Below are 66,422 nucleotides of genomic sequence, written 5' to 3' on the forward strand. Positions count from 1 at the left end.
CGGTGGTCTGACTCCCCATCTCCCAAGAGCCTACCGTCTCCTGGGCCCTGGGCCGGCGTTGGGCTCAGCAACTGGCCTTTAGGACACACGTGTCCAGGTGGTGTGCAGCCTGCAGTGTGTGGCTCAGTGGGGGGGAGGTGCAGTCTGGGGGGGGGGGGGGCCACCCTGACCTGGAGAACCCGCCAGCCAGGGCGGGCTCTGTCCGTGGGCCCCAGTATTGCCGGCAAGGTGATGGCTGAGGGTCACTCCAGGAAGGGACCCCTGGCCATCAGATCGAACGTGTGGTCTGAATCCTGACGTTACAACTGCAGTAATGATGTGCACAGTCAGCCCAGGAGAGGGTTTGTTCTGTATGGAAATTTAATGATTTCGGCTGAACAATAGGAAGTTTCCATTTTTGTCAAAACTGGTTGCATACTGGCACCTTCATGTGATTCAAGCGAATGCTCAGTCTCGTAGGTCCCCCTCGCCTCAAGAGACACGTCTGGGTTTTTAGATTTTTTACAAGGAAGCCTTGGACATGGCTGCATGCTTCCTGTTCATGCTTCCTTCCCACGGGGTGTGCTCTGGAGGAACCGGAAACTACAGCAGGACTGCAACGCAGGGCAGGGATCAGAGGTCCACCCCTGGGCTCGGAGCCTGGCTCTGCCCCCGGCACGTGGGTGCCGGCAAGCTGTCTGCAGGAGGATGGACACGGGCACACGCCAACTCCTTCGACGATCCCGACGTTCACACAACACGTTCAGGTGAAAAGGTCGGCAGGGTCCCATTCTGCTCACCCCGGTGTCCCCAAACCTGGCTCCTCTTGTGAACCCTTGTCCTGTGAACCAGGTGTTCACAGGGGGAAGGTCAGTCCTGGCTCGAACTGGCCAATCAGAAAGCCGACGTTCACCTTGTGATCAGAATTTGTCAGATCTTGGGACCTCTCTGGCCCGGCTTCCACCTTCTAAAGGTAGGAGAATCGCAACCACGAGACCGTCCCCCGCTTCCTTCTGGCCCAAGACTCCAAACCCCGGATATCCCTCTACCTTTCAACAAAAATAACCCAGACCTGCCGCTGCGGACTACATCCCCCAAACGCAGACTGAAGCCTCAACTTCCAATGTGATAGTATCTGGAGGTGGTGGTAGCTGAGGTCATGCGGGTGGGCCCTCTGGTGGGACCAGCGTCCTTGTAAAAAGAGACACCAGGCACTCGCTTTGGCTCTCTCCCGTCACAAGGCCGCGGTGAGAAGGCAGCCGCCTGCAGGCCGGGAAGAGGGCCCTCACCACCCAGCCCAGGTGGGGCGGATCACATGTGATTTTAGAGCCTGCAGACTGTGAGGGACACACATCTGTGGCGTTTTGTTACCGCGGCCCAAGCTAAAACGCCCGCTCTTACGATCCACGGCCCAAGAACACCAGAGAGTGGCAGGTCAGAGGTCGGTGCCTTCTGTTTGCGTTGCCCGAGGTGCACTGCGGACACTGGCCGCGTGGCCAGGCTCCCCAGACAGCAAACCCAGGTCAGACCCCAGAAGAGCTCTGTAGGACCACACACCACTGCACCGGGAGGGGCTCGCGGCTGTCCCGGAGCCTCTCTATTTGACATTTGTGACGGTCACAGCGCTCACTTTCACACTTAATGGGGAAAAAAGGGAGCCCGAGTGTCCGAGGATGTGTCCAGGTTTGAGAGGGGTGATCGGTCAGGGGGGGCGGTGCACGTAAATGCGTTCTGTCTCCAAAAGGACGCGGCAGCCGGCGAAGCCTTTCTAAAGACAGAACAACGGACACCTCACCGATACTTGCAAGGGTTCAGATTCCTGGAACTTGGGCCCAGAGTCTAAAATAACAGATGTGCATGTGAGGAACACTTTGGCCCGCACGGCCGCGAGGAAGCCTTAAAAGGAGTCTTTTCAGAAAGAGACAATGGGACCGATTTTCCAGTGTCAACTAGAAAGAGAAATGGGCAATTTTAGAATTCTTCCACATTTAAACACACATGCAGCAACAAGCCTACAACTCAAGCTGTAAAAACAGATTAATCCACAAATTCCAAGTTCTGATAGAAAAGTCTTCCCTTAAATAATTTAAAAAATATACTGAGACCCACACGCTCCCAACTTAAAACTCTTATCTACACGAATTTACAATATTTATAAGTCACAGACTCGCGCCGAAGCACACTGATCACAGATTCACTTTGGAGCAACACAGACCAAAACACCACTGAGGCTGTGAAACAGTGACACCAAGTGTAAACCCTAGACTTGCACATGACAAATGGTACCAACACAAAACACAGAAGCAGGTAACCTAACTCGATATGGCTACAGCAATTCGGATGAAAAGCCACTGGAGTGCGTCGCAGCGAGGGTGCAACATGCAAGGGCCCGAGGGTCAGATCCCTGCAGCCGCGGCTCTCTGGGCAGTGATTTCCTACGTGGACGGTCACCACAGGATGCAGGACAAGGCACAGTCCCCACCCCTGGACGAGTCCAGATTCCTTCTCTGTGGTCAGGTCCGCAAGTGCCCGTCAGCTCCAGCCTCTCGCTGCTGCTGGCCCCTACGTCGGGAGAAGGACAAGCCGGGGTGCGGCGGCAAAGCCCTGCCAGCTCGCCCAAAGCTGGGCGTCTTCACAGCCAGGCCGATGCCGGCTGAGATCCAGGGACCGGACGTTTCTACCTGGACGGAAGGTGCTGCCCTGGCAAGCCCCAGGGGCCTCCCAGGCCCAGAACAAGATGCTCCCGAGCGAGGCCCGGTGGCGGCCGCTGGGGTGCGCGGCCCTGGGCGCGCCCACCGGAGCTGGGACCTGCGAGCTGTCCGCCGCCGCTTGGCGTCTGCCTGAAAACCCTACCGGTCGCCGCAGAAGCCAGGTCCCCTTGAGGGCTGGGCTCCTTCCGGACACCCGGCCAGAGCCCGTCAGCCGTGCCCGTGCAAGGCCGGCGGGAGGCCGCCTCAGCGGCTGCCTCACAGGGCCCTGAACGACCGTCGCGGCGGCGGCCGCCTTGGGGCCCCTGTCCCGGCCTCCGTGCGACTCGCGGCGGGTCGGCTGCGGCCGCAGCTCAGGGGATGCCCTCCTTCCTCTGACAGCACTGCGAGGGGGGCGCGGACCAGTCGTAGACGTAGGACAGGCGCAGCTGCACCTCCTGCCTGCACAGGCGGCCCTCCCGCATCAGCGTCTGGTGCTTCTCCAGCATGTCCTCCAGGCTCTGCTTGTGAGTCACCAGGTACTGGTTGCTGCAGCCGCGGGACTTGTACTCGGTGTCGAAGCGCGGGTCGTGCTCGCGCTGGACGTCCACCGGCGCCAGCCAGGCGCCCAGCGACACGTCCTCGCTGTGCCAGGCGCGCAGGTACTCGCGGCTGAGGCGCAGGTAGTGCACCAGGTCGGCCGAGAGCACGTAGCCGCCGCCCAGCGCGTAGGGCAGGTAGTAGTCACAGAGCTGCCAGGCGGCCTCGCGCCAGCGGCCCCCGGGCTTGACGCGGCCGCGGCCCGAAAAGAAGCCCCAGTAGAGGCGGCGGCGACGCGCGGGTTCGCGCGCGCGCAGCTCGGCCAGCAGCGCGTCCAGCCGCGCGAACGAGTCGTCGTCGGCCTTGAGCACGAACTCGAAGGCCACGTGCTCGTCCAGCCAGGACAGCATGGCCAGCACCTTGGCGGTGAGGTTCTCATACGCGTCGCGCAGCGCGGGCAGCAGCAGCAGGTCGCCGTGCCGCGCCTGCTCGCGCTCCAGGGCGCGCCGCTCCTCGGCGCCCAGGCCGCCCGTGCCCACGGCGAAGCGCGCCCACACGTCGCCCGGGCCGCCGCGCCGCGCCGCCGCCAGCCACGTGCCGCGGACCACGCTGCGCCGCTCGGCCGCCCGGGGCGCGCTGGCCACCAGCACGGCCAGGAAGGCGGCGGCGCGTGCGGGCCCGGCGGGCGGGGGGCTGCGGCCGGGCGGCGGGCGGGGGCCGTCCGCGGCGCAGCGGGCCAGGTAGAGCAGCCCGGCGCCGCAGAGCGCCAGGCCGCCCAGGGCCAGCGCCGTCCGGTGCCGCCACGCGCGCCGCAACAGCTTCATGGCGCGCGCGCGCGCACGGGAGGCGCCCGAGGCTCCGCGGCTGGCGCGCAGGCCGCGTCCCCCCGCGGCGGACGCGGAGGGCTACGGGGCGCCCGTCACGTGGGCTCCCGTCACGTGGGCACGCGCGCCCTTCTCGTTGGTTGCCTCGGGAGGGCCGCGCGGCCACTTCCGCCCAGGGGAAAGATGGCGGCGCCGGCGTCGTCACGGCGGGGTCGCGCCAGCGCGCGCCGTTCCTGGTCCGCCTCTTCCCGGAAGAAAGATGGCCGCGGCCTAGGCGCGTCCCGTCGGAGGCGTCACGGGCGCTCGGGCCCCGCTTGGCGGATCCTGGGCGAGGGGAGGGAGGCCGGTGAGTGAGGGCTCCGGGGCGGGGGGCGTCGGGAGACCCGCAGACGCGCCCTCGGGCCGCTGGACCCTGGGCTCCTGTCCTCTCCGCCCACACCGACGGATGCCGCCGGGGAACTGAGGCTGGGGGAGACAGGTCGGCAGGGGAGTGGGGTGGACCCCGGTATTTACCAGCGAGGTGACCTCCCTCTCCTAGTCTGTAAAAGGTGCCCTAATTGGTAGGGCTTGGTGAAGATTTGGAATGATGCGTGTAAAGCCCTTGATTTCCGGCTCAGCCAGTGGCAGGTGTTAGGAACACTCTTAGCGGGACTCCTAAAACCGGAACAGAGCTGTGAGAATAAGGTTCGCGTTTTTATCGGCAAGAGATCTAGTTTCGCCTGAACGGACACTCCAGGATGACCAAGAAGTGTCGCCTCCACTTAAGCTGGTCACCCTGGGGCGGCGTTAACACCCTCCCCTGACGTCGTTTCTAGAGGAGGGCGACTCCCTAGTCAAGGGGGCAAAGCCCCTGCCCTTTGAAATCCCATTCTGGTGGGGCAGGCAGGGGACGAGGAACTGAGCAGTTGACTGAGATATTCAGCCGCGCTGCTCCTTTTGTGCTTACCAAGATAGGTAACTGTCGTAAGCGGAGGAGAGGAGGAAGTTTCACTGGACTTCCTGATGTCCGTTCAGTTATCTTGGCATTACTTTTCGTACAGAACGTAGTGTGCTACCCATGAAGATAAGCGGACAGTTGATTTTGCTCTTTCAAGGAGCAAAGTACAGCCTGTTGGACACAGTGTGTTTTTATGGCCACAGTCAGGGAGAGTTACAGTAACGTCAGGGGAAAGTTCTCTGGGTTTGCACGACACTTTCCTAGCCAGGAGAGCTGGGACGCAGCACTGGAGTCACACTCCAGCGGGAAAGGAAACCGTCCTCAGCCATGGGAAGAAAACCCAGCATGAGCACCTGCGTCGGGGGCTCCCTACCTTGGTGGCTGCGGGCTCACACAGGTCTTGGCTTATGGTGGGCTGCATTTCCTCCCGGGCCCGCCGTAAGGCCAGTGCCACTGGCATCTCCTTGGCACCTGCGCAGAGCATCTCCTCTTGGTTTAATACCCCCGTGACCTGCTTGCCAGAGCTGTGGGTTCCTTGCCAGGCGCCACTTCCTCGTGGTCTGTTTACATACAGTCCTGTTGGTTTTGAGTCACGTGCCCTGTTCTGTTCCCACGGGCCCTGTGTTTTTATTGTGCGCTCTTTTGCGCTGACGTGTCCAGGAACATGCATATTGCGATGTGGCAGAAATAGCTGTGTGCGTTCGCTCACTTCTGTGGAGTGCCTGCTGGGTGTAGACGGTGTGACGGCTGTTGGATGGTGACGTGGGGGAGGGTGTGGTGTTCCAGTAGATGTGATTGAAGGGCAGTCACAGCACAGAGAGCACCATGGGGCAGCTGGTGGGCGCTCGTGCCCGTGGGGAGGTCGCAGGCCCCAGAGGCCTGGGAAGAGGGACGTTTGCCACCCTGAGAGGCCCTCCCTCAGAGGGGTGAGACAGGTGAGGTGAGAGAGCAAGGGCTTGTCGAAGGGCCCAGACGGTGCGCAGCTTCAGAAGGTTAATGCATCAAGGCATCACGTGTCGGGAGAGTAATGCTGGTGAGGAGCAGGTAGCCTCAAAGGGAAGCATCGAGGAAGCAAGTGGTGGCATCTGCTAGTGCCCCCTGACCAGCCGGGGCTCGAGCTGTGTGCCCTCAGGCTGGGGTGTGGTGGCTGTGCTGCTGGCCAGCATAGGCAGGCGCTGTACCTCCTGAGCCCCATATGCCCCAGCTTGACGGCGGGAGGGCACCCTGGCCTGTGGCCAGTGTGTCCAGGGCCACCGCCGCTGGGCCCTGGGTACTGGCGGCTTCCCTCTGCCGCTCCTCCCTGGAAAGACTGCCGGAGGAGGTGAGGGTCTCAGCTGCACCTGCGAGGACCGGGTTATGTCAGGGGCAAGAAGGAGCTGGAGCCTTCTTTGGGAAGTGTGGAACGCAAGTGTCCGTGGGAAGCGGAGTGGGCAGCACTGTCCCAGCGCCAGCCAGAAGGGAACCTGGAGGCACCCGGAGGGTGAGGGAAAGCAGGAGGGCCCAGGCAAAGGAGCAGATATGGGAGGAGGCTGGGATGGCCGAGTGCTAGGCGTGAGTGCTTGTGGCCCCGGGATCTTTAACGTGGTGACACGGACGGGAAGGTGGCCTTGTTTCATCGTTGCCAGGCCCAGGCATACCTAGGACGACAGACTTCCTGGTGCGCCAGTCTTGATCCCGTGTGAACACGAGCAAGGATGTGTGCACACACGTGCACGTATATGTGGGTGCACACGTATAGGTGTGTGTGCACAAACACCTGTACATGCGTGGGCGTGGACATGCGCACACTCACGCGTATCTGTCTTGTGCACGCATGTGCGTGTATGCGTGTGTTTGTGTACGTGTGTGCACATCTGCAGAGGTCATGGGGGTGGGAAGGTGGGAAGGGGCTGGTGCCCTGCTGGGCGGGTTTGGGCATTTGCACTGGCACCAGGCTCAGCTCTCACAAAGCCTCGGGGTGGGGGAGGGGCTGCTGGGTGTTCCTGTTACATCGGGGAAACTGAGGCAGGGGAGGTCAGGTAGCTTAGCCAAGTTCACAGAGCTCAAAAATACCGAATTGGGATTCGGAGAGTGAATTACCATGTCCTTAGGGTCAGTGTCGATGGCGGGAGGGGTGGAGAGAGACTGTTCTGGGAACGCCCGCTGTAGGTGTTGAAAAGGGGCAGGCTTAGTGGTGCTGGGCAGCCCTTGAGATGGGGCAGCTTTACGTGAGTAGGAGGGAGAAGGGCCGGAAACCCAGCATCTTTGGAAAAGGAAAAAGTGGCACGTCTAGTACGGAACCCATCAACCCAGAGCTTCTATTTCACGTCGCAAGTAAACGCTTCTTCAGTGAAGTATTTGCTGAGGCTCCCCTGGACGATGGCTGTGTTCTCTTCGTAGACCATTAACGTTGGGGTCTGGCAGCCATGGGCGGTTGGCCTTCTGCAGCGTCTGGGGTGGCGGGAAGGCTGTGACCCCAGGCCTCGCTTCCTCACCTGTCCCGCCCCTCTCTCCCCAGCTCCTGGCCACACTTGCGGGACATCCCGGAGTCCGGACCCAGGTGGCCATGGCGTCCAGGCGGGCTTCTCTCCGTGGCCTGGCGTCTCACTGCCTCTGGCTCTTGGGGGTCATCCTGCTGATGGATGTGTCTGCCCGGCCTGCCAACCACTCCTCCGCTCGGGAGAGGGCAGGCAACAGGGAGGAGCGGGAGATCCTGCCCCCGGACCACCTGAATGGGGTGAAGCTGGAGATGGACGGGCACCTCAACAAAGACTTCCACCAGGAGGTCTTCCTGGGGAAGGACACGGACGGGTTCGAGGAGGACGCGGAGCCCCGGAGGAGCAGGAGGAAGCTGATGGTCATCTTTTCCAAGTAGGTGCCCAGGCCTGGGGGGCGGGGGGCTGTTAGAGTCCGACTGATTTGCTCACCCGGCACGTACTGTGGCCCAAGCCCAGGCGGGTCGCGTGCCGGGGCTGAGTGGGGTCCCCAGGTGTCAGGGGCCCAGTGCCTCAGCACGCGCCTGGTGAGTTCCAGGCTCCCACGGTATTGGTGACGTGGTGGCACAGTCTTGTGCCAGGACCCAGGATTCGTGGCTCTCGGTTCCAGGAGAGAGACTGAGAGGAGCTGGGACGTGGGGCTGACTCTCTTGTGGGAGCCGCTCTGAGCGCACACAGGTGTCACACGGGCCGTGGACACACACACAGGCCACACGGCGCTGGCTGCGAGCACACACAGAGGTCACGTGGCCTGGGGCTTTGGAACCTCTGAGGGAGGTGAGGGGCCTCGCGGCTGGGGCCTGAGCTCAGGAGGAGGCCCTGGGCAGTTGGACTGGGCTTTGTTTCCTGAGCCCACTAGCCTCAGCTTCCTTGTCTGTGAAGGGGGGTGTTGAGAGCCCCGCTTTCCCGGGCATGGTGAGAACGAAGTCCCGGGACCTGCTGTGTGCTTGCCGTCTACTCGCAGGACGGGACGGGGTGGGATGAGGGCGGAGCACAGGTGGAGGGCAGCGGGGCTGAGGGGCGTGGTGGGTTTTGCCCGTGGGTGGGTGGGAGGAGACCAGGCAGCTGCAGGTGGAGGCAAGGAAGGACGGGCGCGTGGGATGCTCCTGCAGGCCGAGCCCCGGTCACTGAGCAGGGCTGAGGGGGAGCAGCCAGCAGGCGTGCATCTGTCCTCGGCGTCGAAGGCCAAGTCTGGGCGCTGGGTGACAGATCCAGAGAGAGGACCGTGGCCAGACCAGGGCATGGGGGGTTCAGAGGTGAGGAGAAAGGAGAAGCCGCCAGAAGGCTGTGGCGAGAGAGGGCGTCGCTTTCCCGCACGGCCCCCTCAGACGCCGCCCTGGAGGATGGTGACGGTCAGCTGTGCATCAAAGCCTCGTCCAGCGTACAGATTTTATCACTGTCGTCCGGAGTGAGCTTTGCTGCTTCCAGTGAGCAGAGGAAAGCTGGGGACTGAGCCACCGGTGGCAGGTGGCTCCTTCTTGGCGGTCAGATGGAGGCCGACCCACAGAAGGCAGCAAGGTTGGCATGCCTGTTCTTTCCTCTCCATGGTGCCCTGATGGGGTTTCCCTGGATGGGTGTTGGTGAGAGATGTGGATCCCGGAGGCCCGCTGGTGTGAGGTGCTCTGTGCACAGGGTGCAGGGGTGGGGGTGGGGGCAGGGGGAGCAGCAGGTGGGCTGCCTGCTGGGGGCAGTCCGTCGGTGGGCTGGCCGAGACCGAGGACAGAGGTGGGCGCTGCTCGTGATTCGGCCAGCTCATGCAGAGGGCGCTGGGCTCTTTCCAGGAGTCTGTTGGGAGTACCCATCCCTACACTGAGAACCGCCTTCCCGGCAGCCTGGGGAGGGTGGGCTGCACCACTTGGTGGGCCAGGGGCGAAGTGTATGCCCACAGCCAGTCTTTGGGCTAAAAACCCGGTCCAGGGGATCTACCCAGGCCTGCCCTGGGCATTCTCGGGAGAGAGGGTGGCCCCACCCTGGGTTCTGAGGGCCCTGATGGGGTCCCTGGGAACTTTGAACCTGTGAATGTCTTGCCTGTTGTGAGATCTTCCATCCGAACAGGTTCAAACTCAGCTGTTGAAGCAGCAGTGGGTTCTTCCTGGCCTGGCTTCTGTGCCTTAGAGCCCTTGGCACTTTTGCGTGTTCGGGGGCCTGGAGGGTCTGTTGGATGGGCCTAGGGCTCTGGGAGGGAGGGGCCCCAGAGGGGCCAGGCAGGGCCTACTGGACAGGTGATGGCAATGGGGCAGAATCCAGAGAGGGTGGGATGTCGCCCAGAGACTCAGTGCCAGGAGCAGGTGCGTGACACCGGAGCAAGGTTCCGAAGGAGCGAGGCGCGCAGTGGGGAGGTGGGACTCTTTCCTGCTGTGCGCACACCTTAAGTGTTGAGGGTTGGTTCTTTAGCTGGTTGGCACATAGGTGGGTATGGGTACAGAGCGATACCGAGGAGTCTGGTGCCACAGCCAGGCCGGGGCCATGGGGGCTGGCGTGTGCTCAGAGCCCCTTTGGCGTTGGGCCCCACCCGCATCTCACACCTGGCAGGGCTCTGAGGGCCGGGTGTGCGGATGTCCGTGTGGAGGTGGGGGGCTTCCGGGCCACACCTGGGCGCCCGCTGGCCTGTGTGCCTGGAGCCACGAGGGGCCTGCAGTGTGGAGAGGCGGGCGTTTGCTCAGGGGTCATGATGCTAAGGTCACATCACCTGAAGTGCAGAAAACCAGACCGGCAGCCGCGTTGCCGCCTGGGGAGGACAGTGTCCGTGGGCTCACACGCTGGCTGCCCGTCAGTCTCTCTGAGGGGTGGCTGTCTGCTCTCGCTTGTCATGACCTTGACAGTTTTGAGGAGGACCGCACAGGTGTTGTGTCGAATGTCCCTCGTTTCGGGTTTGTCTCTTGTGTTTTCTCATGGTCAGAGGGGGTTGTGGCTTGGGGAAAGGACACCCCAGAGGTGAGGTGGCCCTCTTGTCACATCCTATCAGGGGGTCCTGTTGGCCGGTCACCTGGTTCGGGTGGTGCCTGCCGGGTGTCCCTCCTGTCTTCCTGGGCAGCAGCCACTCAGTGAGGCGGTCTCCCTGCGGGGCTGGGGACGAAGCTGTGCCTCCCTCCCGGGACCGGGGGGCGGGGGGCGGGGGGGAAGAACCGCTGTAGTATTTGGAGTTCTGGAGGGAGGAGTTCTGTCTCCCCCACGTGCTCACGTTTCTCAGCGGTCCCCTCCACCAGCAGGGACTCCTGGATGTGTGTCGTGTACTTGGGGTCCAGTCCCGCACTGTGTTGTTTTGCCCTGGCCGTTGGGGGCTCTTTCATTTGCTTGTTTCGGGGGCACCGCCTTACTTTGTGGCCCTGCCGGGGGCTCCAGGTTCATCTCGTCGTGTGCCCGCCTCAGCCGTAGCGGCAGCCACGTCTCCAAGGAGCCCTGGTGTCTTTTACCGAAGGACGGTGTTTAGAAGCCAGGACCTGGGCACTGGTGTGCGTCTTGCTGCAGCTGTCGCGGCCTGAGGTCTTGTTGGCAGACGCAGTTAGATAACGTGTGCGTGCGTACCGACGTGTGTATACGTAGGTGTGTTAACTCACGCACACGCGTGCTAATATGTGTGCACTTGTGTGCACTAGGCGGTGCATACGCGTGAGCATCGCTGACTCGTGTTTGCACGGGGGCGGGCTGGCCCACGCACACACGTGGACACGTGCTCGCGCCTCAGCTAGCCGTCTGCTTCATCAGCTAGCCGTCTGCACCCGCGTATGAAGCGCGACCCCGCTCTGGCTTCGCGGCTCTGGTTCGGGCCTCGGCGTCTGCCACGAGCGGGGTCCCAGTCCATCCACCCCAGCGTGTCCCTGTTCACGGTGGCGGAGTCCGTCGGTCCACCTGTGCTGCCGGTTCCAGAGGCCTCGTGTGACATTGTCCCTCTGCCCGCAGGGTCGACGTGAACACCGACCGGAGGATCAGCGCCAAGGAGATGCAGCACTGGATCATGGAGAAGACGGCAGAGCACTTCCAGGAGGCCATCGAAGAGAGCAGGGTGCACTTCCGTGCCGTGGACCCCGACGGCGACGGTATGGCCGGCAGGGCTCGGGCCGCCAGGAGGGGGCGGTGCGCAGAGGGCAGGGGTGGGGGGGGGGCGCCCGCTGATGCTGCCCGCGAGACCGCCCTCCCGGCTCCTGTGTCCTCCGCCGGTGAGGGCAGGGCGGCGTGCAGGGGGTGGGCCGGGGCTTCGGGCTCCCCTGCTTCTGCTCCTTCGGTTGCCTGACGTCTGAAAACGGTTACATACCTCTTCTCGCGTATTTATCCTTTACCATTTCTTTGAAGTTCGCTTATTTATTTTGAGAGAGACTGCGCAAGTGAGGAGGGGCAGAGAGAGAGAGAGACAGAACCCCCAGCAGGCTCTGTGCTGACGGCTCGGCGGGGCTTGAACTCACGAACCACGGGATGGCGACCGGAGCTGGAACCGAGAGTCGGACACTTAACTGATGGCGCCGGCCAGGCTCCACTGCTCACGTCTTTGTAAAACTGTCCGTCGTCAAACACCCTAACGGTTGGTCTTTGCTTCTAGGCCGTGTGTCGTGGGACGAGTATAAGGTGAAGTTTTTGGTGAGCAAAGGGCACAACGAGAAAGAAGTCGAGGAGAAGATGAAGAATGGCGAGGAGCTGAAGGTCGACGAGGAGAGTGAGCGCCCAGGCCCTGCCGCAAGCCCGCGAGGGGGACCCCAGCCCGGGAGGGGGCGGGTCTGGGCCAGGAGGAGGGCCCGCAGGGTGAGGCGGGTGGGGCACAGAACTCTGCCCGCCCCTCAGCCTTTCACAGACATGCCTTTAAAACCTCAGGGACAGAAGCTCGGTGCACTAGGGTGTTGGCCAAGTTCTAGAGCGCGGCCGGAGAACACTGGCGCCTTTCCCTAGTGACTGCCTTCTGCTCCGTCACCCCGTCCCACCTGGGGGCCCCTGCGGGGCCCAGCATATCCTGTTCCTCCTCCACTCAGTGGGTCACCGTCCCCACCCTTGTCCCATGGTGTCTTCTCTTGGTGGATGCGCAAGCGTGGGAGTTTCTCTGCGGCATCTTTCTGCCTGTGACACGGTCTCTCACGTGTCCGCCGGCTGTGCTGGTGAGTGTGCTGGTGGCCTCTGCTTTGTGAAGGGTGCCGCTGTGTCCCCTGGGCCACAGGTGTTCACTGCTGTTGTGTCTCCAGATGAACGGTGGGCCCTCTTGTCTGTGCCAGTGTTTGTGTATCTAGGCCTGGACCCCTGTGTCCTGTGTCGGGACTGCAGCCATACCTTCTCTCTGTTTGATTTTCCCTTTAGTCTTTAATCCCGATTCCCCGTGTTCCTTGCGGGTGTGCAGGGAAGTGATGGCCTTTCTGCGTTAACCTTCATCCTGTGGTCTTTTTTAAATTTTTTTTTTTTTTCAACGTTTATTTATTTTTGGGACAGAGAGAGACAGAGCATGAACGGGGGAGGGGCAGAGAGAGAGGGAGACACAGAATCGGAAACAGGCTCCAGGCTCTGAGCCATCAGCCCAGAGCCCGACGCGGGGCTCGAACTCACGGACCGCGAGATCATGACCTGGCTGAAGTCGGACGCTTAACCGACTGCGCCACCCAGGCGCCCCTGTCCTGTGGTCTTGATACGATTGCCTAGTGGCTCCAGGAGTCTTTGTCAGCTCTTCCGGATTTTCTCTGCAGGCAATTGTGACATCTGTGAGCCAACACCGTTTATTTCCTCCTTCCCAGTCTGGGTATCTTTAACTTCCCTTTTTTCTTTTTTGTTTTTAACTAATTTTTAAAGTTTGTTTCTTTATTTTGTAATGTGTGTTTACTTTAGAGAGAGAACGCACACACAAATGTGGGGAGGGCGGTGGGGGTGGGGCAGAGGATCTGAAGTGGGCTCTGTGCTGCCAGCACAGGGCCTGATGCAGGGCTCAGACTCATAAACCTCGAGATCATGACCTGAGCCAAAGTCAAGAGTCAGCCGCTTAACCGACTGAGCCACCCAGGCGCCCCTTTAATTTCCTTTTCTTATCTTACTGCGTTGGCTGGAACTTCCAGTACAGTGTTGAAAAGCATCTTTTTCTTGTTCTGATCTTCGAGGCAAAGTGTCAAGTTTCTCACCATTAAGCATGACGTGAGCTGTAGGTTTTTTGTAGATGTTCTTTGTCAAGTTGAGGAAATTCTAATCTGTTCCTGGTTTGCTGGAAGTTTGGATCATAAATGGGTGTTGGATTCTGTGTAATGCTTTTTCTGTGTTGATAGGGTCATGTGGCTTTTCTTCCTCATCCTGTTGATGTGATGGTTACATTAATTGATTTTTGGATGTTCAACCAGTCATGCATACTTGGGGTAACTCCCACTTGGTCGTAGGATATAATTCTTGTGTTTTTGGATTCAATTTGCTGATATCTTGTGGGGCATTTAAAAAAATTTTTTTTCTAATGTTTATTTATTTTTGAGAGAGACAGAGACAGAATGTGAGTGGGTTAGGGGCAGAGAGAGCGGGAGACACAGAATCCGAAGCAGGCTCCAGGCCCCGAGCTGTCAGCACAGAGCCCGACATGGGGCTCGAACTCACAAGCTGTGAGATCGTGACCTGAGCTGAAGTCAGACGCTCAACTGACTGAGCCACCCAGGCGATGTGGGGCATTTTTGCATGAGAGACACCAGTCTGTAGTTTCCTTTTCTTGCAGGGTCTGGTAGTGTCTGGGTTCCCAGCCTTCCAGCTGTCTCCTTGGGGGTCACCTGTCACGGGCACCTCGTTAATGTCTCATGCCTTTATTTTTCCTGCTCAGTCTGTTCCTGGAGCACGTGTAACTCAGCAGAGTCTCAAGTTAAACAGTGAGGAGGCTCCTGAATGCGCTCCGACGCCAGTCGGCCTTTCCCACTTCCCAGGACGTCATCCAGAATTTTAGTTCTGTCCTTTTTAAACCCTGTTCCTTGGATGTTACTATTTTTTTCTGAATTGGTTGTTTGCCTTTTTCATATCTGTTTGTGTTTTGTGTTCCCACGGTTTGTCCTGCGGTTCCGGCTGTTCCCTGAAGGTGTAATTTGGAGGTGTCTGGGCATCCTGGGGGGGCCTCTGCCCTCTTGCCAGCATTGGTGATTTGGCATCAGCTTCTGGGGTGGCCGCTGGGGTGTGGGCCGCAGGCCTCCTGTCCCTGCCTGCTCTCGGGAGCTAGTCTGTCTTCAGCGCCTTTCCTTTGGCCATGTCTGGGGTCAGGGCTGTCCTCCAGGGGTGTGAGTTCTGTCACCTCAGCACGTGTCTTCAAGGCCCCTGTTCCCTTCTTTAGTGTCGGTGGGGCACTGCAGGTGAGGAGCGGCGCCGAGGGTCTCGGAGGCCGGGGGAGGGTGGGCAGAGGCTCAGAGGTAGGCTTGGGGGTCCCCACGTGGTGGTCTGCCTCCTCGGGGGACCCTCACTCGGCAGGTGCCTGTGGGCTCACGGGCCTCCCTCCCTCCCGGCCTCCCTCCTTGTCCCTGCTTGTGGTCACGTTGCCGCAGTCTCTGTGTGTCGTCTTCTGCCGGGAGTCCTGCTGTTGGCTTCAGGGCCCACCTTTAGTGCCTGGTGACCTCATCTCAAGACCCTTAAGTGGTTATGGCTGCACAGACCTTTCTCCAGGTCAGGTGCTGTTGACAGCCTGCAGGCGAGTGTGTACTAGCTAGCCCCTGTTTCTCTCGGCCCTGCACACGGGCAGGAGGGAGCCAGTCACCCCACCTCCCTTTAAGTGGATTCGCCATTCAGGGTAGGCCACCGTGGGATGTGGTGTTCAGCAGAAGGCGCTAAGACTTGAGGCGACGGGTACCGTGTGGGATGCAGCTGTCTCCCCTGTTGTGATGTGCCAAGGCCCGGGAGTCCCTGTTCCTGGTGACGGTGGTGCGGTGCAGACACACCTCCTGCCTGAACCCTTCCTGCTCGCCTGGCCTCCAGCTGGACGGTCCTTGAGCCTGCGAGGCCGCGGGCCTTCCCACGGAGGGAGAGCGGGGGTGTGGCAAGAGTGTGCGGGGGATGCTTGAGTCATATCTGGAAGCTGGGTTTTCCTCCGGAGCCCTGCCCTCCGTGTAAGGCGCACGTGAAACAGATGGAAAGGAACAAGGTTATGCTTTGTTCCTGTAGGTGCGCGGGGAGGGTGAGTCAGCCTCCACCGTGCTTTTCCATTTCTCCCGAGGAGCAAACAGCAGTAGTGAGCTGGGGTGGGGGCTGTGTCTGGAGGAGGGTCAGCCCCTGTATTTGGTGGGGAGGATCTGTGTCCAGGGGCATATGTGTGTGTGTCTTGTGGGACCTGTGTCTGTGTCTTGGGAGGGTCTGTGTCTGTCTGGGGGCTTTGCCCCCTCTGCCTCCCTGAGGGCCGAGCTCTCCTTCGGGAGAGCGGCGCTAGGCCTCGCTTGCCGCAGCGTCCTGAGCCGGCCCTCCTCTGCGGGCAGCACACCTCAGAGCTTTCCTGGTGCGTGCAGGTGCCGTGGGGGCCTGGGTCCTCACAGATGTGCCTCTCTCAGCACAGGAAGTCCTGGAGAACCTCAAGGACCGTTGGTACCAGGCGGACAACCCCCCCTCGGATCTGCTGCTGACTGAGGACGAGTTCCTGTCGTTCCTTCACCCTGAGCACAGCCGTGGCATGCTCAAGTTCATGGTCAAGGAGATTGTCCGGGACCTGGGTGAGGCCTGGCCGGAGGCCCTGGCGCCCCCGGGGTGGGGGTGGGGGTAGGGGCAGCTGGGCTGGAGGGTGGGGCCCACTGGCACCTGCAGCGACTCTCCCGTCAGGGGTCAGCCTGGGGGTCTCGGAGGCTGTGTGGCCACCTGGTGAGGGAAGGCCAGGACTTGCCCTGGGCCGTCTGACTTCCACCAGGCTCCTGGGCACCTGTTTTGAGATGCACCTGTTCTGCTTTAGGCTGAAAATTTGGCAGCAGACCTGTCTGATGGACTTTCTTCTGGGTGGGCCTGGGTGGTCCCGTGCTCACTTGGGGTCTGAGTGTCCACACCTCTGTCCTGCAGACCAGGACGGTGACAAGCAGCTTTCGCTGCCTGAGTTCATCTCTCTGCCCGCGGGCACGGTGGAGAACCAGCAGGGCCAGGACATCGATGACAGTTGGGTCAGAGACCGGAAAAAGGAGTTTGAGGAGCTAATCGACGCCAACCATGATGGGATCGTGACCATGGCGGAGCTGGAGGTGAGCGCAGGTGGTGGGGGGCGTGGGGGCGCCTATGGGGTTGGGCTCAGGGCCCCGAGGCTTCCCGTGGGGCTGCAGTGGGAGGGAAGGCGGCACCGGTCCGGCTGTGGCCGGTCACTTAGTGGCACCTAGAAGCGGGCTCCCTCAGGGGTGGGGGTCCACCCCACCAGCCTGGTCGCCTTTGGCACTCAGAGGGGATTCGAGCGGGGTGCCTGTGCCTGCCCCTGGTCAGGGTGCCCCCTGGTTGGGGTGTCCGGGTGTCTTGGCCTCTCGAGGCTCCAAGAAGCCGCTCCCCAGTGGGCATGTGGCTGGACGCTGGGGCCGTGGGCCACGTTGGAACCCACCATCTTCCCCCGAAGTGTTTTCACTGGTGCCGTGTAGGCTTGTTTCCCCATTGCTGTATGACTCGTTCGTCGCACATCAGAATTCTCTGCTCCCTTGCTGATAGCTGGAGGACGGACACCTGTGGTTCAGGGGTCGAACGGTGGCTGATTTGGTCCATGTTTCCGCCTGTGTCCGTGCCCCACACGCCCCACTGCCAGGCCGCGGGTGGCCACTCAAAGCTTCTTGCGCTCCAAGAGAGCTCCCCTCCCTCCCTCCCTCCCGTGGTGGGGGCTCCCTGGCGAGGACGGGGAGGCAGTGAATCTCCTGCACCCACACAGGCGAGGCTCCCTGGCCCTGAGCCACTTCCAGCCTGGTGTGTGCCTTCCAGAACATTCAGGAACACGCCGCCATCCCCTTCCTGCTGCTTCTGTGCTATCAGCCATTGGGGGGTGTGAGGGGGGGCGGGGTTTAAACAAGGACTCGCTCTCTGTAGCTGGTTAGAGGGTTCCGGCCTTGCCGCTGCTGCCTGAGGCACAAGGTGCTGACCTCGCTGACCGGGTGTCCGTGTGGGGCGGGGGCGTCCACCTCGGTGGGGGCTCTCAGCCGTGTCACCACGCGCGGACTTTGGGCGCCATTGTGACAGTGGCACCTGAGGCCCAGGGCTCCCAGTGCCGCCGGGGAGCGGGCGGGCCAGGGGGTCCTGGCGGCCAGGGCCGCGCTGACGCGGTGCCCGCGACCACTGTAGGACTACATGGACCCCATGAATGAGTACAACGCCCTTAACGAGGCCAAACAGATGATCGCCATCGCCGACGAGAACCAGAACCACCACCTGGAGCCCGAGGAGGTCCTCAAGTACAGCGAGTTCTTCACGGGCAGCAAGCTGATGGACTATGCCCGCAACGTGCACGAGGAGTTCTGAGCCCGAGCCCCCCCGCCGCCCGCCCCTCCCGGAAGCCTCCCTCCCTCCTGCCGCCCTCGGGCCCTGGGTCCAGGCTCCTCGAAGTTGTGCCTGAGCAGGCCGGAGCCCCCGAGGCGTGCCACGGGCCGGCCGCCCCTGTGCGCGGGGCCCCACGTGCTGCCACGTGTCACTTCTGGGAAGCGGGTGCCGTCGTGCGAGGGCACGGACCTGTGGGAAGTAACGCGGCTCCTGCCGCCTCCCTAAAGACCGAGTGGTGGAGCTCGTGCTCGAATGTGCTGCCGGTGGCCGGTGGCTGGGGGTGCCTGCCCTTCCGAGCGGAGGACGCTCGGTCTCCGAAAACACAAACACTTGTGACAAGAATCTTACGAATTTACTTTAAAATATAGTTGCCTTTTTCTCCCAGCTTCTTTTTTTTTTTTTTAAGCCCATACAATGATTTTGGAACGTTTGTGGCTAGGTGGCTTCCACTTAGCGCTTTTGAGGTGGGCGATTTGGTGAGAACAGAGAGTTTGGTCAGGCAGGTGCGGGAAGGACCAGGGTCCCGGGTGGGGCTGCATGTGACAGATGTGTTTACCGACAACGGGGACCTCTGGGAGCTCGTGGGAGATGGCTTTCGCAGGAAGCCAAGGGTGTGGGCTACAGATTTAAAGTCAGGAGCCTGAAGCCTGGGCCTGGGTGAGACCCCCTGGGAGGGGCTGGGGGGGGGGGGGGGCAAGGGAACCGGAGTTCCTGGTAGAAAGGGAAGATCTGAGAACAAGCCCTTAGGGGAGGGACCGGGGTGGGGGGTGGGGAGAACTCAGGAGTCCACCGAGACTGGCCTCAGAGCCCCCAGCCCGGCCGGTTGTGGGGGCCTGGAGTCTCCCTGAGCCGGTGGTCAGGGCCTGGGGACAGGACAGCGATGTTGGCTGAGGTTCCACCAGACCTGCATTTCTCACACATGCTGTCCCAGTCCTTCCTGGGGGTCAGCTCTGCCCCGTGCTTGACTGGCGTTGGGGACAGAGGGCATTGAACTGTGAGGGTTTCGCGGCCCCTGACCCCACACGCCTCTCAGCTGCCACCTCCGGTCTCTGCTCCCCCCACCCCCTCCCTGCTGGCCATCCTCTCAGGAGCCCTGCGCCGTGGTCTGTGGCTCCTCAGTGGACAGCTCGCCCAGCCAGCGGGTCCACCCTTGCCACAGGGACCCGCTTCCGAAAAGCGTGGGAGCGGGGCCGCTGCAGAGGAACAAGGGCGCGGTGACACCTGGGCTGGTTTCTAGGCAAACAAGAGGAAAGACTTCAGAAGGGACGAGAGTGCGTGGTGGGAGGGGTCCCCATGGTGGCCAGGCCCACGTGGGTGCATCAGCAGCAAGCAGGTGTGTGACACTTGGGGGTGTGGGCTGAGCTGGGGGGGGGTCGGCTGGGCCCACAGGATGGCGGTGGGTCGAGCGGGTGACATACAGTTAGTTCTCTGTGCTCCACGGGCCGCTGTGGACCGATGCGGATACAGGGGCCGGGTGTGCAGGGCCTCAGGCGGTGGAGGCCGGCGCCGCCGGAGAGGGGAGCGCTGCCCACCAGACCCCCCGGGTTGTTCCCTCAACCTCAGAGGCTCCGGTTTTTGTCAATTTAAGAAAAGGTTTTTCTCACCACCTGTGGGAGACGGCGTGCACACACACACACACGCACGCGCACGCACACGCACGCACACCCGGCCGTCTGGACGCCCTGATCCCCTTCCCTGTGTGGACCCCGTCTCACTTGGCAGGCGTGGCGAAGGCTGACCCTGAGTGGCCCCCTGCCCGCTGGGAGAGCCGCCTCTGCCTCCGCCCCAGCCGCTGTGGGCCGTGGCCGCCTCCCTGGCAGCCTTGCCCCGCAGAGCCCAGGAGGAATTTCCCACAGACGGGCCGGGGGAGCTCAGCTTCCTTACCTGTTTTTCTCGGGGAGGGGGATTTCCAGCTCCTACCCCGCTCTCGTCCCATCCCCAAGGGAGGCCCCCTGCCTGAAACTTTTTAAAGTAACTGTTGAATGGTTAATTTCATCTCACGGTTGTGATTTGAAAGGTACAAAGATGACACAGTAGAGCGTCCCCTTCCTCGAGGGGTGTGAGAGAAAATGCACACGTATGCACACGTTCGTCTGGTGTGCGCACATGCGTGTGCCTGTGTCCTTCCCCCTTGACCCACCGCAGAGTTCCTGCACACGGGCCTTCCCTGCCTGCCCTGGATCCACCCAGATCTGTGTCTGAGGGCGCCACGCGCTCCGTAGGATCACACTGGGTCGTTCCAGTCTTTACTGCTGCCTTGGTGCTGTGGGGACACCCTAAGCCCAGGGTGGGTGTGGGGCAGGGTGGGGAGAGCCTGATGTGGCCTCTAAAGTTCTTGGGGAGGCAGAGTGGGCCCCGCCAGCAGAAGGCTCACAGCTGTCCTGCTGGCCTCTGCCCGGCCGGGGAGTCGGAGTGGGTGCTGATGGTTTGTTTTCACAGGACTCCCCACCCCCACCCCAAAGAAGTACCTGGGTGTTCACACAGGTCCCGGCACGTGAGGCCGGTGACACACACATGTGCCCGCGCACGGACACAGGTTCACACGTGCTCTTGGGCACACTGCCCCCAGGATGCATCTGCAGGCGTTTGGTCCGTGGGGCCGTCCGAACACAGCACCATGGGTGGGGCAGCTTAAACAGCAGTCCTGGGGCCCCGGTCAAGTGTGGGCAGGGCTGCTCTCTCCTGAGGCCTCTCTCCTTGGTGGCAGATGCCGCCTTCTCCTTCGTCCTCGCGAGGCAAAGAGACCCTCCCTCCCTCAAGGTGGGAAGAGACTCTCCTGGGGTCTTTCCCAAAAGGACCACGGTCCTGTGGGGTCAGGGCCCAGCCCTCTGAGCCCGTCTAGCCCTAACCAACCCCCTAGAGGCCCCATCTCCAAACACTGCCACGTTGGGGGTTGGCTTCAGCACGTGGGGACACAGTTCAGTCCCTGACACTTGCGGTGTTCAGACACACTCAGCCTCACGCACACTCTCCCACACCAGCACCCCCCTGCGTCCGCACCTGCCTGCTTGCCACACTGCTCCACACCTGCACGCGCTCTCCCACGTGCTCCCACGTGTGCACGCTTGCTCTGAGCTAGTTCTGGGCACTTGTGCCAGGGACCGTGCTCTGGAGGCGGGAGGACTCCTTTTCTTCCCCTTGAGCTGGTGCCCAGTCATGGGTCCGGATGGTGAAGGGCCTGTCTCCCGACCCAGTGTGCTGCCTCCGTTCACCCGTGTCCTCTGTGCACCCTTTTGCTGAGGGGGTGAAGACTGGCGTGAATGTGGCCTTTTGTGTGTGTGTGGGGGGGGGGTAGGAATAGCCAGCCGCCTGTTCCCCCGGAGGGGCCGACCCTGCCCTGTACAGGGAGAGTGGGTGCCCAGAAGGAGCGGGCTTTAGAGGGGTTCTGAGACCAACCCTCCTCCAAGTGGCTTGAGTGGGCAGAGCAGGGCAGGAGGCATCCAGGGTGCCCCGCTTCCCTGGTGAGATGGGAGCTAGAGGGGTCCCGTGTCGGGGGGGTGGGTGTAGACCGGATGGGCCTGGCAGGGGCCAGGGGGCTGTGGGGCCGCACTTTGGCCCCGGGGTCTGTCTGCATGCTGCAGGAGGGGTCTGGGCTGGTGCCCAGCTGCCAGCTGGCTGAGCCTGAGGTTAGTAGGTGTCGTTGAGGGGATGGGGGCCGGGCCCCGGGGCAGAAGAGAAGCCCACATCCCAGACAGGCTGCCTTCCTGCCACCAGCCCGGGTCAGGGGTCGCCAGCCCAGGGGTCGCCAGCCCTTCCTGGGCCTCCTTCCTCCTGGTCCCCTCCTCCTCCCTCCCTCCCCACCCCTCCCCCGCAGCCCTTATAGCCACATCCTGCAAGGAAAAACCCCAGACTCCTGCACCGGGCAGAGATGAGGGTGGTTGTGGGGGCTCAGCGGCCCAGGGTGCCTCACTCAGCTGTCCAGCTCCTGGGGCTTGTGCTGGGCACCGCGGCCGCGCTCCACTGTGTCGGGAACACCTACCCCAAAGACGGCAGGTGCTGTAGCGAGTGCCCACCAGGTGAGTGGTCTGGCCACAGAACTGGGGAGGGATGCCTGTGGGGGCATGGGGATGAGGGGACATGGAGACCTGGGACATGGGGACATGGGGACAAGGGCCATGGGGATGGAGACACGGGGATCGGGGAGGGGGAAAGGGGGACAGGGGCATGGGGACAAGGGGACAAGGACCATAGGGATGGAGACACGGGGATCGGGGAGGGGGAAAGGGGGACAGGGACATGGGGACAAGGGGACAAGGACCATAGGGATGGAGGCATGGGGAAAGGGGGACAGGGGCATGGGGACGAGGGACATGGGGATGGGAGACATGGGGTGAGGAATGGGGAGAGGGAGATAGAAATCGGGGGCCTGGGACACAGGGATGTGCAGATGGGGTCCTGGGACACAGGTGTCATGGACTAGGGGACTCAGGACAGTGGCCGGGCCAGAGGCTGGGCAGGCTGAGTCCACCCTCCTCGTCCTGCAGGTTATGGGATGGAGAGTCGCTGCAGCGGTGACCAGGACACCAAGTGCCTCCAGTGCGCGTCCGGCTTCTACAATGAGGCCGTGAACTACGAGCCTTGCAAGCCCTGCACACAGTGCAACCAGAGTGAGCGCCACCCCGACCCTGGCCCCTGGCCCCCCACCTGCGTCCCGTCGCCCCGCCCAGCGCTCTCGTGAGGCCCCCAGCACCACAGAAACAAACCCCAAACCACAGTGGGGCTGCCACACCACGGAGGTCCCCAAGGAGAACCGTCCTCCTCCCGGGGGGGCTGAGGCCACGCGGAGTCAGGGAGGAGCATGTGCCTGCCAGGTGGCCTTTGGGGTGACGAGACCTGGATCCAAGGGCCATGTAGGGTCCTGGTGCAGGCCTGAGGGAAGGTGGGAAGGGAGGCTGCCGCGGCCACCGGATGCCCTAGGGGCCAGAGGAATATGGCCTCCAGGGGCTGTGTGTGGGGCTGCTGGTCCGGGGACCCTCGGCTTCTGTCCTCCGGCCTCTCTGCATCCCTGCCAGCTGTGCCTGCCTCACCTGACCCCCCCCCCCCCCCCACAGGAAGTGGGAGCGAGCCCAAGCAGAGATGCACACCCACGCAGGACACCGTCTGCCGCTGCAGGCCAGGCACTGAGCCCCAGGACGGTTACGATCGCGGAGTCGGTGAGCCCGGAGTGGGGGGGCAGTGTGTGCGGTGAGCCCCGGGCGGGGTGGGGGGCAGTGTGTGTGTGAGAGGCCAGGGTCACGTGCCTGGGGGGGCCTCAGGAGCTGTAAAAGAAGCACGTCTTCCATATCGCACGCTCTCACTTCCCCTGTACCCCCATCCCAGTCCTGCCACCACGTTCCTTTCCCCCAACAAACTGGTGCCCAGAAGGGGGTGGGGCGGGGCACCGGGTCCTGGCCAGTGGGTGGATGTGGGCAGGGAGGGGCTTCGGGGGGCACGGTAGGTGAGCGCCTAGCCCTCCAGGACCAGCCCCCAGTGGCTGCAGCGTCCAGGTCCCTGAGGTGGCAGGAGATGGACTGAGATTGTCCTTGTCTTTGTTGCAGACTGTGCCCCGTGCCCACCGGGACATTTCTCCCCAGGTGATGACCAGGCTTGCAAGCCCTGGACCAAGTGAGTGTCCTGGGGGCCTGGGGATCAAGGGGCCAGGCCTGGGAGCAGGAAGCTGCCGGCTGGGGGTGGGGTGCTCCTGGCTCCTGCTGCCCTGACAAATGGCCCGGTCCCCTCATGACTCCTGCTCCTCATGGCCCATGACCCTGGCCCCACCATGGCCCCTGCCTGCCTGCTCAGCCCCGGGTCCAGCCTCCTCCACCAGCCTGGCTGCTGGGCCGGAGTGAGGAGTGTGTGAGACTCTTTCCCAGGCCCTGGGGGTTTATGAGACCAGTCCGTTGTAGCTGGGGGCTCCGTGGTGGGGGCAGGAAGAGACGAACAAGCCGGTGGTGTGAGAGGGCAACATTGGGCTGGAGCCGGCTGGGAGGAGACTGTGGGGAGCAGAGGGAGGGGAAATGGGGAGTGAGGGTGTGAGCAGGTGGCCTTGGAGACCCTGCAGGGTGTGAGGCCCCCGGGGGGGGGGGGCGGTGAGGGGCCTGGGCAGGTCTTTGGCGGCCCACACGGTGATCCAGTGTGGGTCCCCAGCTGCTCCCCACATCCCCCGGTCCTGTCTCAGTGCTGGGCCCATCCCGTCAGTCTGGCAGGAGTCAGGGGAGGTGGTGGTACAGACCTGTGGCCTGATCCACACCCCCTGCCCTTCTCAGCTGCACCTTGGCGGGAAAGCGCACGCTGCGGCCGGCCAGCCAAGGCTCAGATGCCGTGTGTGAGGACAGGAGCCCCCCAGCCACCACGCCTTGGGAGACCCAGGGCCCCCCAGTCCGGCCCCCTACCACCCAGCCCACCACAGCCTGGCCTAGGACCTCACAGGAGCCCTTCACACCCCCTGCAGAGCCCCCCAGGGGTAAGGGGGCCTGGCCTTGCCCCAGCAGAGCCCTCCCCCCAGTCCAAAAAAGAAGGGGGCTGGGGGAGGATGGGGTAGAGACGCCCTCTGCCCTCATTGGGGTCCTCCTGGGGCGGGTGGACTGCTTCCTCTGGTGGCCCCAACCCCAGCAGGCCCCGCCTCCCCACAGGTCCCCAGCTGGCCGCGGTCCTGGGCCTGGGCCTGGGCCTGCTTGCCCCGGTGGCGGCCGCACTGGCCCTGCTCCTGCACCACAGAGCCTGGCGGCTACCCCCCGGTGAGTGCGCAGTGTGTCCCCAGCCCAGACGGCTTCCTGAGGGGGTGGAGCCGTTGCCCACCTCCCCCCCTCTCCTCCTCCCCAGGTGGAAATAGCTTCCGGACCCCCATCCAAGAGGAGCATGCCGATGCCAACTCCACCCTGGCCAAGATCTGAGCGGCCAGGCCAGGGGCCCAGAGGGTCTGCTAGACATTGAGGGGCCGTGGGGCACCCCCAAGCACGGGCCGCCACATCCCACCTTCCCACCACCCACCCTGCCACCCCGCGCCGTTTTAGGTGCTCCTGGGCTGACACCCAGGGCTCTGCTATGTATGCTGTGCATACTCCCCGCCCAGGGTGGTGCCCCCCCCCCCCAATAAATGACACTGGCACATGTGGTCTCTGAGCAGGCACTGGTGGTCTGGGGGCTGCACACGTGCGGTGGGGGGGTGGGGCGGGGGCTGGGGCTGTGCCCACCTCTGGCTGGAGAGGGGGCTCAAGCCGACTGCCCAGAGACCCCAGGACCCCTGCCCTCATCCTTCTCTGGGCACGTCCCAGCACCCGTGGTGGGACGTGGAGGCCTAAATGAGCGTCCTGGGGGTGGGGCTTGGACAACCCAGCAGCTTGTGGGGGGAATTCAGGAGCTGCTCCCCCAGACCCTAAACCTGGGTGAGTGGGCCCGAGGCCCCCCCAGTGCTAATGGGAGCAAGTAGGAGGCCTGAGGCCCTGGTCCCCAAGGGGACTTTTGAGAGCGACCCTTCGGGTTTATGTGTTCCCCTGAAGGAGAGAGCTCTTTCTCGAGGCCTCTAAAACCCCCTGCCCTGCCAGACCTGCGAGTGGGTCCCCGCAGCAGCACTGTGGGGAACGAGAGGCTTCTGGAGGGGCAGACTGCACGGTGGCCGGCTGTCCAAATGCCCATCGACGGCACAGTCCCACTGACCTCAGCGTGCCTTCCGGTACCATGGGGCCCTCCCGCTGGGGCGCCAGGCCACAGAGCGAATGTCCTTCATGGCTGCGGGGCGTCCCGCAGCCAGCAGGTGACTCCGAGCCCTGGTTTTGGCAGAGCCTCAGCTCTGGCCACCAACCCTCCTTGTTTCCTGGGCCATCTTTCTCCCCAAGGTCACCCCAAAGGCCCGTTCAGCCTGTCTTCAAATCTCCCAGTGCTCCCGCCCTGGCCCGAACACCGCCAAGGGGAGACAGGGCCGTCCCTTGTTCATCAGCACCGAGTCCCCATAGGCGTGGGACTCAGCAGGGAACAAACCAATGTAAACCGTGCCCTCCAACAGACAGCAAATCCACACCATTGATTTGGGGATCAGGCGTCCCCAGGACAGCATGGAGGCTATGGAAAAGTGCTGTGGGGCTGGTGGAGGGGCCAGATCCTTGGGGCCCAGGGCTTCCTCTCCACACCTCCCCGCTCTTCCCCCCCTCGCACACCCGGGACGCCCTTCGCTTGCCTGGCTGCCCCAGCTCTGCCATCGGATGGGAAGGTGGACAGACTCAGCTTCTCTTTGCTGCCACACTGACCCTGAGCACAACTCTCCGACCCCTCACCCCCTGCCCGTCTGCTGAAAAACCCCAGCCTCCATCTACCCCAGGCCCTGCCTGACCCCTGAGCCTGGGTGTTGAGCTGGTACCTCCCACAAGCCCCAAAGGCACACGCTCAGCACGGCGACTGGTGCGTCCCCAGCTTCCTTCTCCCACACGGCCCCTCCTCCACGCCCCCGCCTGGCTCCCCATCCGGGCCGCTGTGGGTACAGGTGCCAGTGGCTTTGAGATTCCCATCTCCACACCACCACCACCCACCCCCTTCTGGTTACTGCCTGCCTCCTTAAAGGGCCCTCTGCTGACAGGAACAGGGGTCACCGTGTCGGTTGGAACAGGTGATTGTGCAGAAAGGTGGCGAGCTGCTCATAAAGGATTGGAAAACGCAGACGAGCAGATAAAGATCATCTCTCGCCGCACTGCCCAGTTACAGAAACTCTACTCATCCACGCAGCCTGTGGCTAGGGGTGGGGGGTGGGGGCTTCCGGAGGGGCTGGAACGAGAAAGCAGACGCAGGCACTGACATTTTGCTGATGTCACTCGTGCCTTTTGAGGGGGCTTGCTCATAAGCCACCATCCCGTGGGCATGATGTAATCTAGGCCCTTTGATTTTTGTGCTGCTGTGGCTGGTAGCCACGGAAGATCCTTCTTCTCCCACTCGGGCCCCTCCAGTGGACATTTTCTGCACAGAGCTCCTCCTGGCCAGCCCACCTTCACCCCTCCCCCCCAATAAACTGCTTCCAGAAGTTTCTCTGCCCTTGCTTCCGGAAGGACCAGCTGATGCATGGCACAGGCCAACTGAGTTTGTGGGTGTTCACTGTATTTGCCTGGGCCGCTTAGCGGAAACGGGGTGACCCTGCGCTGCCACAGACGGGACCCCTCAGGTCTTTGAAATGACCAGTGGATGAAGGAGCTGCCCCATTCTGTACTTGGAGCACCTTTACCTGGTGTCTGGCAATGGCCAGCGCTTGGACCCGTCTCGTCTAGGAGCTGAGCGGAGATCTCAGGGCTCCTTAGAGAGGGCGGGCCTTACCTCAGCCCGGAGCCCCTCCCTTCCCTGCAGGACCCTGCCTGACCGTCTGGGGAGGGGCTGTGCATCCTGGGACTTGAACAGTTGGGTCACAAGTTGCTAATTCCTGTCATTTCCCTCGGGCCAGGTGGCAGGTGCAGTCTCAAAGGCTTATGTCACAGCTACCAGCACACCTACAGCCCGTGGAGCACATTCCCGATCCCCCCTCCCCAGAATTCTCAGAAGTCTTCACCGCTTCCCTGCCGAAACTCAGCTGGAGGGCTGGGAAACAAGGCTGAGCTTTCCAGGGGGGCTTACAGTAAGGAGGCAGGGCCCCAGAACCCCTCTGTGCCACACGGGGAAGCCGAGGCTCAGACAAGGGACAGTGAGCTGGAGGCTGTGTTCTCTGTGGTTCGAGAGCTCCGTCAGGGGCTGCCCCTCCACCCACTTCCAGGAGGACCAGATTTGTCTGGAGAGGTCTGGATACGAATGGGCCCAGCAGTTAGAGCTGTGACCTGAGCAGGCCACCTCTGACCCAGAACTTCAAGTGACCGGAGGCTCAATCCATGCCCAGACCTCTCCTTGCCAGCAACCTCTCCCAAGATCCAAAGAGGTCCTTGGGTGGGGAGGTGTGAGGGGGCTTCCCTGGGGGCTCTAAGTCATGAGCAAGATGTCCGCACAGCAGCAGTCCAGGGTCCAGGTGTGTGTGTGTCTGTGCGTGTGTGCATGTGTGTGTGTATGTGTGTGTGTGCGTGTGTGTGTGTGTGTGTGTGTGTGTTGTAAGACGACACCGTGTGCATCTGGAGCCCAGTCAGACCTTCTTGGCCAAGTGAGGGGTCTTGTCTTGATCCCTAGAAAGTGTGTGTGTGTGGGTGTCCTGATCCCTGGAAAGTGAGGGGCCTCTCGGTATTGGGCTGTGTGCTAAGGACCGGTGAGCTGGTAGGTCTCTGGGGCCCGGATGCCAAGGGACTTCATCCTACACTCTCTGGTGGTTGGAGGAGATCTTTATTTTTTATTTTATTAAAAAATTTTTTTTATGTTTATTTTTGAGAGGGGGAGAGGAGCAGAGAGAGAGGGAGACGCAGAATCCGAAGCAGGCTCCAGGCTCTCAGCTGTCAACACAGAGCCCGACGCAGAGGTCGAACTCACAAACCGCGAGATCGTCACCTGAGTTGAAGTCTGATGCCCAACCTACTGAGCCACCCAGGCGCCCTGAGGATGTGATCTTTAAAAGCCCACAGAGCCCTCCTGAGGAAGTTGGATCCAGGGTAGGGGATGAAGCCAGGTGTGGAGGGGGCACAGAGAGGGAGCAGTCCCTGGCCAGACCACCCTTCTGGGGGGGGGGGGGTCCCTGCACCAGTCTACCTGTGTCACCTGCATCTGTCACCCACCCTTCCTGCCTACATCTCTCCCTACAGACCTGACAGACTGCAGGTTTTGAATAGAAAACATGTTTTTAAATGTTTATTTATTTATTGGAGCGGGGAGGGTCGGAGATAGTGGGAGAGAGAGGATCCCAAGCCGGCTCCACACTGCACGGTGTGAGATCATGACCTGAGCCGAAATAAAAGGCGGCCCTCAACCAACCGAGCCACCCAGGCGCCCCTGAACAGCAAACATTTCTGACCTTCCCCCCTCCGGTCCTGCCCCAGACATAGTTGGGGGTGTTGGCTGTGTTCCATGCCCCCCTCAGCACTCACACATTTGGCAGCATATTTAGTTTCTGGGTAGGAATTCCCGGACCAAAGGGCATGAACACTTAGGAACCCCCAAGGTCACCGCTGAGCCTGAGTCTCCTGGAGGTCCCCAGCCCCGCCCTGTGAGGTTGGGCTCTCCACCTCCTTGAGATACAGCTGGGCCCAGTTGACTTAAAAAAATTATTACTGGGCGCCTGGGTGGCGCAGTCGGTTGAGCGTCCGACTTCAGCCAGGTCACGATCTCGCGGTCCCGGAGTTCGAGCCCCGAGTCAGGCTCTGGGCTGATGGCTCAGAGCCTGGAGCCTGTTTCCGATTCTGTGTCTCCCTCTCTCTCTGCCCCTCCCCCGCTCATGCTTTGTCTCTCTCTGTCCCAGAAAAAATAAATAAACGTTGAAAAAAAAAAAAAATTAAAAAAAAAAATTATTACTTAGAGCAGTTTCAGGTTCACAGAAAACTGAGGCGCAGCTGCAGAGATTCCCACGTGCCCTGGCCCCCACCATCGTCCCCCCCTCCCCCCCCACCAGGGGCCATCTCTGGCCGCCAGGGACACGGCATGGTCTCCCAGGGTGCCTGGTCTACAAAGGGTCGCTCGCTGCTGTGCTCTGTGGTTTGGGCAAAGCTGTAATGACGCGCGGCCACCACTGGGGTCGCACGGAGTAGTTTGACACCCCGCCCCCTCCCATCCGCTGTGCTCCGCTCGCCCCTGGAATTCTGAGTTGCCAGGGGTCGGGGCGGTTCTGGTGGGCACCGGTTCTGTGCCCTCCCTGCTTCGCGGCCGATGCCCGGGGGCCGCGGGCGGGGTCTGGGCGTGTCCGGATGGGGGCGTGGCGGGGCGCATCCCCTAAAATCCCGCAGCTCGGTGGGGCGGCGGGGGCCATGGGGGCGAGGGGCGCGCGCGTGGCCCTGTGCGGCGTGGCGCTGCTCTGCGCGCTCGGCCTGGGCGAGCGCCCCTCGGGTCCGAGCTGCGGCCCCGGCCGCCTGCTGCGAGGAGCCGGGACGGACGCGCGCTGCTGTCGCCTGTGCTCCGCGGGTAAGGCGCGGGGAGCCCGTCTCGTCTCGGAAGGCGGCCGCGCCGCGCCCCCTCCCTGTGCTCAGCCTCGGCCTGGGAGGGGCGGTGGGCACCCCTTCCGGGTCCAGAGCCCTCGGTCCCAGGGGAATGGGTGAGGGGGCGTGTGGCGGAGAGGAGCTCAGCTCAGGCCAGTGGCCCAAAGGCGGAGTCCGGGGCTATGGGCGGGAGAGCCTTCCTCAAGGGGCGTCTTGGGTCCCAAGGCGGAGGAAGGCTGTCCCAGCTCCTACTGCGTGGACAGCGAGCCCCCGCCCATCGCCCTGGCCGCTTTCTGCCCAGGTCAGGATTGCAGCACTGTTCTGCCCCAGACCTACCTGTATGGGTGAGGGGCAAGTGGAAGGTGGCAGTCTGGGGACAAATATTGCAGGGAAAACACCCCCAGAGTATCACCCTGGTAGATCTTGGGGGCTGAGAAGGGGAGTCTGAGGGCCCCGCGTCTCAGTGTGGCAGGCAGGGACAGGCAGCCTGCCTCAAGGGCTATGGCAGCTGGGGCCCGTGCAGGATGGAAAGAGGAGGGGGCGTAGGTCCCCCAGATGACTCCCTTGTCCTGCAGGGACATGTTCTGTTCTCCTGCCAAGTCACAGCCACCCTGGGCAAGAGCAGCCTCAGGGCAGTGGGGGACACAGCCAAGTCACACGGGTGGGGGAGCTGGGTGCCTAGGAAGGAGAGAGACAGCTGGACCCAACTGGGGTCCTGGCTCCCAGACAGGTGCCCTCTGCCCCCCGGGACTGCCTAAGGGTTCCCCCTGCGGGGCCTGGGGGGAGTCCTGGGGAGGGAGGCGCTTGGCCCAGCTGCTAAGAGGGCTGGCCCCTCTCTCGCTCAGCTGAGGAGGTTTGTCCCGAGGGGGACTGCACATGTGTCCAGCCGGAGTTCCACTGTGGAGACCCCCAGTGTGACACCTGCAAACACCACCCCTGCCCGCCCGGCCAGGAGGCGCAGCCACGTGGTAAGTCCCAGCAACTGTGGCCGGAGCAGGTCAGGGGGTTTGAGCAGGGCCGAGCCACAGCTCACGGGAGCAGCTGTGCACAAGTGGCGTGTGGGTGTAGAAGGAACACACGTGTGTGGAGGGTACAGACGTGTCCTCTGGGCAGGCAGGCAGGCACCGGCGTCTCCGGTCCTGCAAAGCCTGTGTGGGTGGGGCTGCTCCGCTGCTCACTGGCGGAGCCCAGATATGAGCCCCAAGCACGCACGAGGCTCCGGGGACGGGGGGGGGGGGGGGGGTGTCCTTCCCCGTCACAGCCCGGGTTTCTTCATCCAGAGAGAGGGTGCTCCTCAGAGAGGATGTGGGTGGGGGTGGGGGTGTCCAGGGTCTGTCTGGCCCTCGGGCCCTGGCTCTGACTATGCCCCAGTCCCACACCTCCCCTGAGCATGTGCTTGGCCTGCCCCCTGTTGCCCTGCAAAAGGGGGTCAACCCTTTTCCTGGAGGGAGCAGCTCAGATCCTCTTGGGGCCTGGGGCGTTGTGAGGTGGGTAGGGCAGGGTCCAGGGCCAACTGGGGCGGGAGCCTCACCTCCTTTCTCTGGGACCCTCACTGGCCTCTCGCCCTCCAGGCTACTGGACCCAGCACAAGGTCCCTCCTGGGTTTTGCTTGGTCTCTGCTTCCAACCCCCTGCCCCCCACCAGCCTCCAGTGGGCGGGCCCTTCCCCTCCCCTCTGGCCAAGCACCACACAGTCTCCTCTCCCAGATTGCCCCGGGGACCTCCACTCAGCTCAGGGTCACAGCCTTGGGGTCCCCCAAGTCTGCCTCCCCGACAGATGCCTGGAATGGGGCACACGTGGGCGTTGATTTATGCCAGGTCCTAGTCTTGTAGGCCTCAGAGGCCTCTGTCCAATGGGTAAGGAGTGTGTGGGTCATTCTGCTGTGGCCCCAGATGGGTCCCATCGCATCTACCCCAGCAAACCCCGGCTGTCTGTCTGTCTGCAGGGAATTTCAATTTCGGCTTTGAGTGTGTTGACTGTGCCACAGGGACCTTCTCTGGGGGCCGTGAGGGCCGCTGCAAACCCTGGTCAGAGTGAGTGCTGGTGGGACCTTCAGGTGGCTGGGAAGTCCCTGAGGGAGGGGCATCTCCGGTCCTTCCTGGTATGGTGACCCCCCCACACTCAGAGGACAGCGGCCATGCAGAGGGGCTGCTCTGGTGGCCAAGCGCTGACTGAGGGCTCTGTGTGTCCGTGTGTCCCAGCTGCTCCCAGTTTGGGCTTCCCACAATGTTCTCTGGGAACAAAACACACAATGCCGTATGTAGCCTGGGGCCGCTGCCCACTGAGCCGCACGACCCCCTGACCATCGTCCTCCTCACCGTGGCCGCCTGCATCCTGGTCCTGACTGCAGCCCAGCTTGGCCTGCACATCTGGCAGCTGAGGAGGCAGCGCATGTGGCCCCCAGGTCGGTTGTGCCCTCGGGAGGGAGAGGTGGGCCCTTGGCTTGCCCGTTGACCAAAGTCCCTCTGCAGAGACCCAGCCGCTGCTGGAGGCACGGCCGCCAGCCGAAGACGCCTGCAGCTGCCAGTTCCCCGAGGAGGAGCGCGGGGAGCAGCTGTCTGAGGACAAGGGCCAGCTGAGGGACCTGTGGGTGTGAGGCCTGGCTGTCCTCTGCCACAGCGGACCCAGAGCCAGACCTTCCCGGGAGGCTGCCCAGGGCTGACTCTCGGGAGCAAGAGCTCTGCACCCTGCTGTGGGACCCCAGCTCCGGGCCCGGCCCTGCTCCCCTCGATGGCGGAAGTGGGTGTGCGTGGTGACAGTGACCGGTCCCCCAGACCATGCAGAAGAGGCAGCAGCCGTGGCCAGACCCCACGGGAGATACAGACACAGCCACGTCTGCCTCCCTCCCTCCCTTGCTGGCCCTGTTGGGGTGGGGTCTCTGGGCCCCTGGCTCCCAGGACAGGAGGCCATGCCCAGTGCAGGACCTAGCTACAGGCAGTGCTCAATAAACACTTGTCCAGTGACCTGAGTGGACGTGATCGGGGATGGGGGGACAGGGAGACGAGGCCTCCCCTACCAGTACCCTCAGTCGCCTTCCAGCCTAGGCAGGGCTGGGGGTGGGGCCTTTCCAGTCCCAGGCACGAGCACTTAGCAGGGGCCGTGGGGCTTGGAAGGCTTCCCGGAGGAGGGGCACCATGATGGACACTTGCCCTCTGTGCCTCTTTGCTGCCCTGTCCAAAACCCCTCCCCTGGTAGTCAGCCTGGCACTTTGGGACAGCTGGGTTCTGTGTCCAGTCTCTGGGCCACTGCTGCTCCAGACTCTGGGCCGGTCACACAGCCTGCTGGCTTCTGTGGGGTGCCTGTCTCTGTCATTCCGGCCCGAGTCCAGGGCGGGGTCAGTTTCTACACCCACACCTCGTGGTTGGGAGGGCAGCCCTGGAGTGGCCTGCCTTTGACCCCCTCCCCGTCTCCAAGCCCCGAGGCCTGCCTTTACCACCTGCTGAGATCCCTCTCCCTCCGGGGTGTGGTCCCAGGCCCCCACCCAGTGAGGTGAGCTGCCTTCTCCGGGCCTCCTGGCAGGAGCTGCCGGGCGAGGCCGATAAGGGTTCCTTGGCACAACTGTCCAGGGTGCGGCAGGCGGGCCAGTGGAGGCTGGTCTCAGCAGCAGCGCCTTCAGGTGCCAGCGCATTTGGCCACCTGCCCGGAGTCCCGATGCTCCAGCTCCCTGACACCCCCTTCCTACCTGCATGCTGCCCAGGAGAGTGCCCTCACCCCCACTCAGACCCGATGGGCAGTGGGCCGGGTGCACCCAGCTCATGGCAAGAAGGTGGTGGAGAGATCTGCATGGATCGCGCCCGGGGGCATCACCCCCACCCCGCTGCACCCCAGCATGGCGAAGCCCACTCCTCCCCGTGGAAGGAGGGGCGTGGACAAGTCCTTCGTGATTTACTCACACGGGAAACACTCATGCTCTCCGTGCCCGCTGGCTCCCAGACCCCGGGCACTCCCCGGGAGCCCCAGTCCAGGTGAGGATCCGGGTGAATTAGCTAATAAGTGAGAGAATGCAGGGGCACTGGCCAGATGTCAGGGGACAGCGGGAGGTACGGTGCTGGCCAAGTCGGGTGTGTCCCAGGAGGCCCTCTACAGACTTCTCTGGGACCTGCTGGCCACCCCCACCCCCACCCCCCTCCGGTTCTGTCTCCAAGCCAGGCCTCCTGCCCTGCCAAACTCTCCCCCACCCTGCTTCGGGAAGCTAGCTCTCCTCTGGGCTTGCTCTTGTCACTTGGGTCACCTGACTGCCCCGTCCCCACAGGTGGGGCACATGGGGTGCTCACGGCTGTCCTAGACCCTCCCGAGGTGCTGGTTCAGGCTGCCCTGGGGCAAAGGGTTCCCCGGCCCCGGCTCACCTATTCCCATGAGGGTGGTGGTGGGGTAGGGGGGGACTCAGGTCGTCTGCAGTCATGGACGTTCCTGACTGACAGGTTCTGAGGGGCCTCTCTGGTCGCTGACTCAGCATGGAAACTCCGCGTGGGGGCCCCCCCACTGTGTGAGGCAACAGCGCCCCAACGTCAGCATGGGGGCGGCACAGAGCAGGGTGGGAGATTCCGAGGCCCAGGCGGAGTATGGGGAGGGTGCTGGATTCAAGCAGCAGCAGCACAAGAGGGTGGGAGCGTGAGGCCTGGCCTGGGGGCTGGGCAGGAGGGGTCTGGCCCTGAAGATCTTAGGGCTTCGGGGGGGCCCAGAGGAACGCTTGTGGGTGCTGGATTTGCCCCCTTGTGTCCGCCTCTCCCCCACTGCCCCTCGCACAGATACCCCCTGTCTCTCACCCCAGATCCATCTGCCCACTCCTGCCCCCCTCCCTCCTTGGCGCCCCCAGAACCCCATGATCAATCAGCAAGCCTCGCTTGGCCCTGAGACACCCCAGCTCAGAAGACAGAGCAGGAAGTGGGCATACGGAAGGGCTCCGTCTCTGCGGCTTACAGGACAACTCTTTGGTGAAAGGTTCTGTGCAGGGCCTTGGGGGCACAGGGGCTGGACGGGCAGGCAGAGACCCCGGGGCATAGGTGTGCAAAAGCCACCATCGGGGGGGGGGGGGGGCTTAGGTAGGAGAGGACTGGGCAAATCCAAGTTCTAGGGATGGAACTGTGGATGGGCAGTGGGGGAGGGGGAAGTGCCCAGGGCAGCGTGGGGAAAGGGGTGGGGGGCTGCTGCTGAGCTAAGGGGCTGGTGACAGGCTCCTGTCCCCCTCCCACTCGGCCCAGCTTCCTGGGATGGGGACAGGAATGTGCCCACCAGCAGAGCCTGCCAGATCGCCTGATCTTCTGGGCCACCAAGCCCCGAGAGAAACCCCACTATGAGACTCTGCTCCAGGCCCCTCACTGCTTCCCCTGGAAACCCCCACCCACAGGAGCAGCTCTCCAGCTGTTCCGGAAAACCGCAGCTCCTCCCCCTGGGGTAGCAGTCCACATTGTCTCTCCAACCTCAGATAAGGGCCTGCAGGCCGCCCTTGGTTCCCAGAAGTGCTTCCGGCCACAGCAGCTCCCTACCTGGTCCCCTCCCCTCCCCTTGCTGGAAAAGGCCCCTGCCTCGCCCTTTACTAAGATCTGGACTCAGCTAGACAGAGGGGTGGGGACACATCTGACATGGAACTGGACACTGGCCCCTCTCAGCCTCGGCCCTCGGGCAGCTGCAGGGAGCTATCCAGAGGCAGGGGTCCCTGGCTGCCCCCAGTTGCTGGGATGTGCACCTGTTGAGAAGATAAGGTCCCTGGTGCCAGGTACGCCCACCCAGGAGCTTTGCCCAGGACCTGGGGCCATCCCTCTCCCTCCCTCCTCCCCCAGCCGCGGTTTCCTGAGCATTTGGGAGCAAGCCACGCTGCCTCCAGTGGGGCTGAGTTCGAGGTCAGAAAAGGACCAGGTCCTGGAGGGGCTACCCCTGTGGCCCTGTGGCCGAAGTGGAGAGATGGCCACTCCCACACTCATGTGTCGTGTTTCCAGGAAGCTTTGGGAACAGAGGTGCTGATTCAGGCCAGGGCTGCTCCAGACCCTTTTCCCAGACACACATTCCATGGAGACAGGCTTGGGGGGTATATGCGGGCACGGGGGATGGGCTTGGGGGGTGTATGGGGGGGCTCCATGGGATCTTTGGCTGAAATAGACACACGGCTGACGGAAGGTGCTCAGCCGGTGGAGGATGCAGGGGTGGTGGGGGTTCCACACCCACCAGCAGGGCCCCAGGACTCATCCCTGGAGGCGCACGGAGGGAGACGAGGGAGCGAGTGTGGGGGAAGGTGGAGGCCTAGGGGACGGCAGGGTGGGGGAGAGATAGACACTCGGCTTTTAGGAGCCCATATTCACCTTGAATTACAGACTCCAGCCATGGTGGGGCAGCCCTGCCCCAGGCACTGGGTACGCTATCCCTTCCATGCTGCTGCGGCCAGCCCCTCAAGCCTCTGCAGGGGTCTGGGCCCCTTTAGTGCCTGCTGCCCATCATGTGCTTTGAATATTCGGATGCACCTGGGACCTCCAGATACTCAGGCCTCCCTCTCCCTGGCGGCCCAGATAGTTCGGGCTGGCAAGGGCACTTCGGGGCCCAACGTGAGCTGGCTGGGGCCAGGGGAAGGTCCAGATGGGGGGCGGAGTACGGCCGTCACTCCTGGGGGATGAACAAAGAGCAGTGTTCTTGAGAAAGTCTCTTTATTGACATTTGGGCTCTTGCGGGGGGTGCCAGGGACCCCAGAGCAGCAGGGGGTCAGGCCTTTGGGGAAGCCCGAGGAGGGGGCTCGGTCCACACAGGGCGGGCCATTCTGCCAATGTGCACTTCCCTTCACTTTGCCCCCACTCAGGGCCAGGGAAGCAAGCATGTCACGGAGGCCTCAGGCTACTCTGAATGCCATGCTGACAAGCGAGGCAGCCCCAGTGTGGCGGCTGAGGAGCGTGGGAATGCTCTGGGATAGCACTGTCGGGCCACACGGAGAACCACGGCACGATGTGGGGGGCAGAGGACCTGTGAGCTTGCAGGGCGGATGCCATTCATGCGAGAAAGGGGTGGGAGAGGCCTGTGAGCTGGGACATGAGGTACAGAGGCCCCGGGGGGTATCAGGAAGGGACTCTGCAGTGACACGGCTGTGCCGTGTGGTGGCCTGGATGCTAGCAGGGGACATGGCCCCGACCCCAAAGACCTGGGTGTACTCAGCGCACCCAGGAGGCCACTGCACTCCCACCCCCACACAGAGGCAGGTTTTCTTGCCTCCCGGCCTTGGGGCCACAGCAGGCAGTAGGCTGAGCTTGGCCCCTCACAGAGTGACCATCAGACAAGCTGGGAGGGGGAGTTAGGGTGCCTGGACCCCAGGCACATGGGGACAAGTGTGTGCTTCTTGACTTTTGTCTGGGGACCCTGTAATCCAGGGCACAGCAGCAAGATGAGGGGGTGCGGCAGGGTGCCTTGGGAGAGCAGGGGTGCGGTGGGTGGGCTGTGACTGGCCAGACCGGGCTGGCTTTTCTCAGCTCCCTGGCCTGAGACACAGCGGTGCACAGCGCCCTCTAGTGGTTCTGCAGCTCCCCTTCCCTGGGAATGGACCCGCCCTCCTCGGGAGCGGAGGCTGGCCCGCAGACCCCTGTTGACCCCAGGTCCCACCAGCACTCCAATGCAGAGGCGAGAATGGGTTCCAGCAGTCCCTGACCCCGCGGGTCAGGAGGAGGGCCTTTGGGACTTGGTGGTAACCATGGAGAGGTGAGAGCAGGGTGCGTGAGAGGGAGCAGTGAGGAGGTGAGGTGTGCAAGCCGGGGTGGGGCTGCCCCGACCCTGAGATCTGGACTGGGAAGGGTGCGAGTGGCTGGGGGACGGGGGTGGAGAGGGGATTATGGCTGGACCTGGACACTTAGTGGTCGTAGGGGGCTTGGACACATCAGAGGCCCTGAATCCCCCCCTCCTCCCCCCCCCCCCCCAACCTGAGGTCTGGGTCCATGGGGAACGGGAACACCTGAGGCCATTCATGGACCGGCCGGGGTAGGGCCAGTGCCGGCTCAGCACGTCCTTCAGGGCTGTCCTGCCATGGCTGTGCCCCCTCCCCCACGGCCTTGTCCTCTGGGCCTCTGCAGCTCCAGGCCTGCAGGGAAGTTAGGGCCCGTGGAGGTGGTGGAGAGGGCAGAGCCCGGGTACCTTCTTGGCCCAGAAAGGAGCTGTGCCTGGGCAGGCCCCCTTGGGGCCGCCTCTGTGGAACGATCTGGGCTTTGAGCAAGCCCTCCTTTGCTTGGGGATCCGGATCCTTTCCTGGGGATCACAGAGCCAGGCAGTAGGGCTCATGCGGGTTGTGGGACTTCGAAAAGTCCTGGTCTGTGAGGGACACAGGGTGATGTGGAGGAGCCCTGGACCTGCGGGCTTCCCCGCGACAGAGGCAGCCCCCCCCCCCCCCCCCCCCGCCCCAGGGCAGAGCAGGAAGCTGTGGGGAGCTCATCCCCCTTCCAGTAGGACAACACCCCCGCATCCCTCCACCCTCGGCCTCCAAGCACAGGGCCCAGCAATGCGGCAGAGAAGCCCCCATGGGAGCGCCTTGGGGAGCGAGCGTCGGGGAGGCCTGGGGCCACCTGACCCGCAGCACAGGCCGTTGGTAACAAAGTAGCCTTTATAGGTCCCAGAGGGCGCCGCTGGCCCGCCCGCTAGGAGCCGCGATGGCCCGCGCTCTTGCGCTCCTCCTCCGCCAGCCCCGGGGACGGCTCCCGCGCCGGGCCCCCCGCTCCCTCTCGCGGCCGCTCGGCCCCGGGCTCCCGGCTCTGGGTGCCGCCGTCGGGGCCGCGGCCCGGGGGTCGGGGCCGCGCGTGCGCGCCGCCGGGCCCCCGGGGTGGTGCGGGCGTGCGCGCGCCTGGCCGCGGGGCGGCGCGGAGCGGGGGCGGCGCGCGCAGGGCGCCCCGGGAGCCCCCGGGGCGCGGCCAGAGGTCGGCCTCGCCGTCGTGCAGGAGCACGAAGTGGCGCTGGGACAGCAGAGGCAGCATCTTCTGGCCGCGCAGGCTCTTCTGGAAGGTCTCGAGCGCCAGGTCTGGGGGAGACAGGGGAGCGGGGCGCGGGCTCAGGGTCCCCGACCTCGCGGTGGCAGGGCTGAGGTCGTGCCGGCGGGGGGGGGGGGGGGAGGGACGGGACCCAGGCGGGGATGAGGCGTGTCGGGAGGCTCGGCACGGACGCCTTTTTTTCTGTGGGGCGTGAGGTTTCCACGCAGGCCCTCCGGAGGTTCGAGAGCTGGGCGCGGGCTTCTGAATTTGGGGGGCGGGTGGGGTGGCGCATCCCAGGCGGGGCAAGCCGCGAGGAGCCGGTTCGAGGGCTCTGCGGGCTGCACAGGGGCCTCACCCAGGGTTTCCGTGACCACGCCCGGGATCACCTCCTTCAGGACTTCACAGTTGGTGTGCAGGGCGGGGTTGGAGTTCATCTCCAGCAGCCACACCTGCAGGCACCCCTGGTTAGCGTCCCTCCCCACCAACGCTTGGCCAACAGGAGGCTGAAGCCCCGGTCCCCTTTAGTCTTGTGATCCTGGCCTGTCACTTCTTTTCTGTGGCCTCACTCCTCCTATTTTCCAAGGAGCTAAGACTCTGAGGGTCTGAGGGTCTGGCCTTGAGGGCTGCCCCACTTCAGGATCTTGGCAGCGGGTGGGGGAGTCTGACTGTAGGCTCCACCCCACGGGCTTGCCTGGGTGGTCAGGGTGTACACAGAGGCCCCGGCCTCCTTCCACCTGCCTACCGAGCCCCATTCACCCTGGGAAACCTCGGCAGTACCTTGAAGTTTTCGTCGATCAAGAAGTCACAGCCAATGAGGTCGAAGTAGCCCAGCTTGCATTGCAGCTTGGACTTGACAGCCTGGAAGCAGTGAGCCATGATCTGCTGCATCCGCTTCTGTGGATGGGGGCAGGGAGGCGGTGACCGGATGTCGCCCGTGCTTACATCTCCCAGGCCTGGGACCGCAGACACCCCTCACCTGCCTTCCCGTCTGTGCCCTCACCTGTGCTCCCGCCAGGTGTCCTTCCTGCACAGCCACACCGCCCACACTTGCATACGGAGTCACAGACTCACAGCTAGAAACTCATTCAGTCTTAGTTTACTCCTTCAGCAAACATGTGGAGCTCCTTCCGCATGGCAGGTATGGGGGTTCAAGGCTGAGGACAGCTTTGGGCAGATCACTCACAGTAATGGTGACAGGAGGCAAATGTGGCACATGAATCACTGTATATTTTGTGCAGCACATCAAGCAATAAGTGCTGATGAAGAAAACGAAACTGTTAGGGATCGGGGCTTCTGGGGGGATGGCTGTAAAAAGAGGTATGGTGTGTTGGGCCTCATTGAGGAGATAGTGAGCGGACTGAGCACAGGGTCTGGGGGTACGGCATGGGGAATTTGCGGTAAGAACAGCTGTAAGTGGGAGCCTGAGGTGTTGGGGGGACAGAGTGAGACTGCTGTGGTTGGAGCAAGCTGGGGGGCGGGCAGCAGGAAATGAGTCCCGAGTGGTGCCGGTCACATTGTGGGGGCATGGGAAGACGTTACCTTTCATGCTAGAATCAGAGCTGTTGGAAGGCGGGGCACAGGAGGGGCACAACTGATTCATGACCTAATAGGATCTACTGGCTGCTATGCTGAGAGAAATGGAGAAGCCATGAGGAAGTTGTTGGAATAATTCGGGTGGCTTGGGCAGGTAGAGGTGGTGGGTTGGATTCTGAACACATTTTGAGGTGGAGCTAACTTGATTGGTTTATGAATGGGTTATGAGCTGTGGAAATAGTTATCCCTAAGGGTTTGGTCTGAGATTCTGGAAGGATGGAGTCCCCATCAGTTGAGAAGAGGAGGACCATGGAGTCTGAGATATTTAGGAGCTTGCTGATGGGTGGGACAGGCCCTGGGATCTACGGCTCAGGAGAAGGACCAGGGCCAGATGTTTAATTGTGGAGCTAGGAGACTTCATACCAATGGGTGCAGATAAAAAGCAGGGCTCTGGACCTCAAGAGACCAATAGTTAGGATGGGGGGCAGGGGAGCAGCACAAGGGGCCAAGAGGGAGCAGGCGAAGTCCTGGAAGCCATAGGGGTAGAGCACCAGGGGGTGAGCATTTGTGTCCAAACTGGCGGACAGATGAGAGAAGAAAAGGACTGGGAATTGACCCCTGGGTTTGGCAACAAGGAGGTCACTGCCGACTTCAATGAGTATTTCAGTGACACACTAGAGAAGCCTCACTGGAGTGGGTTCAAGGGAGGCAAGGAGGATATCAGCAAAAATGGCAGAGGAAGGACATCTGAAAATAAGCCACTCCATAGAAGCCACCAAAACAAACAAACAAACAAACAAACAAACAAAAAAACAAAAAACTTGGCAAAGAAAATCATCAGAATCAACTTTTTAAGAGCTCTGGAAATTAACCAAAGGCTTGAAGCAACCTGAGGACTGCACAGGAAAGAAAAATCTTGAATCTTGGTAAGAACAGCAAGCTTTGTAGCATTTTAACTTGACCTGGTTTTATCCTCTACTTCCCAGCTCAGTGCTAGCCTTGAAAAAAGTCTGCATTCTCAGTACTGGAGGTAGCAGAATGGACCTGACTTGCAAAGAATTGTAGCTGTTTGTTGTGATCTCTCTGCTCCTTCCCCCTCCCCACCAAAAGACCTCACTTGGAAAGAACTAAAGGAAAATAGGAGAATGATGTCTTACCAAATAGAGCATATCAGTGAAGAGACCGAAGTTATAAAAGGAAACATACAGAGATATGGGAGTTTAAAAGTATAGTAACTGAAAAATGAAATTCACTAGAGGGGCTTAACAGTAGATTTGAGTTGGTTGAAGATAGGTCAGTTGAGATCATTTAGTCCAAGGAACAGAAAAAAGGGAATGAAAAAAAAAAAGCTACAGAGACTTGTAGGACACCATCAAGCCAACACACATAACGGGAGTCCCAGAAGGAGAAGGCAGTATGAGGCAGGAAAAATAGTTGAAGAAATAATGGTAAAAAAACTTCCCAAATTTGATTTAAAAAAAAAGTCTACGCACTCAAGCAGGTCAGTGAGCTCCAGTTCGGAAAAACTCAGAGATCCTCCCTCCGTACCATAAGCAAACTTTCTAAAGACAAAAAGAGAATATTGAAATCAAGAGAAAAGTGATGAGTCACAAGGGTGCTTAATAGGATTGACAGCCAACTTCTCATCAGAAACCATGGATTCCAGAAGGCAGTGGGATGACACATTCAAATGCTAATGTGTGCCCATCAACACAGATTTAGAATTACTGCTTTATTTAGTTGTTTTTTAAATAAGAGAAAAAAAGTAATTACCAAAAAATACATTAATATGGCCTTTTACATTTAACTATGTAGTTACCTTTATGAGAGTGCTCTTTATTTCTTGTGAAGTCAAGCTACTGTCTAGAGTCCTTTCATTTCAGCCTGAAGGACCATAGGGCAGTTCTACTAGTGATAACTTCTGGTTTTTAAAATCTTGTTTTTTGAAGAATAGTTTTGCTAGATATAGAGCTGTAATTTGTGAGAATAACAGCATCAAGGGATGTAAAGAACTATGTAGGAACAATAGGGGTTTTTTTTTTAATACTATTGAAATTAGCTTGGTATTAATCCAAACGAAATTGTTGTAAATTAAGATGTTAATATTAATCTTCAGGGAAACAACAAAGAAGATAATTCAAAAATATATAGTAAAAGAAATGACACTAGAAATTGTACACTAGGAAATATGTATTTAATGCTAAATGAGGCAGTAATGGAGGAATTGAGAAGCAAAAAAGATATGACATATAAAAAATAAATATAAAAATATAAGATGTAAATCCTACCTTATCAGTGATTATATCAAATGTAAATGGATTAAACTTTCCAATTAAACTAGAGAGATTGGCAGAATGCATTAAAAAACCCTTGATATACTGTTTATAAGAGACTCACTTTAGATTCAGAGACACAGGTTGAAAGTGAAAGGATGGAAAGAGATATATCATGCAAACAGTATCAGAGAGCTGACATGGCTATACTGATATCAGAGAAAATAGATTTTAAGACAAAAATTGATACCAGAGAAAGGAAAGGACACTGTATAAGGATAGAACAAGAAGATGTAATAGTTATAAACATACATACACCTAGCAACAGAGCCTCAACATACATGAAGCAAAAACAGAATTGAAGGGCAAAACAGACGATTCAATAATAATGGTTGGAGACTGGAATACCCCACTTTCAATGATGGATAGAACATTTAGCTAGAAGAACAAGTAGATGGAAGACTTGAACAACACTACAAACCAAGTAACCCTGTCGGAGACGTCTATAGAATACTCCATCCACAACAGCAGAATGTACATTCTTCTCAAGTGCACATGGAACACTCTCCAGGGTAGACAGTATGTTAGGACATAAAGCAAGTTCCAGGAATTATTAAAGGATTCAAATCATAAAAGTATGTTCTCTGACAACAATGGAATGAAATTAAAAACCAACAAGAGAAAGAAAATTGGAAAATTCACAAATATGTGGAAATTAAACAACACACTCTTTAGTGACAGATGAAATGAAAAGAGAACATACAAAATTTTATGAAATTCAGTAAAATCAGTGCTCAGAGGGAAATTTATGGCTGTAAACACCTATATAAAACCAGAAGAAAGATCTCAAGTCAACCTTAAGATTGAGATCTCTTCAACCTTAATAAACTAGAAAAAGATAAAAATCCAAAACAAGCAGAAGGAGGAGCATCTGGGTGGCTCAGTCGGTTAAGTGTCCAACTTCAGCTCAGGTCATGATCTCACAGTTCATGGGTTTGAACCCCGTGTCAGGCTCTGTATTGACAACCCAGAGCCTGGAGCCTGCTTCAGGTTCTGTGTCTCCCTCTCTTTCTGACCCTCCCCCACTCATGCTGTTTCTCTCTCTCTCTCTCTCTCTCTCTCTCAAAAATAAATAAACATTTAAAAAAAAAGCAGAAGGAAGGAAATAAAGATCAGAGTGACTACCCATGGAAGAGAGAATAGAAAACAGCAGAAAAAAAATAAATGAACCCCAAAGCTGGTTCATTAAAAAGATGGACCAAATTGATAAACTCTTAGACTGGCCAAGAAAATGGAGAGAAGACTCAAATTACTAAAATCAAGAAAGAAAGACCTTACACAGAGATGAAAATGATTATAAAAAGGATTATAATTGTTTGTAGAACACTATGAACAGTTGTATTCCAAGCAAATTAGATAACTTGAAAGAAATGGACAAGCTCTTAGAAAGACAAACTAACAAGCTTGATGCAGTAAGAATCAGAAAATATGAATAACCTATAACAAGTAAAAGTTGAGTTGGTCATAAAAAACCTTTCCACAAAGAAAAGCCCAGGACCAGGTGACTTCACTGGTGAGTTATTCCAGACATTTAAAGAATTTACACTAATCCTTCACAAGCTTTCCAAAAATAGAAGAGAAAGAAATACATCTGAAACCAGACAAACATACAAGAGAGTGCTACAGACCAGTATTGCTTATGTGTGTAGACACAAAAATACTCAATGAAGTACTAGTGAACTAAATCCAGCAGCGTATTTAAAGGATAATATACCATGTCTGGGTGTGATTTATGCCAGAAATGCAGGAGTGTTTCTACAAACGAAAACCAGGTAGTGTATCGCAACACATTCATAGAATGAATGAAGTGGCAGCAATCAAAACAGTGTGGCACCGGCATCAGGACAGACACACCCACCAATGGAATAGAATTGAATAGAAATAAACCCATACATATCTGATCAACTGATTTTCAACAATGTGCCAAAGATGGTCTCTTTGACCAGTGGTGCTGGGAAAGCTGGATATCCACACACGAAAGAATAAAGTTGAACCCCTACCTCACACCATACAAAAGTTAATTCAAAATGGAGCAGTGACCTGAGAGCTAAATGATAAAACTTTTAGAAGAAAACACACAGGTACAAATCTTTGTGACTTTGGATTTGGCAATGAATTCTTATATATGACATCAAAGGCATGAATAACCAAATTAAAAATAACAAATTAGGGGCACCTGGGTGGCTCAGTCTGTTAAGTGTCCGACTTCAGCTCAGGTCATTAGCTCATGGTTTGTGAGTTCGAGCCCCACGTTGGGCTTTGTGCTAACAGCTCAGAGCCTGGAGCCTGCTTCAGATTCTGTGTCTCCCTCTCCCTCTCTCTCAAAAATAAATAAACATTAAAAAAAAAAAGAAAAAAATAGACAAATTGGACTTCATCAAAATCTAAAATTTTGTGCAAGACAAAGGACATTATCAATAAAGTGAAAAGACAAGAACAGGAGAAATATTTGCAAATCACATATTTGATAAGGGTCTAGTATCCAGAATATATAAAAAGCTCTTACAGCCTAACAAAGAAGAATGGACAAGTGAGCTGAATAGAAATTTTTCTAAAGCAGACCTGCAAATGGCCAATAAGCTTACGAAAAGATGCTCAACATCAATCAAAACCACAATGAGACCCCACTTCACACTCACTGGATGACTAAGAAAGAAAAAGAAAAAGAAAAAATAACATGTGTTGGTAAGGATGTGGAGAAATTGGAACCTTTATGTATTGCTGGTGGGAATGTGAAATATCGCAGCCACTGTGGAAAACAGTTTGGTAGTTCCTCAGAAAGTTAAACCTAAGTTACCATATGACCTCACGATAGCATTGCTAGATATATACCCAAAAGAACTGAAAATATGTTCATGCATAAACTTGCACATGAATATTTACAGCAGCGTTACTCGAAATAGACAGAAAGTGGAAACAGCCCAAATGTCCATCAGGTGACAAATGTTTACCAAAGCAAATTGTATGTCCCTACCATGAAATAGCGTTGAGTCACAGAAAGGAATAAAGTACGGGCCCATATTGTATGATTCCATTATTATGAAATGCCCAGAACAGGGAAACCCATAGGGACAAAAGTAGATGAGTGGGTGCCAGGGACTGGAGGGAGGTGATGAGAGTCTGATGGTGGGTATGGGGTTTCTTTTTGAGGAATTAGGTGGTGATAACTGCACGACTTTGTGAATATGCTAAAAACCACTGAAGTGTACACTTTAAAATGGTGAACTTCATGTCATGTGAATTGTCGACAGTGAAAGAGAAAGAGACAGAGAGAAGCTGGAGCCCCTCCGAGTGGCCAGCCTCCACACCCACAGCACACACGTAGACACACGTGAGGCACACTTCCATGCAGGTGCATGCCCTCAAGGACTTCCCGAGCACCTTGTGCCCAGCACCTACCCCTCATGTGCCCTAAGGGGTCTTGACCCTTACCCCCTCCCCACAGGCTGGCACCGGGAAGAAGCACACGGACCGTAAAGGTAGTAAAGACCCAGTCCCTAGGGAGTCCCTTGGTCTTCCGGAATTTGTTGTTGATGTAGCGGTTGAGGTGGTCCATGCTCCATACCGTGTCCTCCTTGAGCAGCATGTACAGGGGGCTCTTCTTCTGCATGAACTGGGGGGCAGTGCAGCATCTGGAGCCCACCACTCCAGAACACCCAGAGGCCCTGCCCCTGCTGAAGGCCCCTAAAGAGAGCCTCACGCTAACCCAGCTACCCAGTGAGTCCACAGAGGTCCTGACCACCCCAGGACACCCTGCGGTGACACTGCCTGCTGAGACTCTCCCCAGCACTTTCTTCCATGAGACCCTCTCAACCGTCAAGTCTCCCACAGATCCTCATGGAAGGCCCCCACCTAGATCCTCTCATGAAGATCCTTCCGTAGAGACCTCTGCCTACAGGATCTCTCCACGGAGGTCCTCAGAGACCTCATTTCCTACCCCTACCCACACCCCATCCACACCTAGAGGGAACCAAGCTGGGGGTCAGGGGTGCAGGGCTCTCAGTCATCAGTCATTTCACCAGGATGCCCTTCCCTGGCTGAAGGTGAGAGGTGGTGCCGACTGCGAGCAGGGCAGCCCGGGATCACCACCAGGCCTGGGCCACCTCCGGGCCCCTGCCACCTCTGGGTCTGAGCTTCCGCCTATAGCTGAACTCTCCTCTGCGTCCCAAGCAATGATCTTGTCCCAAAGCTTCAGAGAGGGCCCTCATCTGTGGGGTGCCCTTACCTGGTTGGTCAAGTGGCCACTGAGGTCGCTGGAATGGGGGTCATAAAGGCTGAGAGTGAGGCGGGCATAGCCGTGACCAAAGAAGACCATGTACGGCATGGCACAGGCGATGAGCAGGTAGGAACGCACGTCAAACTTCTTCCCATCCAGTAGCAGTGGGTTCTGGATGTACCTGGGGGACACATGGGGGCTGAGCACATGGCTGGCCTATCCTGTGTCCCCTTGGCCCCCCAGACCAGTTCCTCAGCACCACTTGTCCCAGGTGTGATCTGTGGGCCCTCTCTTCTGGCTGAGTGAGTGTCCATCGTTAAGGGGACATTTCTGAGCCTGAACAAGTCAGGGAATTGGGAGGGAGGGTCTGGCCCCTGAATCTCAGCCCACTGCATGATCTGGGGTGCCCAAGGGGCAGGAGAACGTAGTTGTGGCAGCAGCCATCCTGGTGGATGTGGAGGTCCAGAGGGACCTTTGTGAGGCCACATTGCCACCCATCCACCTCCCCATGTGAGGCTGTGAGTCAAGACCCTGCCCAGGGGCCCAGGGAGCAGGGGAGGGGTGGTCCCTCTGGCTGCAGCCTGCAGGCCGCGGCTGGCTGGGCTGGGGACAGAACAGAGGCTGGCCTTCCTGCAGGAGCAAACTGCCTGAGCCCTCTCTGCCCTGCCCAGTGTCCAGGAGCCTGTGTCTGTGTGTGTGTGGGGGGGGCATCTCTATCAACCCGGACGACATGTGACACCCCCACTTCTGCTGGCCACACAGAGGCCCAGCTGGGGGCACCGCAGCTTTCCATTTCCAAGCCCGCGCTCCCAGGCACCAGCGGGGCCCAGGGTCAGCGCCACCCTGACCGACGCCCTTTGTGGTGCCCTTGCCCAACACCTCTGCACGACCCGCGCCTGAGGCGCCCGGAACGGCATCTTGCGGTAGATGGGGTCGTCCTCAATGCTCTGGGTCTTGACTTGCAGGGCGGCGACTTCCTCCTGGTTCCTGAGCAGGAAGATGCCTTTGCCCTGGTTGGAGGCCGTGGGCTTGCAGATCCACGTCTGATTTTCTGTGGGAAGAACCACCTGAGCTCCTGGCTGGCCCCGCCCCGTTCTGACCACGCCCAGCCACGCCCCCAACAGCCCTCCCGGCCATGGTCCCGCCCCCTACCAGGCTCCGCTTCCACAAGGTCCGGCCTTGACCCTTCACCTTGACCCATCGCGGCAGCCTCAGCCCAGACCACGCCTACCTGGCTCCACCCTTCTCCATGACCACGCCCCCGCCACGACTCCGCCAGGCCTGACCCTGCCCTAATGGAGCCAGGTCCTTGGTCCGTTCCTGAACCTCTCTGCCCAGAGCGGGCCTGGCGTCCAGTGACCTCTCACCATCAAAGAGAGTGAAGAAAGCCTCTCTCTCGTCCCTGATGTCCAGACGGTAGGTCTCTGGGAAAAATTCTTCCATTTTCAGGACTCTGGTGGAGCAGGGGGCGTGGGGAAGACACAGGGAAGGCTGTCCCCTCGCCCTAGACTAGCCAGCCTAGAAAAGCCAGCCTTCCTAGGGGTCTGACCTGGGGGCAGCTGGAGGGACAGGTCCACTGGAAGGCTGGTTGCCTCTGCCAGGAGCACTCTTTTCGGGGTCCTTGCACACCTGGCTTCTCTACGGGCTGCAGGCTGCCTCACTCACATCCTGGCCCCTCTCCCACCTCCTTGCTGTTCCCCGCGCCCCCTCAGGCATTGTGAGTGGACAGTTCAGAGCTGTGTCCCCAGGCTAGGACAGTGCCCAGCACGCAGTGAATGGTCTGCATGAGTCCCTGAGCACCCCGGCCCAGTCCAGACCTCTTCCCCTGGCTTGGGGTGCCCTGTAACCGCCAGGCCGTCCTTCAATTTAGGGCAGAATGGCTCCTCCCAGCTGGGCTGAATGCTGCTACCTCTGTGGCCCAAAGCATCCTGGGCTGGTCCACGCGAGCTCCTCAAGGGCGGAGGTTGTGTCCTTTCTGGATCTGTACCCCAGGGGGACACAGGGCCTGGGCTGAGCGGGCACTCGGTAGTGTGTGGAGAATGGATGGATGGGTGTCGGGAGAGGTGAGGAGGCGTGGGTGTGGATAGGTGGGTGGTTGGGTAAATGGATTTTGGATGGAAGTAGGTGGGTGGATGGGCAGGTGGTCCGGTGGGTAGACAGATGCTTGGAGGCGATCGATTAGATTTGTTGGCAGAACTGGGTAGGATGGAGGTGGACGGCTGGACACGTAGATGTACGGTGAGGTCACGGATGGCCAGGTAAGTGGGGGGGCTGCCTGCCTGGTGGAGGGCGGATGGGGGAGGCGGGTGGTGCACGGCTGGTTGGATGGGCAGGCAGATGAGCGGACGGTGGTCGGATGAAGACCCACAGCGGCTCAGGCAGGGCTGTGTGGTGGGTGGGGGGAGGGGAGCAGGTGGCAGGGGTGTGGGAGGTTCTGGGGGACGCATTAGGGTGGGTGGACCGCGGTGGGTGTGTGCACAGATCGCTGCCTGGTCCGGGGGGTGGGCAGATGGAGTGGGCGGCAGGTATTTGGGGGTGCATGGATGTAGGTGAACAGACAGAACGGGGAGCGGGCTGGTCCCACGGAGGGTGTTCAGGACCAGCGGCTGGCACGTCCGTCCGACGGATGGTGGTGCCGCTGAGCAGAGGGCGACGGTGGGTTCGCGGGACGGGGTGTGGCGGGGGAGGACACGTGGGTGTGCGGTGAGTTGGTGGCGGGTCCCAGAGGGCCGGGGCAGGCTTACTTGGCCTGGGCACACGGCGATGTCTTGTGGGTCCTGCTCACGACCCTCGAGTACTCCCTCAGGGCACTGAGCAGCCCAATCTTGGTGGTGAGGAGCTTGTTGTTGGGGAGCTGGTAGAGCAGCTGTTCGCCTGGCGGGTGGAGGCCCGGCTGGCATGCGGGGCTGCGGGGCCACCACAGCCTCCCCCCGCCCCTGTGGCCACCACCTCCCCGGGTGGAGGGCAATGGCACCACCCGGCCCCCGGCTCTGGCCCGGGGGCTCTTGCAGGCTGTGCCGGATCCCGCGGCCCCTCTCCTGCTACCTTCCCGGAAGCTGTAGTAGCTGTCTCTGCACTTGACCTCGCACCACTTCAGCTTGTAGTCCTCCCGCCGGCTGTCCTCAATGCGCTGCCAGCCCTTGCCCTTGCAGTAGGAGCTGATGCTGTGGAGGCACAGGGGCAGCGGTGGCCGCGGGGGCCTTGGGAGCCTGGGGGTGGGCAGGTGGCCAGCGGAGGGGACGTGGGGCCCTGAGGGCAGTGGAGCAGGGCCCAGCCTGAGGCCTCCACTCACATGGAGGCCCCGTTGGTGCCTCCGATGTAGAAGTAGGGCCCTTGCCCACTGCCGTGCAGCTGCCTCTCCCCCTCTGCCAGGTGCCTCTCCAGGAGAGAGGCCTGAGGCCTGGCGGTGTCAGCAGCGTCCAGGAGGTCTATGGGCAGGTGGGGGGGGGGGGCGGGGTGTCAGAGGCTCTGGCCTGGCTGGAGGGCTCCCGTCCGCTGGCCCTGCCCCTGCCCCAAGCCCACCTGCGTCTTGGCCCGACTGGCTTGGCAGGTGCAGGGGCTGCTCCTCTTGGCTGCTCCCCATCGGTCTTTTGTGGGCCCAGCCTATGAACGGGGCGGGGTCCGAGGGGGTGGCTGGGGGAGGTGCCCACGGTGAATCCGGCCACCCTGCCCATTTCTAGTAGCCCCTGGGCAGTACCCCCGGCCGCCTGGGCCCATCTCAGTCCTGACCAGTGGGCCTGAGCGTATCTTGGGCAAGAGGGGAGAGTCATCACCAGCCAGGGCCGGCCTTGGAGAGGGCAGGGTCCCTGCTTACCAACAGGCTGGGGGCTCCGTGTAGGGGAGAGCTAGGCTGTGAGGCTGCAGCTGGGGGGAGACGTGGTGCAGGCACATGCCCAGGAGAGTGGGGGTCACAATGTGTATCAATGATGTCATGGGTGACCCATGTCAGGCAGGGGAGATGGGCCCAGGCATGTCCTGGACAGTGGCTGGGTTCTGGGCCAGGCAGGGGCAGTGCCTGCTACGGCTGCCCCTCGTGGTGGTGCCTCCAGGCCGTGGAGCGCTGCTGTGTCCCCTCTCTGTGCCTGTTCCGACCCCGGCTCTGCTGTCCTCTCTCCTGCTCAGCTGGCGCAGACCCCACACCCAGTGCCTGGCCTTCTCCTGGCCCCCCTCCCAGTGAATGGCTATATGTGGTCCCCTGATGGGAATGCTTTCCCTGGGGATGGGGTGCCTGTCCCCAGGGAGGCACTGGACAGGCCCAGGGCTGCATTCACCTGGCACCCGGGTGTGGCTCTGCCGGACCCCTGCAATCCTGGACCACTTGCCCCTCTTCCTGCTGACGTGGGTCCTAGTGGGTGGTCCCCGATGATAGATGAAGCGGGTGCGGCTGCGGGCTGCAGGGGTGGGAGCACAAGGGCGGGGGCAGCTCTGGGAGGACACCAGCCCCACCCCTCTGTGGGACCTTTGGGCAGTCCTCGGTCCTAGCCTCAGGGAGCGGTGCCTCCCGGGGTCCTGGACTTGGGCCTCTGCTTGTGGCTGGCTCCTGTCTCTGCGGTGACCGTGGGGCCTGGTGCCCTGTGGAGGCAGGGTCATCTCGGCATCCTGTTTATTCCAGGCGAGGCTTTCCCTGCAGGGACCATGTGTCTGGCATTGCAGTGCTTGGCCTCGGTGGTGCCGGCTGTCAGGTCTTCGGAGCTGAGGGTGGCACGTGTGTCTGAAGTGGGACTGGGCAGTGAGGTGCCTGGCAGCATCTTCACGGCTGCTCTGGGCCCTGTCCCGAGACGACGCCCCCTTTTGAGTGCCCTTTCCCTTGTGGCCAACTTGGGGCCATTTCAGGGAATTCTAGCTATTCTTTGATGGGTCCGTCCCGGTTTGGGGGCTGCTTGGGGGGTGAAGACTTTAGAAAGGATTGAAAAAGACAAGCAGTGGGGAGGCAAGCACACTGTGGAGTTGGCAGGACAGAGAAAGACAAATCAGGTGTCGGCAGGTCACTATCCAGAGAGGACAGTCACTCTGCAAACACACCAGCTGGTCACCCAAGAAATACTTTAGTCCCCCCTTAGGAGAGGAGAGGAACACACTGAATAGCTGTCAACACGATTATGGGAGGTGGGCTGGGGTTGGGGGGAGCCTCACACCTCTGCTGAGGGGTGGGCTGAGCACGTGTGGATGGCCCAGAGCCCCTTGCCCCAGCCGTGGCCCACCCAGAATGGGAGGGTTCCTGGGAGGGTGCTGAGTGTGGGGGCTGGACCTGGTCCGGCATGGCTGGGGCGATACAAGCCTGCCGAAAACAGGGAGAACGTGAGCATGTGGGTGCGTGCACCCCAGCCCCCTCCCATGTGTTCCGGGAACCCAGCAGCAAGTCCCAGGAGTCCTGCTGGGATGACCTCCCCCAAAGGTACTCATGTCCAATACCGTCCCTCAGCAGCTTGAGTGAGTGGCCATGGGGTCAACAGGAGGAGGCCCCCCAGGTGTGAGTGGGAGCGCCACGCGCACAGTCACGCACGCGCGCACAGGAAGTGGAAGAGGTGGGGAGAAACGGATGACCGGGAGTTGAAGGAAGGCAACCCCTGGAATGTGCTGGGTTGTGAACGGGAGAGTCGTCGCCCCTGAAAGAGGGCTGGATGCCACCAGAACAAGGGGTCCAGACTACGAAAGAGCTCGTGGAAATAAAAATGCAACAGAAGGGTTGGAAATTCAGGGCAAGGAAACTGTCCGGGAAGACACAAACATGAGAGCGGGAGGAAAATGGAGTTAAGCTGGCATCTGTGGGGCACCCGGCACCGGACTGCCAGGAGCCCTGAGAGGCAGCAGGGTCAGAGGGGGTACATCCAGGGCCCCTGGAGGAGCATGGTCAGAGAAGTTCCGGACATCTCCCCACAGGGAAGTTCCTCAGCAGTTCGCCTCATCTCTCTGTGCCTCTCTTTCTTCGCCTGTAAAGTGGGTTGGCAGGGACAGCAGCCTGATGGGGCTGCTGCGAAGACAGAGGGCTTATTATACACGTGACACGTGTCAACGTGGGCTAGCGGTGGTAATGGCGAGGAGGACGTGGCGACATTCGGGCACGACTAGAGAACGGCCGGAAGAGAAGCAAGTGAACAACGGGGCGGTGGTCGGCTCCGGAGGGAGCAGAGCGTGTGCAAGCCCGCCTTCCACCGCCCGGAGTGGACGGGGAACTTCCGCAGCGGATCTGGAGGCTTGGCAGCGTGGGCGCACTCTGCAGAAGTAAGCGCGGCCGCCACGCCTCCACCTGGCTTTCCTAACTCTGTGCGGGATCCCCCTCCGCCCTGGCTTTCTGCAAGTTCGAGTTACACCGCTTCACTTTTAACTTAGCAGGACCCACATTGGTACCTGCTTTTGCTAACTGAAAGAAGTCCGAAGAGGCTCTTTGCCTTTACGGACAAAGGCGAAAAGAGAAAAGAGCATTCAGCGGTTTGTTTTGCAGCGTGCCCTTACAGAGGCAGCGGACAGCTGGCCGGCCCGCCCAGCTCCTTCCTGGGAACCGCCCTCAGCACCCCAGGTACAGACCCAGAGCTCTGAGCTGTGTCTGTGAGGATCTGGGCTTTATCTCAACTTATGTTGGGCGTCCATTAGCAAGATGTACCCTAAGGTATCAGAAAAGCCTAAGAAAGGTTATTTTTTGGGTCTGGACGCGCTAACATTTTTTCCCATACGCCTCTTTGCTTTACAGCATCTTGGCTTATGAAAGCGTTCATAGGGTTGCTCTACTGATGGTGGGAAAACCTGTGTTTATTACATTCACAAAGAAATAAGCCGTGAATCTTCATTCCTTGTCATTCAAATTAACAAAGGTTAAGAGAGAAAAAAGAAAAAAAGGCCCACCGGGTGTGCACACAGGTGGGGACGTGTGACGTCTGTGGCTGGCAGGGGCGTAACGGGTGGGGGTGGGAGGTGTGCATGTCAGACCTCCTGGCCCCGCGAGCCTTCTCTCTAGTGCCTGCACTTGTCAGAGTGTCATTCTAAATACAGATGCAAAGCTTTATGCTCAAAGACGTTCACGGAACGCATTTATCACAAGAGTCGCAGGATGGGAGCCCCCCCACAGCAGAGGACGGCCCCCACATCACGTGCGGCCTGCAGAAGCCCGGGGCAGGTGAAAGCTCGACTTTAGAGTAAATTTTGAAATAAACTTTTTACCTGGTCAGGTAGAAAGACTGGCAGGAAGCGGCACCCCGGTAGAGGATGGAAGGCAGGCCCTGGCGAACCTGGAGGAAATGTTCAAGGAAACGAGAAGACGTCAGTGTCCTGCCGCGCGTCTTCTCCCCAGACACACGTGTCATCGTGGGTTGCTCGGGAGGTGCTGACGTTGTTTGATGGGCTGGTGCCTCCCGGCTGGGGGCGGGCTGTCTGGGAGGACGCCCTGTGGGCAATTGGCCCAAGGAAGCAAACAGCCCCTGGGCAAAGGGGCTCGTCCTGAGGAGCCACCCCATCCCCCCCAGGAGACAGGCTCCTCTTGGCCCGGCCTGGGGGTTTGTGACCCTCACGCTGTGGTGCTGGGGGGGTGGGCCCTCTGCAGAGGGGGCTCATCTCAGCCAGGACGCCCCTCTCCCCACCCTCCTTCATGTCCCTTCTGCTCTTGACAGAGCGAACTGAGAGAACCCACAGGGTCCTTGGCAGCCAGGTGGGTAGGGGACATGGGATGGTGGCCCCAGCCCTCACACTCAGCGAGGACCTGTGCCGGTGGCCCGCCTGTCCCTCTTACCTGCCCAACAAGGTGGTGTAAGCCCTCTGCCGGGGAAACAACAGTGGTGGCCTGGCAACCGTCTCTGGGCAACAATCACCCAGTGGCCCAGAGGCAAGCAGGTGGGAGGGGCAGGAGGCCAGGCTCCACGGGGAGCTAGTGGGGGGGGGGGGGCTTTGGTGGGAGGTGGGGTGGGGCTGTGGCTGGAGCAGGGGCCTTATGTGCACAGTCCCCACACGGGCCTTGCATCCTTCACGCGATCATCCCTGAGCCTTCTGAAGACCCCAAAACCCACGCCTGGAACCCCAGACCCGACCCCGTAAAGGTTTTCGCGTTCCCTGTTTTACGTGCTCTGTTTCATCTCCGCTTACCACAGCCTCTCATGTGGTGTCCACCGTCCAGCCACGTGGCCTCGCCACCCTCCAGGGTCTTGCGTGGGTCAAGGGCGTCTCTGCTTAGGGTGCCTTCACTTGCTTCTTGCAGGGCTGGATGGTGTCCCCCCAGATGTGTCCACGTCCGAAGCCCCAGAACCTGCAGATGTGACCTTACTTGGAAAAAAAGGTATTTGCAGATGTGATTGAGGGTCTTGAGATGAGATCCTCCTGGATTATCTGGTGGGCCCTAAATCCGATGGCCAGCGTCCTCACAAGAGGGAGGCAGAGAGAGGAGACCCAGGAGAAGTCACGTGAAGATGGGGGACAGAGGCTGGAGTGGTGTGGCCACGAGCCCAGGGACGCCTGGAGCCACCAGAGGCCGGAGGAGGCAGGAAGGACCCTCCCCTGGAGACTCCAGAGGGAGTGCCCCCACCCCCCCCACCTTGATTTCTGACCTCTGGCCTCCTGAGCTGGGACAGAGTGCATTTCTGTTGCTTCAAGCCCCCCAGTTCGTGGCCCTTGGAGGTTAATATACCCTTTAAACCGCTCCTTACTTTGGGTGTCCTGTGGACAACCCTCCCTGTGGAGAGGCTTCCCTGACTCCATGCCGACGCTGGTGCACTCCCAGGCTCCTCGCCTGCCTGTGCTGGTACTGGGGACTTTCAGGGGTCAGTCCTGCTGGACTGTGGCCTGAGACTTTCCGCCCCAAGGTGGCCGTGGGTCAGCCTGGAGGGCAGAGAGCTCCTGCAGCTAAACCCTTGACCTGAATGACTAGGGCTAGTGGCCGCCAGCCTGGGCCTTCCCGGGGCAGCAGAGGGTGTGGGGGAGTGGGGCCCTGGTCTTTCCCTTGGCCTGAGCACAGAGCGCCCGTACTTGTCTTCCCTCAGGAACCAGCGTGCCCCTCCCCAGTTTACTTCCAGGGGCCCAGACCCCTTGGAGGGCCAGCCCACCGCCCTGGGTCCCTGTGGGCTCTGGGAAGGTGGCCCCTTGCCTGCACTGACACAAGAGCTCAAACTGCAAAACCTTGCCTCATAACCCGACAAACTGGATGGTGTGGGTGCCGCCCCAGCCTTTCCCACGGTGGTAATGGCCTGGGGCTGGGCGCGTCACTGTGCCTCTGCAGCCCAGAGCAGGGCAGGAGGATCATTAACCTGCCATCCCCGAGGGGGCAGGTGGGCAGCTGGGGGCCTCTGAGCTGGGGGGTGTGCTGGGGGCAGGAGGCAGTGGCCCAGCCCTACCTCTGGGGCCAGGGAAAGTGGGGAAGAGCCCAAGCGGTAGGTGGGCAGTTGGCGCCTTGTCTGGGTGTCTGGCGCCTTGTCTGCAGGCTGCGCTGCCTGGACGGTGGGCCAAAGTCCTCCTGTCGGACTCCATGCAGCCTCCGGTACCTCTGCTTGGTTCCCGTGGGTGTCTGCATGGTCCCCACTTGGTCATCTGATCCCAGAGGCCTTCCTGGGCCGGCTTTACCCACCCCCACCCCCAACCACCACCTTCTTGATTGCTCTGGCTTCTTCAACACTGACAGCCCTCGTAGTTGACGTGTCCTGCTCCCCAGCCTCCTCGCACCTGCTACCCCCTCTCAGGGACGTTCCTCCTCTCCCCGGCGTCTAGAACTGTGCAAGTTGGCCACAGGTGCTCAGGAGAGACTTGGTGATGGAAGGAGGGAAGTAGGGGGTGGAGAGGAGGAAGGAGCAGGGAGGGGGCCTCCCCCAGAGCCCCCAGAGGTCCTCTCTTCCTGACTCAGCCTGCAGAGCACTTGAGCAATGTGCAGACCCCAGGACCTACTTGGAATTCTCAGGGGGGAAGAAGGGGCTTTGGGGGGGGGGGGCAGCCGTGAGACTGAGGGTGGGATCAGCATCCAGAAGCTTGGTTTTGGGGATAGCTCTAGACAGAGGACATCTCCATGATGTCCTTCTCAGAGGACTTCTCACAGGGGAGCAGCGGGGAGCAGGGTGGGGGCCTGAGAGCAGCTGAAGATTAAGGGCTGCCTGCCCCGATTCAACCCCATGTTGATGGTCTGGCACCTGGAAGCCACTCCTTGACTGGCTGCCCAAGCCTCCGAGATGGGCCTGTGGGGGCCTGGTGGGGTCCTGAGCTTAGGCCCACAAAGGGAAGCAAAGGTAGCTTGTACCCCCCCGCCCCGCCCCTCGTGCTGCCTGGGGTGGGGGACAGTGTGGCCCAGGGAGGTGTCTGGGTGCACTACTGGCCACGGGTGCCCTTCCCTGCTCCACGTTGGAGGTTTGGGGGTCTGGGGCTGTTTCAGTCTTGTCCTCCTCAGGACCCCCCTGCCTGGCACAGGTGGGGGCGTGGTGAGGGCTCTAGGTGGGACTCCAGGGGGCTAGCTGGCTGCAGCCCCCGGGGGTTCTTCTGGCCCCACGGCAGTGCCAACGGCATGACGTCTGCCTCGCCTGCTCACAGACCCTGACGGCCCCATCCACCCGTGGACCCGAGATGCACAGAAGCCAGCCACCTCCGCACCTCTCACCTTTTATTACACCGATAATCCATTATGGCTGTGTATCCATTTTGACCCCCTGAGGGGTCAGAGGGCTCCCCCGGTCTGGGTCTGGGGTCTGGAGGCTGGGGAAGTCCTGCGTGGCCCATGCCCTGTGGGGGACACGAGGGCCCTGGGCCTGGGCAGGTGTGCATTGCCTAGCTCAAGGCCACTAATGGGCCCGTAAAGGCCCACGGGCCTCGCCCTCCACCCGGTGTCCCTCCAGGGGCCCCTCCTCCAGCGGTGGTCAGGCCATGGATGAACGGCATTACCAGACAGTATTAGACAATGGAACCCAGATCTAACCGTGTCTGGTAAGACGCCCATCGGCAGGCTGTGGTGCAGGCGGCCTCCAGTCAGCGGCAAACACTTCCAGGATGGCAGTGCCCTGCCCTGAGGAAGCAGTGAGACCCCCGACCATCCTGAGTCTGCAGAATGGCCCCCAGAAGTCCTGTGATCCAAGGCAGCCCCAGCACGCAGCCCCCCAGGTGCGTGTGCCTGTGAGCGTAGCTACGGAGCGAATGATCTGGTTTCCCTGCGCTTGAACGTGAGTATGCTTACTGTGGCACCCTCCCCAGTTCCCTGAACGCCTCTTGGCTGGTTAATGAATAACGGTGAGGCCAGGGTCGGACCCCTCCTCCCTCCCTAGAGGCCGGCTGGGGACCCAGTACAGGGTGGGGTTCCCGGGGCCTAGAGGGGCCGCCCCGGTGCAAGTCAGCTGGGCAGGTCCGGAGGCTGGCATCCTGGCTTCAGATCAAAAAGATAAGACAAAGGGCCATCCCGGCCTCGCCGATGGCAGACAATGTTCCCATTCTCGACTGTGACACCGTGGGGGCTGGTTGGGGGAGTGGGAGACTCTGTTCTCGTTGGGAAACAGCACAGAATGTCCACTGCCCTCTGACCGTGGGTTTGGGCCGGGGCACCTGGACACACCGTTGTCCTTCCTGCATCCCTGGTTGACCAAGAGAGTGAGTTCCCCTTTGTAGAGTAAGAGTCCTGGTGTGAGAGAGGCCACCGCCCGTGGCTGGCCTCACTTGACTGGGGCCTCTAAGGGTGGGGCCAGCTCCCACAGGACTGGCCATGGTGCCCTAGACAGCCACGATGGGTGACCCTGTAGGGTGGACAGGAGGGGCTGCGAAGGGAAGGTGGGGGCTGCCTGTTGCCAACTCTGTGCCAGCCAGAAAATGCATTTCCTCAGGCGGCTGCTGACTGGGCCCAATCTCCACTTCTGCTGACAGCCCTGAGTTCAGCGCCGCGGCAAACACACAGGGGCAGAGCAGGCGGGGCTGGGTGTGCGGGCCAGGGCCCCGGGACGAGGTTGGTGTCCAGGACATGACAGGTGGCCCTTTTCCGGTCCTAATGTCCCAATCCTCATGGTGTCTCCCCGGGGGTCAGAGCACCCTGAGAACTCAGCTCGGGAGGGAGCCAGGGGTCCCCAGCCTGGGCTCAGTGGTACGGCAGAGGGGTACCAACCTGCAGGTGGGGGCTGCCCCGATGCGCCGGGCTGCACAGCGGAGACAGGCTGTCTGCCCAGCCCTAAGCCAGCTCTGGGCCCTTGGCCCGTCTTTGGAGTCCAGGAGCTTAGGACGATGTGTCCTCGGGCCACTTCCTGGCAGGCAGGCGGTGGGTCACCTTTGAACATCGTTACCAGACAGTGTTAGAGTCAAGCCAAGAAATCCAGCACTGTCCGGTAAGATGCCCACAGAGGCCCAGGTGCGCCTCGGCCCGAGGACAGGGACAGACACCTGGTGCCCACCCGTGGGCAGGCAGGGTCCAGGTGGGAAGGGGTGAGGATCCCCGGGCAGGGAGGCCCAAGGGCTCCTCCCTGCTTTCTCCGGAGCGAGGAGACCTGGGGCTCGAGACCCAGGACCAAGGCTGGAGATGTTGCCAGTCTGCAAGGTGGCCCCCCTGCCCTGGGGCTGTCTTAGGGCCACCCCGAGGCCCAGGCTGGGCCTTTGCCCTCCAGAGCCCTTTGTTGTGGCCCGCTCAGCCCACACCTGCCGGGTGTGGTGGCAGCACCTGCTGGGGTGTTGTGGGTAGGGCCTGATACCTGAGCGTCCTAATCCAGGATCCCTGGGGGGGGGGGGGGCTCAGTGCAGCTGCAAGACACCTTTCACTCTGGGGGGGCCAAGAAGGGGCACTCAGACATGCCTGGGTCCAGGGGAGGGGTCACCTTTCTGCCCCACAGCCCCACCTGGCAGGAGGGGACAGAGGAACTCTGGGTGGGTGGGCCGACTCAGGGTGTCTGTCGGGGAGCTGGGGCCTGCGTGGGGCCTGCGTGGGGAAAGGGAGGGGCCTGGGGCTGGGGGAGGGCGGCCCCATCGCTGCGTGCAGGGCCCCGCCGTCATCATTACCAGGCAGTATTAGAGACCTGACACCATCCAATGCTGCCCAGTAAGATGGCGATGGCCGCCCCCAACTGGGTCTGGGGGCCGCCCCACGGGGGGGTGTGGTCAGCAGCCTGAGGCAGAACCATGTTCGTCCTCTTAGGGCATGGAGGGGGGAAGGGGACCCAGAAGGGTGGGGGCTCAGGAGAGTCCCCGGGCGTCCTGAGGCCATAGTGCTGGGCAGACACAGGGGAGCCTGGGGGGGGGGGGCGGCGCTGGGCCGCAGCACCTGGAAACCCCTAAAGGCCAGGACCACAGGGTGACCTCCTGCCCAGCCAGCCCTGCCCAGCTCGGCGGGGCCATCGACTCTGGACGTGGCCCCAAGGAGGGACAGGGTGTCCTGCCTGCCGGAGGCAAGGACAGAGTGGTCCCAGGGAAAGGTCTGGACATCGGGCCCTGCCCCCTCAGGGTCCGGGTGAAGGTGAGTGCGTCTCAAACCCGAAGGGCTGCTGAGGCTGGACAATGAGCCTCTGTCTCCCAGACGCCGCCCCAATGGCTGTCTCCAGCCCGGCCCCCTGGTGCCCTTGTCAAGGGCGCGGAAGGGTGTTGGGACACGGATGGAGTGGGCCATGGCTCTTGAGGCAGGACGGCACGGGGGGCCCCTCCTCGGCCCCACCCCAGCGAGCAGGGCGGGAATTCCCCAAGGCCCAGGCCCTCCGCCTCGCTCACCGGCCAGGTCACAGGTGGGTCTGTCTGCCCGCCCCACTGCTCCGTGGCCCTGGGCTTCTGGCTGCTGCCGGCCGTGAGGTCCGAGGCTGAGACAGCGCTGGGCCTGGAGGAGGGACCAAGGGGGTAGCCCCGCCCAGCCTGTGCCCAAGTACAGAACGCAGGATGAGCACCCCCACCACCACCCCGTGCCCGTGCGTGCCAGGCCAGTCTTCAGAGTTCAGAGTGGGGTCGAGGAAGAGGACGGCTCTGTGTCCGCACCTGGGGCCTTGAGTGGAACTGAGAGAACCCTGGCCCCCTGCCCTGGGGAGTCTGAGGGGTCCCATCCAACCTCTTGTCCCTTCTCTGTGACGGCTGACACCTGGACCTGGCGAGCGGGCCAGAGCAGCTTCTCAAGTTTTCCGGCACCTTCCACCCACAGAGGCTGTAGAGACGGGGTGTGGGGCCCATGCTGATTCTCCCCAGGCCACCTGCCTGACCACAACAAAGCCTGTCCACCTGCCTAGCCAAGGTTCACCTCGTTCTCCAGATTTGTCCTCAGGAACAGCCAGCATTTCTCAGAGGACCTGACGGTGACACAGGCCCGGCGTTGGGGGGACAGGTGAGAAGCCTGTCCTCTGCATGGGAAGGCGGCTTCACAGGAGCCTGGAGCCTCCGGGTGGCTGTGTCCAGGCTCAGAGGGTGGAGCCCACGGTCAGCCTCTTGCCCTGTGCCCCCGTCACCACCTGCCCCGCTCCGGATCCACACCTCACCTTTCCAGGTCTGTCCCACAGACCCTGTAAAATCAGTGTGCTTTAGGGATGCAATTCTACCTCTTTCTGAGCTAGGCGAAACTGTCTCAACTGTGCTTTCAGGGCTGAGTTAAATTTCAGCTCTGCTCTCAGCTGCCAGGCTACAGGGGAAGGCGGTGGGGGCTGGGGGCCCGGTGTCCCTCCCTTGTAGCCAGCCCGCTGTGCACAGACCGGCCTCCCACTGTGTGGCCTCTGGAGCCAGAGCCCGGTGTCCCTAGTGTCCTTGGCCGAGGAGCACCCGAGGCCCTGGAGACCCCACGGGCCCAGAGCTGGCCTGGCGGCAAGCCAGGGGAACAGGCCACCCCAGCTGTCTGCCGCCCACCGGCTCATCAGCCCTGACACTGTCACCTAGGAGGTGAAGAGGTGCACGGACACAGAGATACATGGACAGAGCTGGGGCAGGCCGGTGGGCAGCAGAGTGCCCCCTCCTAAGTTCCAGGACACAATCCCACACTCTTCCTGAACTCAGAACCTGTAAATCCACAAAGAGAGACCAGCACCTGGCCTTGGCCTCTGAGTGCAGCTCAGCGTGAGGTCAAGATCCCCGACCCTCCTGCGCCCACCCTGTGCCCATCCTGCCCCCCGGGGCAGTTCCTACGGGCAGATACGAAAAGTGGAAATAAACCTTCCCTGTTTCAGAGCAACTAAATGGTGCTTTCTCGGTCCCTTGTTGGCAGGGAGTGAAGCCAGCGTTGTGTTCCCAGATGTGGGGTCTGGTTAATCATCACCACTCTGAGCAGGCTTAGCTTGGGAAAATCAAGGAATGAATCGGGAGGCCCAGGGCAGCACCCTCCAGACTCCTCTTTGCAGAGCGAGTGCCCCACCTGCCCAGCCCTTGGCGGGTCCCACCTGTACAGGCACGGGTGGGGTGGGCGGGGAACGCGATCCCAGCGTGAAAAACTAACTTGCCGGTTAACCTGCCTGACGGGCCTTAATCAACGTCGAGGGCCGCACGGAGAACAAAGCGCTGAAACCCAACCCCGTGTACCGCGCTGGCCAGCGGGGCCCAGAGGCCGCGGGGTGGGGGCGGGGTGGGGGCGGCCGAGCGGGCCTGTCCGCACGCAGGGCGTCTCTCCAGTGGCCTCCCGGCCGCCATTCCCCGCCATGTCCCCGCGCCCACGCTGGCCCGAGCCCGAGAACAGACCGGATGCCCCGGGAGCGGGGGTGACTTCTGGGCGGTTTACCTCCTCTCAGATTCACCAAAGACATTCTTACCGACCCGTCTTGCGGACGAGGTCTTTGCAAATTACCAAAATGTCGGAAAATTCACGGTCGACTGTGTCCCCGCTTTACGTTTGCTTTGCACTTTCATAAACCTGCACTTATTCTGGCTAATTCGGCATGCTGCCAGCTGCTCTGACTCGTAAGCATCTCATCTGGGTTACTAGAAAAAAGCAAAACAAAACCGCCCTATTTTTCCAGATGCTCGGCCTAAGAAGGCCTAACATGCCCCCACTGGATTCATTAGAACGTCGTTTTCCTCTGCCCTACGAGTTTTGTTCATCCAGAACAATGGAACCTATATGATGCCTCAGAGAAAGTTAGCTTTATGTCACATCAATGTTATCACCTCCTCAACTTGAAGACCGTCTAAAAAAGCCAGCGATCTGGATTATAAAAGCTGCTCTCGGGGAGCCACGCGGCAAGTCCAGAGCTGGGTGTGCGCGGCCGAGGTAGCGAGGGCCGTACTTTGCCAGAACGGAGTGTTGGCGTGCTGTGATCGTTGCTACTTTGCATTTAGGGAAGAACCTTTGGAAACGCTTTCCTGCCCTGAGTAATGGTGTCAGGCAGGGGGCCGGCCTACACCTTCTCCAAGGTGCTTCCGGCTTTGTTGGCGCCTCAGACGCAGGCGGGTGAGAAAGAGTCTGAATCCAGGCCAGGCTGGCCCTGGCCCCGAGCTCCGACCATCACCAGTGTGGCCTCTGGTAAAGCCAAGCCCTTCCCTTCAAGAGCAAACTCCAGAAGCCCATGACCGGGGCTGTGGGTGCCCTTGAGCCCAGGCCCCCAAGTGCCTCTTCCCCACGCCCGGCTCTGGGGGAATAAGGTACCTCAAGAACTGTCACATCCGTGGCCGATTTGCAAGCTTTCCAGAAGGTCCTGTCACCAGGCGGAAGGCGGGAACGCTTACTGTTGGTGACCCTGAGCTGCGTGCGCAACCCCCCCCCCCCCCCCCCCGCCGCCGTGGGCTAGAAGACACCCACTGCCCAGTGCTCATGCCTGCCGGACCCTGAGCGGCCCTGGCCAGCCCAAGATGGCTCTGAATCCAACACCCGGCGTGCTCGGCCCGAGGGGCCCACCTCCCCAGAGAGGAAGGACTACCCTTCCCCGGGTCTGAGCCCATCAGCCACCATCGCTCAGAGTGTCCTCTCCGGGTCAGCCACTCAAGGGCCTCTCCCCACTGGCGGCCTCCTCAGACTCCTCCGCCTCCACCTCCTGCGCTTACCTGCCCCAACAGGTTCTGCGCCTGGAGGAGGAGGGTGGGAGGCCGCTCCGACCCCAGCCTGGCGGCTAGACCAGCATGTCCGGCACTGTCCCTGCGCCCAGGGCCCCCCCCGCCTCCCCAGGCCTCAGGACAGACATCAGAGAAGCTTTGGCATAGTCACCCCAAATACCTCTGAGCCTGTGGTGAGCGGCCTGGGTGCCCAGCCTGACCCCAACCGGGATCCAACCTTGGAGCAGCTTAGGAGGCCAGTGAACACTGCCCGCCTCCTGGAAAAAACCAGCTTCCTGCCTCCCTCAGCTGAGGCTCCTCACAAAGGAAAGACTTAAGTTCACACGTGTGCAGGTGGACAGATGGCCTGGTCTTTCGGGAAAGTTTTGAGAGCGACGGGGAACAATGGAGGCTGTGGCCGGGTCCTTCTGCAGCTGTGAAGGGCAGGGCAGGGAAGAGACGGTGGCCCCGGGCTCGCCTTACATGTAGGGCCTCACCCCGCCCCATGCAGGTGCCTGCTCCCTGCCGACCAATCTCTGCTCCTGGCCGCCAACAGGTGTGTCCCCCGGGCTCCCATAGGCCAGGAGGGAGGCAGCGACGTGACGCAGCAGCTGGGCGGGCGGCAGGCCCCCGCACACATTCCTGCCCCCCCACCTCGCCCAGCTCACCCGCCTGCCCGCCCGCCGGGGCCCAGCTTGAACAAAAACCAGGGAGGAGAGCTTCTGTAGGGGCTGCAGTGAAGTGCGCAGGCAGCTGGGAGGCCCAGGGCAGCAGCTACTGTCCTGGCCCCTGGGCACCGCCTTGCCGACGAGCCCGGGGAGGCGAGTGAGGTCACACGCCGCACCCTCTGCTCTGCCCCAGGGGTGGCCCTGGCAACGGCCGCATCTCCCATTAACAGAGGGCCGAGCCTGGACCTGCCCCTCTCAGCTCTGGGCCCCCGGCCCCAAGCCGCGGCAGCAACGGCGGGGTCCCGTCTGCCTGAATCTCTCAGGATGCCTTCCTTGGGTGCCCCCAGCAACAACCCTAGGGCAGGAGGCCACAGCACGGGGTGGGCGTGGGTCACATAGACTCACATGCTGGTGTCGAGAAGAGGAGCCCCTCTGGAGGGCGGGGGGCTGGTCTGGGGGCTGAGGTCGTGGCAACGCCTGTAAGCCCCAATTTTGGGACCCCGAGGCTAAGGGATGCAAGACTGCACATTGGAGTTTGCGAGGGTCTGGGGCCACGGCCGCAGGGTGGGGAGGAGCAGGGCCCCAGCCCCGTTTGGGGAGGCGGGTGGAGGGTACTCCCCGCGGAAGGTCCCGCAAGGACACGCAGCCCCACACGTGATTAGCCCCACCAGTGGGGATCCCAAAGGACCCAGCTGTTTTCCAGAGCGAACTCTGGCAACTCCCCTGCAAGCCCCGATCACAAAGGGCCCGTCCCCGGGCTGTCGGCTCCCGGGTGTGCTTCAGCCCAGGGACTGGGCTTTGCGGGGCCTTGTCTTTCTGTCCAGGCTCTGGTCTTTAGACCCAGAGGCTGTCCTCCAGGGGTGGACGTGGCCAGGAGAGTGGCTGCCACAGAGGGCTCCAGAGGGTGCTGTCCCTGCGATGCCACCCTGCTGGCCTCCTGTCCCCGCCACGCAGAGGGTCCCAGTGGAGCAATCCGAAATCCCTTGGGGTGGGGTTCCGAGTCCACTGTCCACCCTAGTCCACTCCCCAGCCAAGCTCAGCCTGGCCTTCTGCCCCAAAAGAGCTGTGCTGGTGATGGGGGTATCTGAACCTGCAGGCTTCTCCCTCACACCTCCCGACGGGACAGCCAGGAGCTGGTCCGGTCCCCCTGGCCCCCGGCGCGGCATCTGGAGGCATCAGTGACCTCTGACCCTCTAACCTCCAGCCCCTAGGGCAGTGCTGACTAGGGTGACCCACCAGGCACACCCCTCCTTCAGTTCAGGACTGTGAGGACCCCCATGCCCCCGATGCCCGCTCAGGGCGTCTGCTTGTGTGGGGCTGGGGTCAGGATGCACTTGCCAGTGGCATCCGTGTCTTGGGGGAGACCGAGGCGTCGCCCCCTAACGAACCCAGAGGCATTTGCTGTTGGAGGGGAGGAGGGGCTGCTCGCCGCTGACCCCCTTCTCAGGCTCACGCCCTGTCCTCCACACGCTACCCGTCCGCTGGCTGCAGGACAGCTTGATGCCTCTGTGCGTAGGAGCCACCTGGCTCTGCCCAGAGATGTTGGGGTCAAGGCTCACGGGCATGGCGTGGCCAGACTTCAGAAGCTCCCAGGAGGACGAGGGCGGCTGGATGAGGCCCCACTCAGGTTTGGTGTCTGGGACGTCAGGGAAGGAGCCCCCTGGAGCCGGGGAGGGGGACAGTCCCCTGAAGAGCGTTGCGGGGCGGAGGGCACCTGGAGTGAGGCAGAAGTGAACCCCCGCCAAGTCGCGGGCCCAAGTGGCGGCCGTCTTTCGCCTTTGTGGCTACTGCAGCGACACCTGGCCTGGTCTGATGACCCTGATCCTATTGCCAGCAGGGCGAGGAGGACCCCGGACTTTGCCATTGATTCCAGCGCTCACACACGCTCAGAGACACCTGGATCGCAGTGAACTCTGACTCACAAGGGACCACACAGTTTTCTGCAGGAGGTTGAGTGAAGAGCCTGTCCTGGGAGCTGCCAGAGCAGCCCGCCGGCGCCGTGACTGGCCCGGGGCAAGAGCCCTCTGCACACGCTCCAGTCCCGCTCTGGACGAGGGCGCAGCAAGCTTGCTGTCCCGCTGAGAGG

At 61.0% G+C, this 66,422-nt stretch overlaps 5 protein-coding genes across 7 annotated transcripts; 3 read left to right on the forward strand and 2 right to left on the reverse strand.

Annotated features, from left to right (window-relative positions):
- Positions 1-342: 342 nt before the first annotated feature.
- Positions 343-5,639, reverse strand: B3GALT6 (beta-1,3-galactosyltransferase 6). Of its 2 annotated transcripts, XM_047871065.1 has the most exons (3): positions 5,341-5,639; positions 4,977-5,138; positions 343-4,684 (listed from the first exon to the last, which is right to left on the reverse strand). In XM_047871065.1, exon 3 carries the CDS (start codon positions 4,028-4,030, stop codon positions 3,041-3,043), a length of 990 nt encoding a protein of 329 aa, XP_047727021.1. In that variant the 5' UTR covers positions 4,031-4,684; positions 4,977-5,138; positions 5,341-5,639; the 3' UTR covers positions 343-3,040. The 2 variants fall into 2 exon arrangements, with proteins under 2 accessions (XP_047727021.1, XP_047727020.1); XM_047871064.1 differs by lacking the exon at positions 4,977-5,138.
- SDF4 (stromal cell derived factor 4) lies at positions 4,247-18,217 on the forward strand. Its single transcript, XM_047871062.1, has 7 exons — positions 4,247-4,376; positions 7,465-7,817; positions 11,342-11,478; positions 11,976-12,089; positions 15,898-16,056; positions 16,394-16,569; positions 17,639-18,217. Exons 2-7 carry the CDS (start codon positions 7,513-7,515, stop codon positions 17,813-17,815), a joined length of 1,068 nt encoding a protein of 355 aa, XP_047727018.1. The 5' UTR covers positions 4,247-4,376; positions 7,465-7,512; the 3' UTR covers positions 17,816-18,217.
- A 3,251-nt stretch (positions 18,218-21,468) lies between these two features.
- Positions 21,469-24,922, forward strand: TNFRSF4 (TNF receptor superfamily member 4). Its single transcript, XM_047871768.1, has 7 exons — positions 21,469-21,849; positions 22,318-22,440; positions 22,885-22,986; positions 23,371-23,437; positions 24,079-24,275; positions 24,445-24,549; positions 24,635-24,922. The coding sequence occupies exons 1-7, from the start codon at positions 21,702-21,704 to the stop codon at positions 24,703-24,705; spliced, it is 813 nt and encodes a 270-aa protein (XP_047727724.1). The 5' UTR covers positions 21,469-21,701; the 3' UTR covers positions 24,706-24,922.
- Positions 24,923-29,487: 4,565 nt separating this feature from the next.
- TNFRSF18 (TNF receptor superfamily member 18) lies at positions 29,488-32,786 on the forward strand. 2 transcript variants are annotated; one of them, XM_047871307.1, is made up of 5 exons: positions 29,488-29,809; positions 30,669-30,791; positions 31,769-31,856; positions 32,025-32,231; positions 32,295-32,525. In XM_047871307.1, the coding sequence occupies exons 1-5, from the start codon at positions 29,596-29,598 to the stop codon at positions 32,383-32,385; spliced, it is 723 nt and encodes a 240-aa protein (XP_047727263.1). In that variant the 5' UTR covers positions 29,488-29,595; the 3' UTR covers positions 32,386-32,525. The 2 variants fall into 2 exon arrangements, with proteins under 2 accessions (XP_047727263.1, XP_047727262.1); XM_047871306.1 differs by having other exon boundaries at positions 29,490-29,809; positions 32,025-32,227; positions 32,295-32,786.
- Positions 32,787-38,420: 5,634 nt separating this feature from the next.
- TTLL10 (tubulin tyrosine ligase like 10) lies at positions 38,421-57,293 on the reverse strand. Its single transcript, XM_047868912.1, has 17 exons — positions 57,189-57,293; positions 54,451-54,549; positions 53,985-54,052; positions 51,289-51,597; positions 51,101-51,174; positions 50,352-50,432; positions 50,122-50,257; positions 49,875-49,993; positions 49,574-49,703; positions 48,739-48,810; positions 48,197-48,282; positions 47,709-47,880; positions 46,839-47,010; positions 46,086-46,226; positions 39,525-39,641; positions 39,103-39,196; positions 38,421-38,797 (listed from the first exon to the last, which is right to left on the reverse strand). The coding sequence occupies exons 1-17, from the start codon at positions 57,291-57,293 to the stop codon at positions 38,421-38,423; spliced, it is 2,352 nt and encodes a 783-aa protein (XP_047724868.1).
- Between the last annotated feature and the right edge of the window lie 9,129 nt (positions 57,294-66,422).

This window comes from Prionailurus viverrinus, chromosome C1 (genome assembly GCF_022837055.1).
Source record: "Prionailurus viverrinus isolate Anna chromosome C1, UM_Priviv_1.0, whole genome shotgun sequence".
In the NCBI taxonomy this organism is placed as follows: Eukaryota; Metazoa; Chordata; class Mammalia; order Carnivora; family Felidae; genus Prionailurus; species Prionailurus viverrinus.

Excerpts from the sequence above, each read along its gene's own strand:
- B3GALT6 (XM_047871064.1), bottom strand. The coding sequence starts at position 4,030 with ATGAAGCTGTTGCGGCGCGCGTGGCGGCACCGGACGGCGCTGGCCCTG.
- SDF4 (XM_047871062.1), top strand. The coding sequence starts at position 7,513 with ATGGCGTCCAGGCGGGCTTCTCTCCGTGGCCTGGCGTCTCACTGCCTC. Across the intron at positions 12,090-15,897 it reads GCTGAAGGTCGACGAGGAGA|CACAGGAAGTCCTGGAGAAC; the intron begins GTGAGCGCCCAG and ends TGCCTCTCTCAG. Across the intron at positions 16,057-16,393 it reads GGAGATTGTCCGGGACCTGG|ACCAGGACGGTGACAAGCAG; the intron begins GTGAGGCCTGGC and ends TCTGTCCTGCAG.
- TNFRSF4 (XM_047871768.1), top strand. The coding sequence starts at position 21,702 with ATGAGGGTGGTTGTGGGGGCTCAGCGGCCCAGGGTGCCTCACTCAGCT. Across the intron at positions 22,987-23,370 it reads CGGTTACGATCGCGGAGTCG|ACTGTGCCCCGTGCCCACCG; the intron begins GTGAGCCCGGAG and ends TCTTTGTTGCAG. Across the intron at positions 23,438-24,078 it reads GCTTGCAAGCCCTGGACCAA|CTGCACCTTGGCGGGAAAGC; the intron begins GTGAGTGTCCTG and ends TGCCCTTCTCAG.
- TNFRSF18 (XM_047871306.1), top strand. The coding sequence starts at position 29,596 with ATGGGGGCGTGGCGGGGCGCATCCCCTAAAATCCCGCAGCTCGGTGGG. Across the intron at positions 29,810-30,668 it reads CTGTCGCCTGTGCTCCGCGG|CTGAGGAGGTTTGTCCCGAG; the intron begins GTAAGGCGCGGG and ends TCTCTCGCTCAG. Across the intron at positions 32,228-32,294 it reads GCAGCGCATGTGGCCCCCAG|AGACCCAGCCGCTGCTGGAG; the intron begins GTCGGTTGTGCC and ends GTCCCTCTGCAG.
- TTLL10 (XM_047868912.1), bottom strand. The coding sequence starts at position 57,293 with ATGCCGTTGGCACTGCCGTGGGGCCAGAAGAACCCCCGGGGGCTGCAG. Across the intron at positions 54,550-57,188 it reads CACGCCCCCACCTGTGCCAG|GTAAGAGGGACAGGCGGGCC; the intron begins GCAGGGGGGTCC and ends CTTGTTGGGCAG. Across the intron at positions 47,881-48,196 it reads TTTCTTCACTCTCTTTGATG|AAAATCAGACGTGGATCTGC; the intron begins GTGAGAGGTCAC and ends TTCTTCCCACAG.